At 38.5% G+C, this 72,089-nt stretch overlaps 4 protein-coding genes across 4 annotated transcripts; 1 reads left to right on the top strand and 3 right to left on the bottom strand.

Annotated features, from left to right (window-relative positions):
* Positions 1-16,389: 16,389 nt before the first annotated feature.
* Positions 16,390-20,521, bottom strand: LOC107955296 (receptor like protein kinase S.2). Its single transcript, XM_016891032.2, has 3 exons — positions 19,294-20,521; positions 17,908-18,988; positions 16,390-16,900 (listed from the first exon to the last, which is right to left on the bottom strand). Exons 1-3 carry the CDS (start codon positions 19,713-19,715, stop codon positions 16,616-16,618), a joined length of 1,788 nt encoding a protein of 595 aa, XP_016746521.1. The 5' UTR covers positions 19,716-20,521; the 3' UTR covers positions 16,390-16,615.
* Positions 20,522-20,797: 276 nt separating this feature from the next.
* Positions 20,798-28,859, bottom strand: LOC107955297 (exosome complex exonuclease RRP44 homolog A). Its single transcript, XM_016891034.2, has 24 exons — positions 28,658-28,859; positions 28,357-28,497; positions 28,080-28,237; positions 27,901-27,956; positions 27,699-27,821; positions 27,407-27,543; positions 27,055-27,295; positions 26,622-26,778; positions 25,933-26,173; positions 25,678-25,834; positions 25,530-25,598; positions 24,980-25,105; positions 24,790-24,842; positions 24,592-24,698; positions 23,960-24,014; positions 23,755-23,854; positions 22,943-23,054; positions 22,364-22,484; positions 22,092-22,151; positions 21,894-21,999; positions 21,706-21,801; positions 21,511-21,592; positions 21,344-21,409; positions 20,798-21,183 (listed from the first exon to the last, which is right to left on the bottom strand). Exons 1-24 carry the CDS (start codon positions 28,709-28,711, stop codon positions 20,970-20,972), a joined length of 2,832 nt encoding a protein of 943 aa, XP_016746523.2. The 5' UTR covers positions 28,712-28,859; the 3' UTR covers positions 20,798-20,969.
* LOC107955299 (54S ribosomal protein L19, mitochondrial) lies at positions 28,860-30,044 on the top strand. Its single transcript, XM_016891036.2, has one exon. The coding sequence runs from the start codon at positions 29,403-29,405 to the stop codon at positions 29,868-29,870; it is 468 nt and encodes a 155-aa protein (XP_016746525.2). The 5' UTR covers positions 28,860-29,402; the 3' UTR covers positions 29,871-30,044.
* A 1,708-nt stretch (positions 30,045-31,752) lies between these two features.
* LOC107955298 (epidermal growth factor receptor substrate 15-like 1) lies at positions 31,753-41,177 on the bottom strand. The gene is made up of 13 exons (XM_016891035.2): positions 40,729-41,177; positions 39,002-40,175; positions 37,393-37,611; positions 37,072-37,298; positions 36,594-36,668; positions 36,293-36,364; positions 36,102-36,200; positions 35,887-35,958; positions 35,688-35,802; positions 34,587-34,655; positions 34,063-34,432; positions 33,755-33,875; positions 31,753-33,102 (listed from the first exon to the last, which is right to left on the bottom strand). The coding sequence occupies exons 1-13, from the start codon at positions 40,864-40,866 to the stop codon at positions 32,125-32,127; spliced, it is 3,729 nt and encodes a 1,242-aa protein (XP_016746524.2). The 5' UTR covers positions 40,867-41,177; the 3' UTR covers positions 31,753-32,124.
* Between the last annotated feature and the right edge of the window lie 30,912 nt (positions 41,178-72,089).

Genomic DNA, 72,089 nt, shown 5'->3' with positions numbered 1-72,089 from the left:
TATCCTTGAAATTACAGTGAAATGGATTAAAATTACAGTAGTGAATCTTATCTCCCTGAAATTGCAATGGAGAAAGAGGAAACTACAAATTCTATATCCCTAAAGTTGTAGTAGAATGCATTGAAATTATAGTAGCGAATCTTATCTCCCTGAAGTTGTAGTAGAGCAAGATAAAGCTACAAATCCTATATCCCTAAAGTTACAGTGGAATGGATTGAAATTACAGTAGCATATTTTATCTCCCTGAAGTTGCAGTGGAGCAATACGAAGCTATAAATCCTATATCCCTGAAGTTGAAGTGGCAGGGATTGAAATTACAATAGAAAATCCTATCTCCCAAAAGGTGCAGTGGAGCAAAATAAAGCTACAAATCCTATATCCCTGAAGTTGCAATGGGTCAGAATGAAGTTATCATGACAAATCTTATCTCTCTGAAATTGCAGTGGAGTAAGATAAAGCTATAAATCCTATACCTCTGAAGTTGCAGTGGGTTGGAGTAAAACTATAACAACAAATCTTATCTCCTTGAAGTTGCAATGGAGTAAGATGTAACTGTGACACTAAATCTTACCTTCCTTAAGTTGTAGCGAAGCGGGTATAGTGAAGTAGAGTAACCAATGAATTGAAAAAGTGAGTTACTTGAAAAGAGAAGCACCAGAGAAGTCGAGATTCAGTGGAACCAGACAAAATTGGTCCTCTTTTAAGGTCTTTGCTTCCTTCCCGTTACATGACAATGAGCAAAGATGGGCAACCGTAATAGGCCAAATTGTATGGCCCAAACCAAACAAAAAAAAAGTTAATAATAATAATAATAATAATCCATTAGTTAAAAAGGGTCCATTTACACTCCCAATGACCCAAATCCATCTACTAACCTAACCCTAAAAGCCCAAAATCTAAGAACTTTTCAAAAACCCTAGCTCCCTCTAAAAGTCTCCAGCCGCCGCTCCCCTCGCCACGTCAGTAGGCGTCCCATCTGAGCCCAGACGCCACCACCTCGTCCTTGCCACCACCATCTGCAGAAGACATAGAAATGGAAACAGAAAAGTAAAAAAAGAAAAAAGGAAAAAGAAAACAGATAATATGTTGTAATTCGGCTATAAAAAGCCTAAGAAACATTTTTAATTTTTTTTCTTTTATGAAGAGATTCAACAGAGATGTAACATCCTGATTTTCGGGTTTTTCGCGATTCTTGATATTTTAAGTAAGTTTCTAAAATTTGGTATGTGATTATGGAATTCATAATTTGGGTATGTAAATGGGCTTAGGGAAGGCCCATGAGTTGGCCTAAACCCGGTAGAATTTTTTTTTTAAAATTTTAGACTTAGGAGTTAGGGGTTCTGGCGAGGTGCCCTTATATAAAGTTGTGGGTAAAGTGTATCACAAAAAGAGCTTTAGTAAAGTGGAAAGGGTGACGCCACTAAGCTCCTAAAAAAAGTGGCGTGTGGAGCATAGAGGAAGACCTGGGTTCGATTCCCTGGAATGGCAAAGGTAATGTTATTTTTATGCTTGTGCATGCAAGAGTTTAAAGCTGGATGGAACTCTATGGGAGAGAGTTTAAAATAGTCAAGATGCATGGATTAAGGAGGGATAAGGGGAGAGATTTGGGGGATTTGAGAGAGGGATAGAGCTTAGCCGATTTGAAAGGATTAGAGAGGGGATTACGGCAGAGGGGTATTGGGTTAGCAATTTCGGCATTAGGGTCTTAGCTGTGCCGTTTTCTCTTTTGGTTTAGTTTTTTCTCTTCTTTCTTCTTCCCTAGCCGAATCTTCCATCTTTCCTCTCATCTTTTCTCCCTTTTCTTTTTCAAAAACGAGCCCATTACTTTCCTCTACTCATTTATTATTTCTTTCCTTAATCTCTATTTCTGCCGAAATACCGCAAAAGCCGAAATCAGTGAAGATAGGGGGTGCCGATTCTTTGTGACCAGCAACCTTTTCTTTCCTTTTCAATTGTTCGCATTCAATTCCTTTACCTTTTAGGCATCCGGATTCAAGAGGAGTAAGACTGTGGTAAGTACTCGAACTTTAAACAATTCCTAGAGTAACTTTTGGCCAAAAGCCGAAACCCCTCTAGTTTAGGGAGGTGGCCGAATATGGGTATAGGCCTTATGGGGTTTTCTTTTAATATTTTTGTGGTTTATTTAGTAGAGGAGCAGCAAGGTGTAGTGTCGACTTGGAGAAGCTTGGATCATCGGAGTGACTAAATCTAGTCATCAACTTCGGCAAAGGTATGAACCCAAGGGCCATTGTGGATGGTGGCCGAATGTGTAAGTGATGATAATAGGTAGTTTTCAATTTGGTTTAATATTAACATGGTCTAATCTATAAGTGGTTGATTATAGGAGAAATCGCATAGGAGATCTCGTCAAGTATATCGCAAATCAGGTGTGTAACGAACCCTTTTTCATAGCTTAAAGCGATAAATGCCGAAAAGCCGAAATGCTAAAATTTTGGCATTTCGAGGACTCGTGAGCAAGCAAACGCTCATTAGTTAGTTATATTCGTTGTGATGATGATCAGGAACATTGGAAACGGTAAGAACGTGATTTTTGGCATTCACGGTAAGTTGGGCCTCGAGGGGCTGCAATAGGGCCCAATAGGCTTTCGGGCCCATTTGGGTAAAATTGGTAGAAAACGAAGATCTGTTAAATTGCGTGTTAAGACTGTTAATGCTATTATGGATATAGGCTAAATGGGCCTAAATGACAAAATCGGCTAAGTAGGGCCCATTAGGGGTTTTAGGCCCAATAACTCGATTTTGCTAAAAATTGGCCAGAATCACTATTTGCACCAATGAATTGTTAGTAATCATTAATGAACATGGAAACCCTAATTTTTGGTAAAATTACAAGATTACCCTTATAACATGAAAATAATCGTTTTGCCCCAAGGTAAAAATGACCATTATACCCCTAAGGTTTATATATGAACTTAATGCATGGGATTTTGATAAACATGATATGTATGATATGCACATGACATGTATGATATGCACATGATATGTATGATATGCACATGAGATGTTCATAAATGCATTGGGTTGGGTTCTTATATGGATGGAGGAAGTGCAAAAGGGCTTATGCCCCAGTTATTAAAGGGCTTATGCCCCAGTTATGATAAAGGGATTATGCCCTAGTTATGATAAAGGGCTTATGCCCCAGTTATAAAAAGGGCTTTTGCCCCAATTACTAAAAGAGGCTAAGCCTCCAGTTATATGATAAAGCAGCTATGCTGCTAGTGGAGAGTTATGGCGGGGTGGGTCGAGTTAATCCCCACATGGTGTGTTGGTTGGTACGGGTGGAGAGTAGCGGATGGGGGGTTGAGTAGTCTCCCCAAATGGGCTTGCATTCTTTTATTAACATTATATGTGATACTGAAATGGGCCTATGGGCCATACCGTTTACAGTAAAGGCTTCAGCCCAGTAATATGAAATTTGAAAAGGCTTCGGCCCAATGTTATGAAATATGAAATATGAAAAGGGCTATGGCCTAGTACATGTTTGAGATTGGATTTGGGCTTAGACCCAACGGGCTGTCATTGTTTTGGGCTCTGAAAGGGGCTTGTTGCACACTGAGTTTCCAAACTCACCCCCTTTCCTTAACCTTGCAGGTGAGCCTTGATGTGGGGACTTGGGCCGGAGGGGATTTAGAGTGGCCACGGTGATCGCTTTTGGACCTTTTAATAAGCGTTGGTTTTCATGTAATTTCCTTTAATTATTATCTATTTTTGGGTTGTAATAAGGCCATTTTTAACTTTTCTTTTATTTCTTCTCGGGATTATTTTATTTTTAATAACTTCAAACCTGGTTGATAATTGTTCAAATGGGCTAGACTTAGGACGTGTTTTCAAAGCGATGCTTGTTTTCAAAATGTCTCAATACCACGATTAATCGATTTATCAACGACGTCCACTTGAACAAATTTAAACTCGATATAACAAAATGTGGCTATGGTTGTGGGCATGTCTAGGATTGGATCCAATCAAAGAGCTTGGTACTTAAGCAGCCTTTATGGATCACCTCCTCTGTCTCGGATACCTACCTGGTGCCCAGCTTCCATACACTTTGTTAACTCAACAAAATATATGGTTTTAGAACACTAAAACGGAACGTGGGTTTTCAACTCCAATGTGGCACGTCAGATTCTGCCATAACGTCTGGGCCGGGTTTAGGGTGTTATATTTAGTGGTATCAGAGCCTAGGTTGCAACAACTCGGTTGTGGATGGGGTCTGAAAATTTTTCGAAAGTTTAGGCCTAAGAAGGGTATTTTTGGAAATGATTTTTGAAAAGTTCATTTTAAAGATGTTTTGCGGAGAATATATGTTAAAAAAGGTACCAGTTTTTCTGTTTAAATCAAGAGTTCAAAATAAAGGGAGTTTTCAAATCAAAGTTTTCAAATTTCTATTTTCGGTGATAAAAAACATGGTTTTCAAGTTCTAAATGGATTGGAGAAAGAAGTGGCGCACTGAATCCATGGCACCAAGTCTGTAAGTACATTTTCTTTACGATATATGATAATGATATGATATTATGAATAGTGTTGAGACTCTACTATGATGCTGTAGATAGGGTTAAACTGTGAACCGGTAGAAATGAGACTGTAGCTAGACTACGATGATACGAAAACAATTCTTGAACTGCTACATTTCCATAAGACATTTTTCTTAATAAACAGTGGAACATTATACTAATTTCATAAAATTCATAAATCAGATAAGTCGATATGAGTACAAGAGGAGTTCGTGGACGAGGCTGCGGACGTGGTCGCGGAAGGGTACAAGCTGAATCTTCATCCTCAGGGCATAGGGCAGCTGAGGGGGCATCTGTGCCACCAGCAACGGAGACTGGGTCCTATGATCGGGCTGCGGGGGATGACGCTTTGTCCCAAGCCATGTTAAGGGTATTAGAAAGAGTTGCTGGAGCTAGTACTGGGACAGTGAATAGGGGGTCTATATCGGAGCGACTCCGGGCCAACGGGGCAGAAGTATTTAGGGGTGTATCTGGAGTAGCCCTAAATGTGGTAGAATATTGGCTAGAGGCAACAGAACAGATCATGGACGATCTAGACTACTCAGTGGAGCAAAAGCTGAAAGGAGCTGTGTCGCTGCTACGTGATGAGGCATACCGATGGTGGATCACCGTAAGGGAGAGTACCCCAATTGAGCAAGTAACTTGGGAATTGTTCAAAACTGCTTTTAAAGGGAGGTATGTTGGGGAAAACTATGTGGATGCTCGTCGGAAGGAATTCTTGAATCTGACTCAGGGTGATAAGACTGTAGCAGAGTATGAGGCCGAATTTTTGAGGCTGAGTCGATATGCTAGTGGGATAGTGGCAACTGAATATGAGCGCAGTGTCCGATTTGAGGATGGTCTCCGCGATGAGCTTAGGATATTGATAGCTCCACAGAGGGAGCGTGGTTTTGCTGCATTGGTAGAGAAGGCTAAGATAGCCGAGGAGGTGAAGCTGACTGAGCGGCAGAATCGTGAGAAGGATCGACCCAGATCTAAGAGGGATTTTAGACCCTCAACTGCCACGAATCAAAATGTTAAAAGAGCAAGGATGGAGGAACCGGTTCGAGCAGTTCCAGTAAATACTTATAGACCGCAGGCTTGCAGGGACTGTGGTAAGGTGCATATGGGGGAGTGCTGGAAACGAACTGGAGCATGTTTTCGATGTGGGTCTAAGGAGCATAAGTTCAGAGAGTGTCCTCGGAGGATAGCTCAGGAGCTAGCTGCAGAGTAAAGGGATGTCCAACCATGACGAGGAGGACCACCACCACAGAGGGGTCGTGGGCAAGGTAGAGGTGGAAATGGTAATGGACGAGGATGTGGGGCACCTGGCAGAGGTGCTGGACACACTGAAGCTCGACAACCAGCGTTGGTTTATGCTGCACGACGTTGTGAGGAGGGTGACGCTCCTGATGTTATAACTGGTACGTTCTTCATTCATAGCATGCCTTACACTACTTTGATTGATGTGGGTTCCACTCACTCGTATGTTGCTTGTGATGTATCTGAGGCTTTGGATGTGCTTCCTGAGGAGACTGTGAGTGGGGTATCAGTGATAAGCCCATTGGGACATTCGATTAAGGTAGATAAACTTTTTAGGGCAGTACCGTTAATGACACAAGATAAAATTTTTGGAGGAGACTTGATGGAGCTGCCCTTTGGAGATTTTGATCTTATCTTGGGCATGGACTGGTTAGCTAAGCACAAGGCGACGTTGGATTGTGCTGCAAAGAGGATGGTACTATGAACTGCTAAAGATGAGGAGATAATGGTCATAGGGGAACGAAGGGATTATTTGTCCAATGTTGTTTCGGCGTTAAGAGCCGAAAAGTTGATTCGAAAAGGTTATGAGGCGTACTTGGCCCTTGTAAGTCAAACGGGACTTGAGGAGATAACGGTAGAGTCGGTTAGGACTATTAAGGAATTTCAAGATGTATTCCCAGATGAACTTCCTGGATTACCCCCGAACAGAGAAGTCGAGTTTGGAATCGACTTACTACCTGGAACAGCTCCTGTGTCTATTGCGCCTTATCGGATGGCACCAAAGGAGTTGGTAGAATTGAAAGCTTAGATTCAAGAGCTGTTGGATAGAGGGTTTATAAGACCAAGTGTTTCCCCGTGGGGCGCACCGGTACTGTTCGTAAAGAAGAAATATGGGACCATGCGAATGTGTATTGACTATCGGCAGTTGAATAAACTGACAATCAAGAACAAGTACTCGTTACCAAGAATCGATGATCTGTTCGACCAATTAAAAGGAGCCTCGGTATTTTCTAAGATCGACCTTCGGTCAGGGAATCATCAATTAAGAGTTAAAGAGGGGGATATTTATAAGACGGCGTTCAGGACTCGATACGGTCATTACGAGTTTCTGGTAATGCCTTTTGGACTGATTAATGCACCGGCGGCATTCATGGATTTGATGAATCGGGTGTTCTAACCATACTTGGATCGGTTCGTAGTCGTTTTTATTGACGATATCTTGGTGTATTCGAAAACGGAAGAGAAGCATGATGAGCATCTTCGTGTAGTGCTGCAAGTGTTAAGGGAGAAGCAACTTTATGCAAAGTTTAGTAAGTGCGAGTTTTGGCTGAAGGAAGTTACCTTCTTGGGGCATATTGTGTCTACCGAGGGGATCAAGGTGGACCCTCGAAAGATTGAAGCAATTCTGGAATGGAAGCCACCGAAGTCGGTAATAGAGATTCGAAGTTTTCTGGGGTTGGCAGGTTATTATCGGAGATTCGTGGAAGGATTTTCTGTGTTGGCAGCACTGTTAACAAAACTTATAAGGAAGGGAGCACCTTTTGTTTGGAAAAATAAGTAGCAAGAGGCTTTTGAGAAGTTGAAGAAGGTTTTGACGGAAGCGCCAGTGTTGATTCAGCCAGAGTCTGGTAAGGATTTCACTATGTACAGCGATGCGTCACATGTAGGTTTGGGCTGCGTGTTGATGCAAGAGGGTAAAGAGGTCGCTTATGTTTCACGACAGCTTAAGCCGCACAAGGTGAACTATCGTACGCATGACTTGGAATTGGCAGCGGTAATCTTTGCACTTAAGATATGGAGGCATTACCTGTATGGAGAGAAATGCATCATCTATACGGATCACAAGAGTCTTAAGTACTTGCTAACTCAAAAGGAGCTGAATCTTAGGCAACGAAGGTGGATAGAGTTGTTAAAGGACTATGACTGTTCGATTGAGTACCATCTAGGGAAAGCGAATGTCGTGGCCGATGCGCTAAGTCGAAGGGCTGTGGCAGAATTAAAGGCGATTTTTGCTTGTCTAAGTTTGTATGACGACGGAAGTTTGTTGGCAGAGTTACAAGTGAGACCGACTTGGGTAGAACAGATTAAGAAGCAAAAGTTGGAGGACGAGTCATTGGTTTCTCGGTTTCAGCAAGTTGAGAAGGGGGAGAATCCGGACTTTGGGTTAAATAGTGAAGGAGTTCTTTGTTTTTGAGGGAGAATTTGTATGCCGAAGAACTCCGATTTGAGATTGATGATTTTGAAAGAGGCACATAATGGACCTTGTGCTATGCATCCAGGAGGGAGTAAGTTGTATCGCGACTTGCGAGAGCAATATTGGTGGCCTGGGCTTAAGCGAGAAGTGACCGAATTTGTAGGAAGATGTTTGACATGTCAACAAGTGAAGGCCGAGCATCAACTACCTTCGGGATTGCTACAGCCGGTAAAGATACCACTTTGGAAGTGGGAAAGGGTAACTATGGACTTTGTAAGTGGATTGCCGTTGACACCTTCTAAGAAGGATTCAGTTTGGGTGATTGTGGATAGACTCACAAAATCTGCTCATTTCATACCTGTCTGAACCGATTACTCACTTCAGAAATTGGCCAAATTGTATGTGGCGGAAATAGTACGGTTGCATGGGGTGCCAGCGTCGATAATTTCAGACCGAGACCCAAGGTTTACATCTCGGTTTTAGCAGAAGTTGCATGGGGCATTGGGAACGCAATTGGATTTCAGTACGGCTTTTCACCCTCAGTTGGATGGGCAGTCAGAGAGGGTTATTCAGATTTTAGAGGATATGTTGAGGGGTTGTGCTATTGAGTTTAGAGGCAGCTGGGAGGACCATTTGCCATTGGCGGAGTTCGCGTATAACAACAGTTACCAAGCAAGTATTCAGATGGCTCCATATGAGGCACTATATGGGCGAAGGTGTCGTTCGCCTACTTGTTGGGCAGAATTAGGGGAAAGGCAAATACTTGGACCAGAGTTGGTAGCAGATACTGAAGACAAGATTAAGGTGATCAGGAATCGGTTAAAAGAGGCGGCGGATCGACAAAAGTCTTATGCCGATCTAAAGCGTAAGGATATTGAATATGCGGTAGGGGACATGGTCTTTTTGAAAGTTTCGCCTTGGAAGAAGATTTTGAGATTTGGTAAGAAGGGTAAGTTGAGCCCACGGTTTATTGGGCCTTACCGAATCATTAAGCGGATAGGGCCGGTGGCTTATCAGCTAGAGTTACCTCTAGAACTGGATCGCATTCACGACGTTTTCCATGTGTCCATGCTAAGGCGATATCGTTCTGACCCAACTCATATCGTGCCAGTTACAGAAATCGAGGTACGGTCGAATTTGACCTTTGAAGAGGAACCGATGCAAATACTTGATCGCGATGTCAAGGTGTTGAGAAGGAGGTCAGTCCCGTTAGTGAAGGTACTTTGGAGGAACCATGGCAAGGAAGAAGCTACTTGGGAGACCGAAGACGCAATGCGTCAGCAGTACCCTCAACTGTTTGGATCAGGTAAATTTCGAGGCCGAAATTTCTTTAAGGAGGGTAGAGTTGTAACATCCTGATTTTCGAGTTTTTCGCGATTCTTGATATTTTAAGTAAGTTTCTAAAATTTGGTATGTGATTATGGAATTCATAATTTGGGTATGTAAATGGGCTTAGGGAAGGCCCATGAGTTGGCCTAAACCCGGTAGAATTTTTTTTTAAAATTTTGGACTTAGGAGTTAGGGGTTCTGGCGAGGTGCCCTTATATAAAGTTGTGGGTAAAGTGTATCACAAAAAGAGCTTTAGTAAAGTGGCAAGGGTGACGCCACTAAGCTCCTAAAAAAAAGTGACGTGTGGAGCATAGAGGAAGACCTGGGTTCGATTTCCTGGAATGGCAAAGGTAATGTTATTTTTATGCTTGTGCATGCTACAGTTTAAAGCTGGATGGAACTCTATGGGAGAGAGTTTAAAATAGTCAAGATGCATGGATTAAGGAGGATAAGGGGAGAGATTTTAGGGATTTGAGAAAGGGATAGAGCCTAGCCGATTTGAAGGGATTAGAGAGGGATTCGGCAGAGGGGTATTGGGTTAGCAATTTAGGCATTAGGGTCTTAGCTGTGCCATTTCTCTTTTGGTTTAGTTTTTTCTCTTCTTTCTTCTTCCCTAGCTGAATCTTCCATCTTTCCTCTCGTCTTTTCTCCCTTTTCTTTTTCAAAAACCAGCCCATTACTTTCCTCTACTCATTTATTATTTCTTTCCTTAATCTCTACTTCTGCCGAAATACCGCAAAAGCCGAAATCAGTGAAGATAGGGGGTGCCGATTCTTTGTGACCAGCAGCCTTTTCTTTCCTTTTCAATTGTTCACGTTCAATTCCTTTACCTTTTAGGCATCCGGATTCAAGAGGAGTAAGACTGTGGTAAGTACTCAAACTCTAAACAATTCCTAGAGTAACTTTTGGCCAAAAGCCGAAACCCCTCTAGTTTAGGGAGGTGGCCGAATATGGGTATAGGCCTTATGGGGTTTTCTTTTAATATTTTTTTGGTTTACTTAGTAGAGGAGCAGCAAGGTGTAGTGTCGACTTGGAGAAGCTTGGATCATCGGAGTGACTAAATCTAGTCATCAACTTCGGCAAAGGTATGAACCCAAGGGCCATTGTGGATGGTGGCCGAATGTGTAAGTGATGATAATAGGTAGTTTTCGATTTGGTTTAATATTAAAATGGTATAATCTATAAGTGGTTGACTATAGGAGAAATCGCATAGGAGATCTCGTCAAGGAATATCGCAAATCAGGTGTGTAACGAACCCTTTTTCATAGCTTAAAGCGATAAATGCCGAAAAGCCGAAATGCTGAAATTTTGGCATTTCGAGGACTCGTGAGCAAGCGAACGCTCATTAGTTAGTTAGATTCGTTGTGATGATGATCAGGAACATTGGAAACGGTAAGAACATGATTTTTGGCATTCACGGTAAGTTGGGCCTCGAGGGGCTGCAATAGGGCCCAATAGGCTTTCGGGCCTATTTGGGTAAAATTGGTAGAAAATGAAAATCTGTTAAATTGCGTGTTAAGACTGTTAATGCTGTTATGGATATAGGCGAAATGGGCCTAGATGACAAAATCGGCTAAGTAGGGCCCATTAGGGGTTTTAGGCCCAATAACTCGATTCCGCTAAAAATTGGCCAGAATCACTGTTTACACCCATGAATTGTTAGTAATTGTTAATAAACATGGAAACCCTATTTTTTGGTAAAATTACAAGATTACCCTTATAACATGAAAATGACCATTTTACCCCTAGGTAAAATGACCATTATACCCCTAGGGTTTATATATGAACTTAATGCATGGGATTTTGATAAACATGATATGTATGATATGCACATGACATGTATGATATGCACATGAGATGTTCATAAATGCATTGGGTTGGGTTTTTATATGGATGGAGAAAGTGCAAAAGGGCTTATGCCCCAGTTATTAAAGGGCTTATGCCCCAGTTATTAAAGGGCTTATGCCCCAGTTATGATAAAGGGCTTATGCCCCAGTTATAAAAAGGGCTTTTGCCTCAGTTACTAAAAGAGGCTAGACCTCCAGTTATATGATAAAGCAGCTATGTTGCCAGTGGAGAGTTATGGCGGGGTGGGTCGAGTTAATCCCCACATGGTGTGTTGGTTGGTACGGGTGGAGAGTAGCGGATGGCGGGTTGAGTAGTCTCCCCAAATGGGCTTACATTCTTTCATTGACATTATATGTGATATTGAAATGGGCCTATGGGCCATACCGTTTACAGTAAAGGCTTCGGCCCAGTAGTATGAAATTTGAAAAGGCTTCGGCCCAGTGTTATGAAATATGAAATATGAAAAAGGCTATGGCCCAGTACATGTTTGAGATTGGATTTGGGCTTAGACCCAACAGGCTGTCATTGTTTTGGGCTCTGAAAGGGGCTTGTTGCACACTGAGTTTCCAAACTCACCCCCTTTCCTTAACCTTGTAGGTGAGCCTTGATGTGGGGACTTGGGCCGGAGGGGATTCAGAGTGGCCACGGTGATCGCTTTTGGACCTTTTAATAAGCGTTGGTTTTCATTTAATTTCCTTTAATTATTATCTATTTTTGGGTTGTAATAAGGCCATTTTTAACTTTTCTTTTATTTCTTCTCGGGATTATTTTATTTTTAATAACTTCAAACCTGGTTGATAATAGTTCAAATGGGCTAGACTTAGGACGTGTTTTCAAAGCGATGCTTGTTTTCAAAATGTCTCAACACCACGATTAATCGATTTATCAAAGACGTCCACTTGAACAAATTTAAACTCGATATAACAAAGTGTGGCTATGGTTGTAGGCATGTCTAGGATTGGATCCAATCAAAGAGCTTGGTACTTAAGCAGCCTTTATGGCTCACCTCCTCTGTCTCGGATACCTACCTGGTGCCCAGCTTCCATACACTTTGTTAACTCAACAAAATATATGGTTTTAAAACACTAAAACGGAACGTGGGTTTTCAACTCCAATGTGGCACGTCAGATTCGGCCATAACGTCTGGGCTGAGTTTGGGGTGTTACAATAGAAATACAAAAAGAAAAAAGACAAGTTTAAAATAAGGTATTTTTTTATTATTTTATTTGTCTTTTTAAATTTTGAAAAAAAATATAAAAAAATAAAAAATCACAACAAAAGATTCAATTTTTTTTTTGGTTTACCTGTTAAAGCGTCGTCGTGGAACTCCCCTTTTCTCCGACTTGGGAAGCCTCAGAACCCCTAGGGTTCCGTCGAGGGTCTCGTCGAAAAAGGGAAAAACTAAAGGGTTTCTTACTCCATAGCCGAACCTTGGCTAGGTTTTTGGGGACTTTAACCTTGGATCTGTGTTACACGTGTAAAGGGAGCAAGAAAGGGATTTTTTAGGAATTTTCTGGCCATCGGAGGCTGTAGTCGCCGATGCCAATAACCGGTGGCTGGGGCAGATGTGCAATGACCTTGAGGCTGGAGGAAAAGGGGTCTTGAGAGAAAAAAGGAAGAGGGAACAGAGTTGTTTTTTTAAACGGATATTAAAATGATTTTTTTAGATTTTTTTAAACTTAAATAGCCTCCCAAAACGACATCGTTTTAGTCTTGGCTTTAGACACCCAAAACAACGACATTTCGAGCACGACCCGAATGGTCCCAAGGTCCGCGTGTTTTCGAGGAAAGGATTTAATTGCTGCCCAAGTCCTTCTACTTTTAGGCACTATTTAATATGGTCCTAATTTTGATTTTATCTTCTTTTTAATTTCACCATTTAGTTTTAATTTGTTTCCACTTTAGTCCTCAGCTATGACCCCTTTTGGGAATGACACATGTGTTGGGCTGGGGAAAATAACATCCTGGGCCCCTGAACATTTCTATTTTGCTTTATTTTAATCCTTTTTTGGTTTTTTGTTTTCTTGCAATTTGGACTTCAAAATTTTTTAAGGTCTCAATTTAGTCCTTTTTTTTAGATTCGGTCCATTTACTTTCTGTTATTTAAACTTCAGCACGTTTAAACTTTTATTTATTATTTTTTGCCCTTTAAATTATGAAATTTATGATTTTACCCTCAATTTTCCCTATTATTTCCTCTTAGTCTTTTATTTACTTCTTTTTTAAAAAAAAATTACACTTTTAAATTTCTTTTAAATTTTAATTTAATCCTCTATTTATTTTATTCAGCATACTTATCTCTTTTTAATTTCCTGCACTTTTAATCTTTGTTATATATATTTCTGCCTCTTTATGTTGTATAATTTTTTATTTGGTCATTAATTATTATTAATAGCACTAATTAATATTTTTTATAACATTAATTATTAGTTATGATATATTACATTATTTATGTTCCTATGACATCATATAAAATATTTAAACATACTCGTGTATCTCATATAATGTTTTATGATCGAATAAGTCCATAGTATGTCATATTAGAAGCTTCATTTTCATACATTGTATATTTAGCAATTTGAACTAAGGCGGTGTTCTTTAATTAGGGGATTCGAGAAATTTTGCCTCTAACTTATGGAGTACGATCTTCTCTTTGAACCAAAATAATCGAACGTCCCTCCTTTTTTTAAAAAAAAAGAATAATTTTTAAAAATATATAAGATTTGAGCAATAATTAAACGGTGAGCATTCTTATTTTCGAGAATTTGAGATTTTGTGCCCCAACTTATGGGACATGGTTTTTCATCTTGATCGACCCAAAATGAGAAAACCTCCTTATTAAAAATTCAATTTAGATAGAGACTTTTTCAATACCATCAAATAACATCGCGCAAAAGGAATCGCATTTTAAATTCTCTTTGGATTCTTAATTTTTGACGTCAAGACATTAAGTAATCAGGTACCAGTTTTGGGCATTATGAGGGTGCTAATTCTTCCTCATATGTAACCGACTCCAACCCATGTTCTGGATTTTGTAGATCGAAAATCATCATTTTAGTAAATCTAACATTTTATTAAAATCACCAAATTTTGAGGTGATCCAATCACACCTAATTAAAAAGGATTGGTGGCGACTATTTTTTTTTACAATAAAAAGTCAAATTCAAAAAAAGGTTTCGACAGCTAATATCATTAACTTCTCAGTTAAAATGTTATGTGGTTATATATAATTTAAAAGTAAATTTTTAAATCCAAAAATTCGAGAGATTAAATTCTTAAAATAAAAATAAATTAACTAAATTTCAAATCTACGAAGTGTAGAGACTTAAAATCATAGTTGTTTGAACCAGATTGGTTGGTCGAATTGAGAACTAGCCAGGGTAATAGTCTGGAGAGGCATCCAACCTGTTGATCTATGAACTGGTATGGATCAATTGAATCAAGCTAAAAAATCGATTAAATTAATTTTTTATGTTTATAATAATTTAATAATTTATTTAATTCAACTGTACTAACCAATGACATAACTAGTTTAACTATTGATCCAATTTTAAAATTTTAATTTAAAATATATTTTAACTTTCAAATGTTTAACCCAAATAAATAATCAAAACCTAATGTAAAACAAGATGGAAAATAATAGTAAATTTTATTTTGGGGGCATAATACATATTAAGAAGGAAGAGAAACTTTGGGGGAACCAGCCCCTCAACTTATATTTGGTGACGTCGGTGTTAGATAATAATTTATTTGGTTTTTCAATTTAAAAGAATTATTTTAATTTTAATTTTTTAAATTTATATTATTTGTCAAATCACTTCAATAATAATTTTTTATTAACTTTGCTAATATGATATACACTTGAATTGCCAAGTCATTCTATGATAACAATTAAATTTTAAAAATTTAAATATATATATAAATTATTTAAAAATATATATAATATTTTTTATTTTTAAAAAATTAATTAATTGTTTACGTGGATTACCTCCATCTACGTCGAGGTAATTTGACAAACAATACAAATTTAAAGACTGAAAGAGACAAAAAATTAAATAAAAGCTAGAATAACTCTTTTTTGTAAAAGTAGAAGAACAAATAAGTTATTATACTGCTATTATTCCCATGAGATGTTATATGAACAGTAACAATACTCCAATCTCCATCATATTCCTATCCATGTTGGTTGGATACTTAATCTTTCTCCTGTGCTCTACCTTTGTTTTTTGATTGAATATTTTGTAGTTATCCTTATGCCCAGGGATCAGATATTCTTACTCTGCCAGCCACATGCACCACCTTGCATCTCATGGTTTTTTTGGGGACCTATAATCCTACATCGCCTATGTACTAGAGGTCATCTTGCAAGTTAAAAGGCTAAGATCAGGCGTCAATAACAAGTTATTAGTCCGCAGCCAAGTGCTGTTAACGAACTGGAAGCTTTCCCAAAGAAGAAAATTCCTATTTTTATAAGTTCTATGATTAAAACTCTATTGCTCACTTCGGGAACGAATTGCCTGGAATCATGTATAGAATTTGCAGAGACGTTTGTTAACCCAAACTCCATTAAAAAAAAAGGTCAGGTTTACTGTTTTAAGGTTAGGTCATGATGGTTTTAATGCTCAAAGAAAATGTCTACCCCTGCAATTCGTCAACATCCATTTCTTAGTCATTTGCAATCATGCTTTACTTACTTTCTCAAACTGTCCTACCATTCTCAACTCCAACTTAGGACAGTAGTTGAAGAGATGTAAACAACAGGATCCTCAACATCCTGTCAGAGTTAATGAATTGCTTCAACTTGCAAATCCTTTTTTATTATATTGCTATCTTTAATCATCTGAAATCATTGGCACATGTGGCAAACTATAGCCAATTCCCAAGTGGAGTTCTACGCTTATTAGGTGGAAGGATGGGATGGTATTTGATTGACGATTCTCACCTTTTCTGAGACAAAAAGACAAGATGACAACTTTTGGGTCCCCCCAACCAGCCACCTCTAAGACAAAATGGAAACTTAAGATGCAATTTTTCCTTGTTTCACTCAATAACTCTAGACACACACCAAAAAAAAAAAAGGCTCAGAAGATTCCCTTTCCGCCTGCTTTTCCTCATTTTCAATCAATTAATCCTGTAGCCTTTTGCAACCCCAACATACATATCACCAAATCAAACATGCATGGAAATTTTTATTTTTAAATATTCCCAACACCACTCACAACTCCATCATAAATACTCCATGGATTCAGTAATGACCTGTTCTTTTTTTCCTTTTTAATTTTCTTCCTTGGCTGTCAAATGAAAAATGTTGATTTGAAACAAACAAGATATAACTAGAACTATGAGATTTCCGCTGTAGGAACTTCTAAGTCTACATTCAGGCTTTGTAGCAAGACATCATACCAAGCCTCCTATAACAGAATTTTAGCATGAATGGATACATTTTATGAATTACTTTTAGGTATAACTTTTACCTGTAACTGGTCCGCAACAACAGAGATAAAATATCAGAAAATTGCGGTCGCTTTGACGGGCAACTATTCCAGCACTTGGTCATCAGAGATTTGAGGATTTGCGGGCAGTCCTTAGGGATATCAGGCCTTAGACCACACGCAGCTATTCCTACTGCTGCTTGCACCGGTGAACATGCAGAATAGGCTGCCTCACCTGTCACCATCTCCCAAATTACCATCCCAAAACTATAGGAATTACTCATCCATGTCTCCGAAACATTCTCTGGGTCCCCAGCAATGATCTGGCATCCAAAAAAAGTTAGGGCCAGAAATGATCAGCTAATGTAAGTTATACAGAACTGGAATATGAAAAGAAAATTAGATAATGTAGATATAACATATTATTGTGCGTGCCACTCAAATCATGACATAATGCATTGAAACTCTTCTAAATTCTATTATCATGTTATTTTACGCCAAATTATCAACCGCTATAAACACTAAACAGATTAATTATGGAAATTTGGTATCCAAATAAGTGTGAAACATCTGAGAACAGTAAAGAGACGCAACTTGCACGGATTAAAAGTTGGAACAAATTTTCATTGACAGAACTCTTCCTGTAAGGTGCCATGCATGTCAGAAATACAAACAATATAATATGGCATCACTATATGGTCACTGAAATATATGGAATAAATCATAATTTATTTCCTCTAGTTTTGTTCTAAAGATAATCACAACATCAATATCAATTAGGCAAAGTAATAATTACAGTGGCCTCAGGTAAGGAAAAGGACTGTAATCATGCTAAAATTAAAGCTCCAATTAGGCTCCACAGACAATTTGGCAAATGTGGCACTTAAACAGTATTGATACTTTGTTAATTGAGAATAAAGTAGTGCATAAATAAAGGTAAACACAATATTGAAGTGTAAAGCAAAAACAATAATTAAGACATGTTACGCATGCCCAAACAATGATGCTCTCAATGGGTGACATAAAGGCTCTTTTAGCAAAGATTAACAGTAACAGCTGTACCCACATACACTAAACCATAAGAACATCACATAAAAACAAGAAAATCAATCTGAATTCCGCATAAGTGATAAATCAACTGTTGAATAGGTCTGTTTAGGTGAACTAGTTTACTATAGCTGGACCATGTGATTGATGAAGTAGACCGGGCATGATGGTTATGAGTTATGACCAACATTGGCAAATAGAATTTGTGCACTTGGGAAGGGGATGGTATGAGGTTATGACCACATAATGACATTTATTCAAAGAAAAGTAAGGTGATGCAAACCTCAGGAGCAAGCCAACGGTAGCCATCGGTTTCATACTCCATTGCTTCACTAACACTCTTGCAAGCAGTGACTATACCCATGTCCGCCAAGCATGCATTACCATGCTTATCTAGCAGAATCCTCTGTGTGTTAAGGTCTTTGTATGCAACACCATGATCATTCATAAACTTGATTCCTTCTGCTACATCAGCAGCAATCCTCATTATCTCCTTAATCTGAGGCTTCTTGTTCTTCAGCATCAAATCATGGACTGATCCACCTTCCATCAACTTTGTCACGACGCACAAACCATTATTCTCATCGACACAAACACCATAGAATTGCAAAATGTTCCTATGCCCACAAGTCATAAGCTCTAAGAGATCTTTTCGAAGTTCAAACTCATAAGAATTCCCCTTGTCACATCCTTTAAGCTTTTCAATTCCAACACGTTTACCCTTGTAGACGCCTTTAAAAGAGTTGGGTGCAATCTGATCAATAAACTCAAGACTTTCAGAGTTCAATAGCCATTTCCCAATCTCGTCTGCCCCTGATTGAATAGTTTGCCATTCATCAACCAATACGACAAACGATGAAGAGGGCAGAGGCATTGGAAGCTGAATCCTGGCATTTGGATTTTCAATCCCATTTCTGTGAGTTTGCTCACTTGGTTCTTCTTCAATTTCCCCAAAATCTCTCCCTTTAGTACTCTCCTCCTGACATCCACAAAGTCCAAATGGTAGTTTAACAGTGGTCGTCTTGGGCTTCCGAAGAGCAGATTTGAGGGCACTCTCGACATGGGATTTAAAAAACTTGTCTTGGGCGGATTGAACCAAGAAGAGAATAATTCCAAGGGTGAACCCTTTCTTCTCAAATATCTGTATCTTCTTGCAACAGATGGAAGCAGAATCAAGAGCACCAGACATGGCAGACCAAGAAAAGGAAGAATTACAAGCAAATGTGAGCTTAAACACGCAACCTTGTACCTCATCATCAGATGTTTGCTGAATAAATATAGCAGGGTGATCATCCCCTGATGCCTGTTCTATCAATTTTATATGTAGAAATACTTCTTTCATATCAAATCCCGCCTGTGCATAACTGTCAACATAATACCCAATCAAAAGAAAATTACAAAAAGAAAAGCATAATTGGGGGGACGAAGAACTAGAACATTTCAGCAGTAACTAAGGCAAGGCCACTTTAAACATTTGAAGAAAATAATAATAGTAAAAATAATTATAAGAAACCCGAACTTTCACTGTTTGAAAGTCAAGGAAAAACAAAAATGAAAAAACCCCTGCTGATAGGAAACTGCTTTTACGATCCTGTTGATTGTTGTTGCAATTTTCAGAGTACCCTAAACTGAGTAGGAAGAAAGAAGAGGCAAGGGAAGGGAAAGGGACCTGAGAGGCAAGGAATCATAATGCTTGCGGATATTGGAGACAAGCTTCTCAGGCAACTGGCTTCCAGGATAAAGCTGAGTCAAGTTCCGTACAACGGTACCCCAGACCACTTTCCGGCAAACGTCGGGGTTGGAGGAAGATGAAGGGACAGAAGGAACGGGAGGAGGAAGCTGATCACGTGGGGAGGAAGTGTCGAGATTGAGAGAGTTCTTGAGAGAGGCAATGGCCTCCGAGACGTTCCTGCTCAACCTCTGGAACCGTTTGTTCTTGGCGGACGGGGCTTCAAGTTTGGCAGAAGCAGAGGAGGAGGAGGAGGAGGAGGTGTCCTCGGATCGGTCGTTGGAGCGCACCAAAACCTGCTCGACCATGTCGTCATCGGCGGTGGTGGCTCGGCTGGACCAGCACTCGAGGGCTGCAGCCATGGGCGTAGATCCGAGTGACTGAGGTCTCCAAATGGGGGATGGTAATGTAGATGGGAAATGGGTTCAAAGTGAAAGGTAGGGGAGGAGGCGAGGGCGGTGTTGTGTGATCTGCTACAGATGTCTGTCTCCTGCTCTGCTCTGCTATGCTCGTCGTCGTCTTCTTTTTTTTTTTTGAAAAAATTAATAGTATTTCTATTAAATTAAAAGTGTGTGTGTGTGTTGGATTTCTGACAAAGGAGGGAAATGTGGGGGAGACATCGGAATCGGACCGGGGGGGGGGGGATGAGGTGACACTCAATGAGTTTGAGCCTTAAGGAGGCTGCCTGCCTATTAATTTGACTTCATTTCTTACTTCATACGATGGAAGCACCACAAAAGGACACACTACATCCTTCCCTCTTTGGTCTTCACCTCCATGCTTCATCCATCATCATGCATGCATACTCACTCCATCATTATCCTCACTATTACCATTTTTACTTGCTAATAATATATCAATCATCTTATTATCTGAGTCCACTAAATTACAAATAAAAATTTATGTTTCCTATTCATTCTCTTAACTGTTATTTTATCTATCTCTACCCTTATTTTTTTTAAAAGAAAAAAATATATATATACACTTTGCGTTGCATTTCTTGCTGCAATTTGAGATTGGAAATGGGGAAATGGGCTTTTCTGTAAATTGCAATAGGTGAGAGATGACATGGTATGATGATGGTAAAACGTTAGAAGGGGGGTTCTCTGCCAATGCCATGTGACCCACATTCACGAATCATGTGAAATCAAAACCAATGAAAGAAAAGGGCGGGGGGCGGGGGGGGGGGGAGATGTATTTTATGGGCGTTGATTAAGGTCAGTTTAGGACATTTATTTCATTGCAGTTTCCTGGGTCCCACATGTTCGATGCATCAACGCATAAAATAATCAAAATGCACATCCACCTGGTTAGTTCTACTTTTTTGTCGCCCTCCCAATGCATTTTTCTACTATCTAGCAGTAATAACAAGTTGTGTTAGTTTATTTATTCATTCTTTTTGTTATTGCAAAAATAACATATAGAAATAGGAACACTCACTCCATGAACAAAAATGTTTCTTGTGTCAATCCAACATCAGTTAACCCAAACCAAAGGCCAGTTACTATAATTACCACAACAAGATTCATTCCATTTGCATCTTATATAATAATACAACACTCTATATGACCTAATAAAAGCTCCTCCTTTGTGCATGTTGATGTTATCTTCTACTTCTAGGTAATAAGAGTAAGCTGCAGTTTAGGGCGGTTCGGTTGGGGTTCCACAACCTCCATGTGGATCCTCACTGATTGCAGTACACTGTAGGAAAGGCTATTACTATTACTATTGTCCATCTTTACAATCTTCTGCTGCTGCTCGTCCACATGCCACTCCCCGCTTCCCTTCTCTCCTCTGCCTGTCAAGTACACCGGGCCTTCTATTCCATATCTGTTCGTTTTATATAACATACACTCATGTTACATTTTTCTCTACCCAACAAACACAAATGCCAAAACATTATCTTTTCTCGCCTAGACACAGCAGATAGAAAAAGAAAGACACGAGGAACATATACAGATAATCCAGCATAAAGGATCTAAGTTCATACTTGGGCACAAACACAATGAACCCGTTGGACCTTATCTTCACTATTCTGGCTTCTGTGTCAGTGGGCCTGCAGCATAAGATAAAAAAATAAATTCAAAACATGAGCAATTATTCATTATGCTCTATAGAAGGCAGTTTCAATTCCATGGGAGAGGCCAAGGCAGTTACCGTTTTCTGAAGTAAATGAGAGTATGGAGCTCAACAGAGGCCCTGCTTGCCATTTGGGCATTCCTATGTCGATAATTCAGATCTGAAACAGGTAAAATGCATAGGAAGCTGAGAATGGATATCATGGGTATGTGAAGTTTGTTACCCAAATCCATGGGAGCCTCAAAAACAGTATGAAAGGAAAAAAAAACTTACTATCAGCAATGCTAGTTAGTTGAGATCTGTCCTGGAAAACTGGTGGAAGCTTATCGATCCCTAGAGATGCAGCAAGCAACCTGTGCACAATCACATCTGCAAGGAAGGTTCCATACTTGATCAATAGTATCATCAAGTATACATCAGCAAGAAAAGGTAAAGTAACAAAGAAATTTTTGTTCACAAACCTGCATATCTCCTAATAGGAGAAGTGAAATGAGTATATAGGGGCGCAGCAAGGCCATAATGATGATATTCTGAGGGGCTGAGGTCCTCACTACAGAAATAAACAGCCTAATTTGAAACCAAGGCAAATTAGTACCAAGTTAAAAAGTGCGTAGGTCAAAATCATCTGGAGATTGAAAAAATTTCCTAGCTAACTTTACCTGTGTCATACACCTAGTTGCCAGTATCCGAATCAACTTATTAAAGTAAGGATCATCACGCTGCAAGGCAATTTTTCTCAGATGTAAGAATCAACTATGAAAGAGAGAGGCCAAACAAATACATGAACATGTCCCAAGTAGCAAAAATCGGAAAAAAAGAAAAGAAGCCAGACAAGCAAGAAGTTGGATGAAGAAATGTCTAGAAAAGGAATCATCTGAGGTGGTAAGTCAGCTGAACTGTCAGACAAATATATAATGAATAGGAACCATACCACAGCACGGTCAAGGGAATCAGCCAATGCCTTTGATGATGAAACATCCAATTCGAGTCCAATGGCAGCAGCAGTGCACAACAAAGGTTCAAGCATTTCTCTGGTGGGAGTTGGATGCCGCCTGAACCAAAAATTAATGTCAGGGAGGCAAGGCCGAGTGTCAGACAACAGCAGTGTCAATGTCAAAGAAATAGCCACTACACTGGAATTTTCCATTGATAATCTGGATTGTTGAAGAGATTACATGATGTATAATAGTGACAATTATCATCCGCTAATGCTAATTTTATGATTAAACACCATCTTGGACCAAGTGGTTCACATTAAAAATACTAACATGCAATCTTATTTATCTTATGATAAATAATTCCAGTGATATAAATTTACGCAGGATCATAAACTGGTTGGGATTTCTGCTGGCATTTACAAAAATAAAATAATTTTTTTGAAGGGATAAACCTTATGGTTAAATCATGAAGCACAAACCAGAACTAGACGGTGAATGAAAGAAGAGGTACAATAGAAATGTAAGTCCCACAAGAACATTATAGCAAAGAAGTACAGTAAAAACAAGTTTACCTTAGTAGCGAACAAGAAGGAAAACAATCACGGATTTGTTTGGCAACTGAAACATTGGCAGCAAGCATGAATTCCTCAACCATTTGGTTTGCTTCTCGAATCTGATACATGCCTGAATGATTAACTCAGATATCAGACAAAAATTGAGGCATGACCAAAAATGAAAAACATTCTTTCTGGATTTTGGGATCTCAAAAACTATTTAATTTAATTAGTATTGTCTTGATCATAATTTTTAATTACTACTGGTCACCATTGGACAAATGAAGAAAAGGCCAAATGCATAGGAATTGAAAGGACAGAAACAGTGAACTAGTAGAAGAAAACCAGCGTTATGCAAACCTTTTATTAAACAAAAAAGGTTTACACAGAAAAAGTTCTAAAATATGGTTCCTAAAACATGACATCATAGTCTGCAGAACATATTCTGCTTGCAGCAATTTTTGAGATCACCTTTTTGTTTGTTTTTATGAGAAACTATAAAATCATAATGAACCAAAAATGAAATATTAGATTCCATGTTCATGTCTAGTTACTACCTTTAGCACCTCAAACATAGCCAACTACAAGAAGACCTTAATAATTTTTTAAAAAAGATCTAGGGTATGTTATCATGTTGAAAAATTGGGTCAAGAGCAATAATTAACATCATGATACAATTCCATTGTCTCACTGCAACAACTCATGGTTGCTGACAGACAGACAAAAAAGATCATTTTTTGGATGGACTGATTTTTTCTTCTAATTGATGTTAAAATATCTTGATTCGTGTTCCATATTAAGAGTAAAACAAATGGCATTAGGCAACAAACCAATGTCAAGAGGATCATGAGTCTCAGTATCAATTTGAAATTTGACTTCGGCAGAAGCAAGAGTTAAGGCTCCTCTATCGATACGTCTCTGCCTCATTATCTGCAGTTTCACATGTGACAATAAACATGGAGAAAATTAAATTGAAGGCTAATTAACCCCACTATATTGCGATTAAGAGCAGAAGCAGCCTCTTTGATATCAGACCTTAGCCAATGCATTCATATTTCTCAAATCTGTAGTTAATGGGTCCATCAGTCGACTGCAAAAGTACAAAAGCAATCAGAATGCTCAGACACCAGCCACAACTCAAGAAATAGAAAGAAATACATGAATGTGCTAAAATGAAAATTTCCAAGATTGTATTCACATTTTTTTTTTGGACCAACTGAGCAAGAAAGGAAATGGCAAATGTTCTTTTGCTTGGAGTATTTGACGGAGTAAGGAAATAAGTTAAAACTAGGTGGATAAGAAATCATACTTCTACCAAAACAACCAAAGAAATGATAATAGCAACTAACAGTTGAGAAACTCACACAACTATCAACCTTTAACATAGACAAAACCCTAAAAACCAGCATGCTCCCTATTAGAAGCAAAATAATAGAAGCTCTCTAGCAAATATGTAAATTAACATCTTGTAAGATCCAAACTTAACACCCTAAAGGGAATGATCCTTTTGTCTCCAAAATTAACCCAACTAAAGAAATCTAGCTTAAGAGGGAAGCCACACAATAACTGAACAAGAAAAAAATGTAGCTCCATAAATTAGATAAGGGTGCAATAAATTAAAATGAGCTGATCTTTAAACACTTAGTCAAAGGGCTACATTAAAGCACCTATCATCCATCCTAGCCTGGGCTTCAACATAAGACAAAGCACCACAAGATTTGATAACACTTTTTGTGAATCTAGTTGAGATAATCTCTGCATCAGGCGTCATTTCCTGGAATTCAGGTGGAAGTAAGTTTTTATTTATTTAAAAAGAATACTAGAACCTAGCCTTAAAATTATTTGAATAATTTAGTAGCACATACCCAAATAACTGAAAAGGCTAGCCTTTCTACATCAGCCCTAAGTGAACATATATCTGCAAATAATGACCATTAGTACTTTAATATCAGAAAAACAATTAAGAAACCAAGTATAGAATCCAACAAAACCTTTTTATGACCATATACAAGACTAAAACTTATTGGGAAGGGGAAAAAGAAATACAAGAATGACCTTCTGTCAAAGGTTTAGGAAGCATGTCAATCCGGCGCTCAACAAGGTAGACAGATGTGCCCCTCTGGGAAGCTTCACCATCCAGCGGGGTGCCCGGGTGAACAAAATTTGTTACATCAGCAATGTCTGACCAGATATTATTAAAGAACATCTAACCACATGAAGAGACTTTAAATACATAAAAGCCTTTTTATGAGGAAAATATAATTGTTGCAAATCTGTTACCATCTTTATACCTTCATATGGAAATGCATCATAGAGGTAGAAAAGGGCTCAACAGAGGAATTTCATTTTTAAAAAAAAGAACATACTACAGCGGTAAAAAGCACGTATTCTTACATAAGAAGAAATAGATTTCAGAGCACTTGATAATCTTTTGTGTATATATTTTTATTTGGAAAAATGGAATAAAAATCCTTCCAACAAACCCTAAAGTTTTATAAAAGGTAAATTGTAAAAGATGCATATCAGTGTCAACTCCATTCATCCCATCACATAAAATACAAGTCTGATTTTATAAAAAAGAATAAATAGACAGTATATAGGATACGAACTCCAACTTCATAGTTCCCATTAGGAAGAGCTGTACAGTGTAGTGCATCATCAATGTCCTTGCAACCTGCAGAAGCAAGAGGCATGTCTATCTGTATGGCATTTGCAAAACACATAATTCACTACAGTCCACTAAGAATACGCACTAGGTGGATCCACGCTAAAGACACGCAAAGATCGTAAATCCTGCCGGATTGAATTTGCCACATCTTCACTAGACACAGACCATGGTAATGGTGGCAGGCAAGCCAAAACTTGGGAAGAAAAGGGCCTTGAGTTTATGTCATTCTCGATCAACACCACCTGCAACACAATATACAAGTATTACTAAGCGAATTACCACCAAGACATATATAATATATATATATAGAGAGAGAGATGAAGAAGCTATTATCACAGACCTCACTCTCGGTGTCTCTATCACCTATTTCTCCAATGACTCGTACATAATGACCAGAAGGATACCGAGACTGACGGTCCCAAGAATCAACTGCCACAATTATCCTCTTATCCAAAAGATTTTCAAGCTGCCGGGTTTGGATCCGAATCTTAGGAATTCTACGATCTTTGGAGACAAATAGGGCAGATGTAAAGCTTCCAGTCCCAGCAGGCATAGACATTGGTTCCAAAGACCCACAATAACTGCAAGTGATCATTTAGACTATAAGCAAAATAACAAGAAATAATCAACATCATTATGCAGGGAAAAATGAAGAACAAATCTTAAGAACATGTTTGATTCAAAAAGCAGTGAAGACACTGAACCCACAAAGATTAAAAGTTTACCACATGACCACACAATAGGATATATGAAGAATACCTCTCAAATTCAATTATTTGAGACAACTTCACTAAAGATAAAACTTGAACAAACTGATAGAAATACACAAAATTAAAACTAGAACAGGCTGAACTAGGAGAAAGAAAACAAGTTACAATCATAAAGAAAACAAGTTACAATCATACTTATTTAGTTCATTACTGGGCCCTCACCCGGTTGAAGCAGTTACGAGGTATGCACCAGCAAAAAAAAAACAGAAAAAACAGATATTAAGTGCATTATGTTAATTATGGTAGCAAGATAACTTACGAGTGCCAGTTCCTCTTTATAATACCAACAACACGGCCTGATGGCCGTGATGGAGTGGAGTTCATATCAGTGGCAGAATCTGATACCAGATTCGTAGTTCTAGGGGCATCATCAGCACTGCTTGGAGCTAAATGAACATCATCTTCTTCCTCATCCTCTGAAAGGGAAGAGAGAAAATACTAAGAAACTAGATGCATGTGAAAGAGATAGCAGTATGTTTAGTATTTTGTACCCTTATGCAAGGGAGACCATGATAAAAGTATTTATTTATGGAAGAACCAATAAAGATACCAAGCATCGTGCTTAAAATGCAAACATGTAAGCACCCTTTTACAACATTAATGTGTACAGGCAGCATACTCATAATCACTTATAAACATGAAAAAGCATTAAACGTTTCCAATGAACCCAGAAAACATAAAAACCTTAATACCTTCATCCGCGATGGATAAGTTCTTCTCCTCATGCCACTGATCTTGGCGCAGAAGTTCCACAGCTACTATATCACCATCAAAAGCTCTGTTCATGTTTTGACGTCCATATATAATTATTTCATCACCTATGCTCTCACTTCCAACATATGCTTGAAATGGATTGTAGCGATTAACACGAAGCTTTCCTTGATGGTATATTCCACGATGCAAGCCCGACGTAATCTCAGACATGGGTTTATGCTAAACAAAGAAAAGATTAGGCCTTAGAGAACCAATTTGTTTCATGTGAACAAATCTTAACCAAATTCATTGTTTACAATTAACAATGGCAAACAGCATTGGCAAACATACTTCTTGATAAACAACTTGTCTCTTGGAAGGTCTCAAATCTTCAATTTCTACCATGACAGTATCTTCAGATTCGGATGCAGGTTGAACAAGCAGGTCAAGCAACTCTGGTTGGCCCAATGATTTTACATAGGACTGAACTGAAACAAGTTGGCCATTGAACGGTTAGCATACCACATGAATAATCCTAATAATTTGCAAATAGAGGTGGTATTAAATAATTAGTGGTAACTGGTAAGCCAATATATAAAATATCAAGTTGATAGAAGTTCCTAAGCAAGTAGAGTGTGCATACTTGTGTCAGCAGAAATGCCCTCTTCACCAGCCCTCCTCTTATTGTCTCTGTCATTGGTTATAAGTAAAACTGTTGCTGCAGTACCAAGATGAGTTTGATACCATTGAGTAGCCACCCGAATTGCTGAAGAACAACAGGACGTAGTAAACAAGCTGAATTTCAGAAGCAAATGCTTAGAGAGATATTAAAGTGCAAATCTAACCTCTGTCATTGTAATCATTTGGAGTTTCACCATCCATGCGCTTTACAAATGTGTCTCTGTTAAGAAAAAGAAAGAAAACACTGGATAAGAGGCTGAAAATAAAATCATTTTATTTGCAGCTGTGAGTGAAAAGTAGAGAATTTGATAGGAAATGAATGGCGAGGAATGAGAAAACCAACTTATGGAACTGGTTACTGAAAACATAGAACTTGCGGAGAGGATTGGTGGAAAGAGCTCTAAGTCTATTGTAAACGGCCATGTTCTTATTCTTAACTTCATCCAGCACCACAGATAGCAGCACCGCATTGTCGATGGCAGAGTTCTCAAGCAAGTCGATCTTATAACATATATTAATAATAGTAATAGTAATAATGAAAATGAAACGTTAAAATTTGAGAACACAATGAAAGAATTCAGTATAATTATATTGAAGCCAAAAGAGAAAAAGAAAAAAACCTGATGAAGAAGGACATTGGTATCAAGAATGAGAAGGGGAGAAGCAACATCCAAAGGAGCACGTGACGTGGAACTGTCACACGTTTTGCAAGCCGCAGCTCCACAGTAAATGTCGTCTCTCAGATATATTTCTCTAACTTCCTGTCCCATCCCCATCCCCATGCCACAAGCAATTCAAATACATTCCATTATCATCATTATAAACTAAAGTAAATACCTCTGTTACTTAGTTAGGGATTCAAAATCTTTTCCATTTTTATATGTAATAAATTAAAACAAAAAGGAGGAGAGGAATCGCAACCTTCTTAATTCTGCCGGCCTTGGTCTTCCTGCTGAACGTGTTGCTCTTCAACATTTTCTCTTCTCTTCTTTGCTGAAGATTTCTGCCTCCAAACGCTTAGCCCTTATCTTTAAACTTGAAGTGGGAGTGTGGAGGCAGCAAAGAATCAAATTACTAGCTAAAGATATAAATTATTGAAAAATTAAACAAAACCGAGTGAACGCCTTCTTCCTCAGTTCTTTTTCTGCCATTTAAAACCTAAAAATTGCCCAACCCAGCCCAGCCCAATCACTTACCTATTCCTTTTTTGGTTAATTGCATCAAAACACCCCTAAATTATAGTCTAAATTATTCTTCAAATGTTATAATTAAGTCCTTAAAGTAATAATATAGTATCAATCAAGTACTTAGACATTAAATGCTAGCTCGAATATAACATTTGGATCAAATATTGAATATATATGGCTTAGTTATTATAACTATTACAAAGAAAGAAATAGTCCTAAATTTTAATATTTGGATGTTTAAAATTTGATTTATCTATTTAATATCATAAGCAAATAAAAGGACTTAATTGATATAATATGATACCAAGAGCACTCAATTAGATGGTTTTAAAATTTGGAATCAAAGTAATTAACCAAAAGTAAAAATAATACCTTCCAATTTGCCATTTACTATTTGCACCCATTTATGTAAATTTTCCAAGCCCAACATCGTTGGGAAATAGAAAAAAACAGTAGGGTAAGCAAAATCAAAGAGAGGCATGTCGACCCTGAAAGAAATCCTAACCCGCCGTCCAGTGGCGGCCACCATCAGGCTGACTGTACCGGCTGGAGGAGCACGACCCGCACCCCCAGTAGGTCCAGCCCTGGGTCAGTATCGACTTAATCTAATGGCCTTCTGCAAGGACTTCAACGCCCGAACCCAAAAGTACAAGCCCGACACCCCCATGTCTGTCACTATCACCGCCTTCAAAGACAACACCTTTGAGTTCACTGTCAAGTCTCCATCCGTCACCTGGTACTTGAAGAAGGCAGCGGGTATCGAGTCCGGAAGCAGCCGGCCTGGCCACTTGGTCGCCACCACTTTGTCCGTCAGACATATTTACGAGATTGCCAAGATTAAGCAATCCGATCCATATTGTCAGTACATGTCCCTGGAGAGTATTTGTAAGTCCATTATTGGGACTGCTAGTACCATGGGGATTAAGGTGGTGAAGGACTTGGATTAGATTCTTCATTTACTCTTCAATCTAAAAAAAATGGTAATGTTCTTCTTAGCTTTTGGATTTGATGCATCTTAGCTGTTCGACATATTGTCTGTGTTGAAAAACCTTGAAACGTTTTTGTTGGATGAATTTCTGCAACTTTCAAACATTATATTAATTCACTGCATCACTTCTCAATTGTTGTTTTCAATATCCAAAATTTTCAAGTAAAATTTTATACTCCTAGTCCTACTATTATGGTTGCATTATACTTTGATCATTACATGTCCGTACTCCTAAGCTAGGCTACTCGAATTTGGTGTAAATGTCAGATATATGTATGCATTAGACATTTCTAAAGTTTTGGGATACGACGGCTTGTATGTATGATGAGAAAAATATAAAATTGGAGTCGTATGGTTACATTAAACTTGAGTTGGAGAGTTTCAGCGTTGTCAACCATAGAAGCCAAACTTAATGTAAAATCGCTTCTTTCAAGACTTGCATCCTTATGTTCATGAGCAATTTCACTTTTTAATACTAGACCAGACCAGAAATCAGCCCAAGCAACCTTCCAGTAGCCTTGAAAGCTCCTAAATTTCACCCACTCTCAATCCTTTGACAACTGCTCCAAAAATACCCATGTTCTTAAATAATTTTCTATTCGATGCTGCACCCTCTTGTTAAGGAAGATGATGATTTGGCTAGGGCTTTTATTGTTTGCCTATGTTTTTAAACTTTTGGAAGTCACCAAATCTAGCGCTGTAGTGTAAAACCATACACTCTGGCCTATGACGCTTTGATTCATGCTTTATAAAAATTCTCTGCAATGCTGGTGTCATTAGCTGAAGCCTTGTAGAGAAAGTTGAGAGCAAGGGAGGTGTTTGTTTGAGAAGGGTTATTATCGAATAGCTAAGGTGAAAGTGGAGCAAAGCTGCCTCCCAAATGCTGACAGTTACAATATAATAATAATCTGTGAGTGTGCCATGTTCGATCGTGGTGTGGAGATATTCAATTAAATGAAGACAGATGGGATCAGTTAGAAGTTTTTGCACATGCATGAGGAAGGGAGGATGGAATGTTGTGTCAGCGCCGCATATTAGTCCTTGTAATTCTGTGTTGTGGTGTTTATAGGAGAAATGTTTGGAGGGAGAGCTAGATTTTCTTTTCGATATGCAAACTCAACTTATTTCCAAGAAACGTTAATACGACTGAGCATTGGGGGTTCTGTGAGTAAGGTCTTGAAATCATTCCACATTGATTACTCTAGGGTGGACTGAAGACAAAAAGTTACTTTTCTCTCATGAGATGACTTTTTTTGAAAGAAAACTCCAAGAATTGTTTTCACCTTTGAAATATATAATACCCCATCGTGGCACAACTGGCCTGTAAAAGATGGGATGCGGACAGTGTTGCTGAGTTGATGATTGATATGGTTGACTTGGCTGTGTTTATTGTCTTGAAGGAATAGTGCAATTGTAGTCAGTAAAAAGATACAAAGAGTTTGGAAAAGTGTTGGGCTTGTGCATGGCCCTCTTTTTTCTTCTTTTGCTGTACGGAAAATTTGGAATTGCGGGATTCCTTATTTATTACCTGTGCTTGTAGTGAAGAAACTTTGTTTTGTTTTGTTTTTGTTTTTGTTTTGGCTATGTATATTGCTACTACTGTACGTAGATTGTTGTAGAACAACCAAAGATCAATCAGTTGATCAACTTTCAAATCTCCAAGGTAATATTAAAAAAAGGAAAATTGCCACCAAGTGTAGGCCACATGAGATCTTTTGTGCTATCAAACCTAACACCATTAGCTCAAAATCATCCTCTACTCCATGCCATCAGGAAGACAAACATTCAGCTAATATAAATATATACTAAAAAAGAAAACCAGAAACCATAACAAAAAAACGTAGTGCATGGGAAATGAGTTTATACAAATTTTACGTTCGATACCGCGTACAATGATTATTACCAACTATTTTGAAACATGTCGTGAGTCCATACCTGTCCATGAACAAGGATGATTGAAGCTTCTACAACTAAAAACCACCAGTTCAAATAAAAGACAAAACGAACAACGGTATAAAGTTGCAGAAAAGAAAAAAAAAACAATAAAGACACTGCCACAACCACTCCATTATCAGTCGCTATTTATGCTAATAAAAGAATCAAAGCCGCCACACAAATGACCAAAATCTTCTTCACCTACAAGGCTTAACATGATAACCACAACCCCGTTAGTCCATTTAATCCAATTTATATTATATTATATACTTTTATATCTAAAACGCACTCCATTTATTGGCATCTCTCCTTGGTGTCTGACTCTCCAGTGATGTCCTAAATGGCCCCGTAGACCCAAATGGATCAGCATCATCGAATGATGAGAACTCGTGACCATGATCAAACCCTGTAGTGCTTCGCATAGAATCAAACCTCGTTAGCGAATGTCTTGGAGATTTGTTTAGCCCACTATCAGGTTGATCACTTGCATTAAATGAATCAAACCTTAATGGGGGGAACCCATAACCCTGATCAAAGTCTGTTGAGCTGCGCATGGAATCAAACCTGTCAAAGGTGCGGGATTGAAAAAATCCACCATCTTGCATATTGAATGAATCAGACCTAGAGAAGCTGTCAAACGAGTAACCATCTGATCCTTCACCAAAACCCTGTTGGGAGCTCCCATAATGATAAGCAGGGGTGCTTGGAACAGAATCTGCAAAAATAGATGAGCTCTTCCCCTTGAACATGTTATCTGCATAGGCAGGAGTGCTTGGAATAGAATCTGCAAATATGGACGAACCCTTCCCCTTGAACAAGTTATCTGCATAGGCAGGAGTGCTTGGAACAGAATCTCCAAATATGGATGAACCCTGACCCTTAAACAAGTTATCTGCATAGGCAGGAGTGCTTGGAACAGAATCTGCAAACAAGGACGAACTCTTCCCCTTAAACATGCTATCTGCATAGGCCGGAGTGCTTGGAACAGAATCTGCAAAAACAGATGAGCCCTTCCCCTGGAACATGTTATCTGCATAAGCAGGGGTGCTTGGAACAGATTCCCCAAAAACTGATGAGCTCTTCCCCTGGAACATGTCACCTGCGTAGGCAGGGGTGCTTGGAACAGAATCTGCAAACAATGGACCTTTCCCTGGGAATAAATTTTCAGACTGTGAGGACTGCGTTTTTATGGGCTTTATGTTGAAGCCGCCAAGACCAAATATAGAGTTATCATCATGCCTCTCAGTATTCATCTCCTGCAAGAAAAGTTCTCTTTAGACCAATTTGTGATTCTCAATAAAATTCTGACAAATCAATTTTTTCAGGTAGTGTTTGGGAATTAGGACTTTAGAATTTGGAATGAATTTGAAATCCTTAAAATATTTTTGGATTTGGCAAATCCATGTTTTTTATACTTTTTTAATATATATTAGATTGAATCTCAACTAATTTGCCTATAGTATAGGCATTTCATTATTAACATATACAGAATAAATGAAATCCAAAATTTTCAAATCCAAGTTACCAAAAGGAGCATCAAGAAACAAACATCCATTAAGAAAAATATTGAAATCAAGACAAGCAAAAGAAACTGGCATCCAAGAGAGAAAACAATACATGGTTTCCTTTGATAAACTAATTTGACACTAAATGGTCCTGAGATATTAAACTAGAAAATGTTGGCACTACTCAGCCTCGGCCAAAAAACCAAAAAACCAAAAAAAGAAAAAATCATCATAACTGAAACATAATTCTTTTTCATTGGCAGCAGAACTGAAACAAATAAATGACCAAGAAAACCCAAGCCAAATAGAGAAAATAGGTTTCATTCTCTTGATTTGACTTGAGAGAGAAAAACAACATGTAGTTTAATCTGAATGAGTGCTGAAAGACAAAAAATCTGCTTACCGTGCCACGTTCAATGTCAAAGCCCCAAATTGGATCTGTATGCTGAGAATCAAATTTTCCCCAGCTAGGTTCATCAAAACCCTTGTCCTCAGAAAATAAAGATTCGGCACCACCCTGATCACTGTAGAGGTAAATCACCAGTCAGTCAAGACACCTTAAGCTCAACATCAAAGACTTAAGAAAGAAAAAAGGAAAAAGGAAACAAATCCCTACTGCACAACCATGTGTAGGTTCACTGCTTGCAGAAATTAGATGCAAGAGGAATAGTTGCTGGAGAACTACATAATATTGCAAACTAAACAACATACCTGCTAGACTCTTTAGCGAGAGCTAAGCTATCATTATCACCAGTTTTCTTGGCACGGGGAGATTCATAAGGATCACTCGCCTTCTGAGCATGGGGCGAACCTTCACCACCACTACTCGTCACATGGGAATCCTGGAATTCTTGAGATAGCGTATCTGTTGTAACAGCTGGATTTCCAGATGAACTTTTTGCCAGGCCATCCTCACTGTGGTCAACTGCAAAGTCTTTCTCAGGTATCCTTTCACTTGTATCTGGAACCTTATCTGAGTTAGCATCAGCAGCTGTCTCTTTTTTAACTAATGAAGACTTTGGTTTTGGAGGGGCTATGACATTTTGCACATCAAGTGTGAGCTCCTTTACAAACGTGAATCCTAGAAGAAGTATGATTCATCAGAATAGTATACGCCATATTCAGAAGAAAGCACCATATCAAATTTTATGTAAAGGGTATGCCAAATCCATTCTTGAATGTGGTTCACCAAACGCTAGGTTGAACATCAAAGGATAAGCCCTACAGGTACATACCTTCATCTTCAAACTTGTCCCAATCTTCATCCCAATCAGCTGTGCCTTCTTGGATTCCAGGTTGCCAGCCTAAGAAAAGTTGACAATAAAGTGAAAAATCTTTTACGTATATGATTATAAAAAATAAACATGAGTTTAGTTGCATAATGAATTGTTTAAAAAAAAAACACAGCCTGATTCAGAAACCAAAATCAACTAAAGCTCTCTAGATATCTTAAATTTACAATATGAAAAAGGAAAAAAGGGGGGGGGGACTTGCAAGCATATTCAGCTCAATGCAAATTAAAAGGCAAATAAAAAGTGACATGATTATATTTGTATCATATAATACTTATTAAGGAGATTAAGAATGGTAGAATAAACAGAACAGAACAAACCACAAACTAAACCAAAAAGAATTATTCCCAATATAGTTGGGATCGGCTAAAAGAACCAAGACATAGAAATTTTTACATTTGAGTACACGATTCCTCCTCCATAAATCATTCTAATCGACCACCACAGTGTCTTCAAGGTCTATTCATATCATTATTAACCTCCAACCAGGTCTTTTATGTATTTATTTATCAATTCCAGTTCAGCCTTTTACCCTGTTCATTGTCAGTTTTCTCCATCCTTCTAAGCTATGCATTCTATGTGGCCATGCCTTATCTTCTACAGGAATCATTCTAACTTGAAGACAAATATCCTCATTTCTATTATAGTCCTTCCTAGTTTTCCTATACATCAATCTTAACATTTGAATCCCTCGATATGCATTCAACCTTTCTAACTTTGTTCTTTTTTATATCCACTTCAGCCTTTTACCCTTCGCAACAATTTGCTCCATCTTTCTAACATACGCATCCCCTCAATTTGCATCCTCTGTGGCCATACCTTATCATCTACAGGAATCATCCCAATTTGGACAAAATACCATCATTTCTAGTGTTCATCTCCAAAAGATAGGGAAAAAGAGGTACTGGTACTGCAGATATAATTTCTGACAAAGAAGTCCCTTGGCAGGAACATCATAGAATATCCAGGAAGTACATTGCTCAACCAAATAAGCCCAGACATCATATAATAAAATAACAAACATATATGAAGAGGAAATAATACCAAATGGAAGCTCAACAAGTGAAGTCGGTTTAGCACGTAATCCATATTGTTTGCAACGCTCATTAACAGACTTCACTAATTCCTCCAGACTTGATTGTATATGATTAGCGCGATCCTGCACAAGCCAACAGAAACCATGCTCTTACATACAAGTTTCAGTTTCCATGACCAAATCTAGTTAATTACAATTAGATAATACCTGGAGAGCACCATCCTTGTTGTCTCCTTGTTCTAATTTGACAATTGCCTGATACAATTCCATTTTTTTCTCCTGCAAGTGATTGAAGTCAATCTATCAGAAACTTCAAATAGAAACAAAGCACATGAAAATTATCAGCACGAGGAAACTCAAGCATGGCTATCAAGCCAATCAACCATTAGCTATTACTCAAAGCATAGGAAATTCCTAAATACCTGAATATCACGAAACGTGGACTCCTCAATGGTTAACCTAGAGGCTACATCTCCAGACAACCTATATTTCTCTTCATACTTCTTTGACAACGCTTCAACCTGGAATACAGAATAATTCAACCACCCAATAACAAAAAAACCGCATGGAAAAGAATTGAGTTATGGAACACTGAAAATAAAAAGCACAGTACCTCTCGTTTGTCAGCAGAGGCTCTTTCAGTAATCTCATTAAGTCGATTGTCACATCTGCTTTTATATAAAATCTATTTCCAAGTGGCAACAAAAGGGCAACAAATCAGTAGTCTGAAGATGCAACATCAAATACACCAAAAAGAAACATATGCATTTAGCAAAAATATAGTTCAAAGATGATTCCCGCATAAGGCATTCTTAAGTCTTTACCAAACTAGCATTCTAGTAGATTAGGGTTTGTGTAATCCCAAAGAGGTCAACTATAGTTGAAAGATGTACAGACAAAAGGAGCATACTCACAAGTTCCTGCATCTTAGCACGGAAGAATTCAGTCTTTGCTCTTGAATCTTGTATCTCCTTTTCCAGCTCTTCGACCTTCAAAAGAAGGGAAAAAAAATTGAGGCTGACTTGAAAAAATTTCTAGAGAAGATAATACCAGGCATTTCGGAGAAAATAGAGCCTCAAAAGAAGAAATTAAATTAGAACAGTTTATACTGTATCACATTTCACAAGAAATTTCCTAGACAGAGTTACTTCAGCCACCTCTCAAGAATAGTTAACAATAAGAGATGTACTAACCAACTAAGTGCAGGACAGCCCTAAACCTCAGATCACATTTATAGCATTGATTGAGGAAAAAAGAATTAAAATATAAAGAAATTTCAAGGCAATTAAATACAAATGAATCAAAAATGGGAAAGGGTTGGGGGTAGGCGTTTCAATAAATTCCATATTAGCCACTTGAACATAGCAAGTAACGGAGAAAAAGAGGAAATGCCTTTTTATTTGCTTCTGTTGCCTCTTTGAACTTTAAGTTAAGAGCATCTTGCTCCTCTTGGCTAAGTTGATCTACAAGGTTCTTTTCCAGAACTGGAACCTTGGACTTTTGCTGAGTGGGCAGCGGCTGGGCATCAGTCTGAGGAACTGGCCCTGGCCTTGGTGGTCTTCCCCTAGCAGAAGGTAAAGGTGGCCGCAGAGCACTACTAGCTTGTGGTTGCTGGAAACCTATTGCAGATGTTTTCGTAAAAGGAGATGATCCATGAAGAAAACATGGAAAAGGAAAATACAGAATAAATATGACACAATAGGGAAAGAATACCATGAGCAGGCCTCCAAGCTACATTTCCGTATGAAGCTGGAGGATGACCTGGGGTGGGCAATAGAGTTTCATCAGGTATGATGGTACTTGGGAGCACAGAAGGAAGAGGGCGGCCTTCTCTATAGCGTTCCATTAAATAAAGTGCAGTACAAAACTCTCTCAAAGAAAGCATGCTGTCATTATCTCGATCAGATAGGTCCCACACCTGCTTCAAGACCTCTGGAACACCAATAAGTAATATCAGAATGACCATCATGTCATAAAGTGGCACAAGTTGCCTTTCAAAAGAAACACAAAAATATTTCTGAATGTAAGAGATGTATAAGATTCTAAAAAAGAGGTGTAAGTGCTCATAAGAGAAAAAATAAATAAAGTGACAAGAAGAGAGAAAAAGGTTAATGTACTAAAAATGAACTAATTTGGTTTCTACTATATAAATTTTTAAACAAATTTTACTGAAAATATTTTGTTAAAATGGTTTCCAAACTGAGTAACCCAAAGCATATGAAAAGAATAAAAATCATTTAAGATCGATGTTCTCAATGATATATCAAACAAGTCCTTACATCAACAACACCTCCAGTAATCAAATTGATTGATGTAAACCAAAGAAACTGGCTTATCTTTAGAATGAGGGAGAAGGCAAACCAGAAGGAAAAAGAACACATACACACAGAAAGAAAATATAATAAATCCATTAACTAAAACTGGAAATGAAAGAGAGAACAAAGGTCTTTGAACAGAAAACAAATCTTAATTTTCAATTTTGTTTCCCAAAATCTTACTTTGGCCTTCTTTTTAATTTTTCTTCCTTTTTCTCTCCTTAAAATTACATATAACCTCATTTAACAATTAACACTATACTTATTGAATACAGTGGCCTGACCATTTAAAATTAACAGCTCCAAATAAGAATGATAGATTAACATTTCATCAATCAATAGTAGAATTCATCATTTTACAACAACCCTACCTGCCTATCATGCATTTAAGAATTACTGCAAAGCAATTTTTAATATTTCTTTACTCATTCTGAAAGTTTCAAAAGAAACAAAGAAAACTTTATGCACAAACTCTACTTCTCTGACCTATTGGCTTGGGCCCTATCACTTCAAAATGAACTCTTGTTTTCCATTGATCTCAATATCATGATTTCATTTTTCATTTTTACTAAATTTCTGTTTCATCAAGGATTTTTGTTTATTTTGGCCATTAATACTGGCCATAAATTTTTCAAGATGCTAAAAATTTTATGTTTCATGATTCCACAAGAAGATATTCACTCTAAATAAACTCAGAGAGCAATACCAAGAATAGAGGTACTTGTATAGATGGAACCTTGAAAGAAGTGATATCAACTGATAAGTTAAAATAATAAAAAAGAATCTCATCTTTAGACTTATAAGTAGTTAAAAATATTTGTGAATAGCTGTTAAAAAGAAATATCTAAAACAAAAAAAATACAATTTTAATGATCTGCCAGTTATGCCCATGCAGATACCACATGATCTGTTGCACTATCACCATAAGATTGCGAAAACAAAAGGTACTTAACCAGCAACTGAGCTAGCAGATATAAACCAAAAGCTGACAATCACTTATAGCCTACCTCTTGGAAGCCTCCAGCTTAAGAACAGATTACGAGCCTGATCACCAGTAATTTTTCCATCTCTATCAGCGTCAACTTGTACAAATACTTTTGTATACTTCTGTATATCAGATTGAGTCATCTTTGGCCATGGGGGTTGAGACTGAGTTGACTGACCAGAAGCCAAGTTCCCAGGTCCAGTAGGAAACCCAGATGAACCAGGTGCAGCATTGCTTTGAACTGCAACCTGCTGGTACTGTCTTCCTGTTGGATGACCTGGATGATACTGGCCACCCACAGATTGTTGAGAAAGTGTACTCTGCAAAGGCTCAGCTGGGCTTGACTTAGCAGGAGGATGGGACCCAGAAGCTGGAACAGACGTTGAAACAGTGGAGCTAGTTGCAGACGACGTGGTTGCCAAAGAAATTTGCTTTGATTGCAATGAAGTTGCTGAGAAGACATCACCAAAAAGAGAGTCAGAGGCAAACCCATTTCCTGAAACAACCAATGCCTTGGGATTGTCTGCTCCTGACTGGCTGGACGGTATGGATGAATCTTTCAGGTTTGGAGCAGTAGAGGATATCTGCACGGGAGTTGCTTGTGGTCTCGGTTGCATAGAAGATGTCAACGCCGAAGCTGTAAGCCCAAATCCTTGACTTGTAGAAGGACTACCACTTCGGTTATGAACTTGGTTACTGACACCGGTTGGGAATCCACTTCCACTTTGCCAATTAGTTGAGGAGTTTGATGTTGGAAGACGAGGAGGAGCCACCATGTTACTACCCCTCAGCATGCCCTCTGCAGAAAGTGCTACTTGGGTTTGTGATGCAGTGCTGGGAGGCATGGTTTGAGATGGCCTTGCAACCTGACTTTGCAGCGGTTGTACATACTGCTGATTCACACCCACATTGCCAAGGCCAGGTGCCCCTTTGAGGCCAAAATTTTGGGATGGTACAGATGCATTGCCACTGGCCTGTGAAGGAACTGTAGCTACCTTAGGCTGAGGTGCGGGTGTGGCTGCAATGTTTATCTGGGGAGCAGGAATCTTAGCAGAAGCATGGCCATACAGTGCAGCTTTAACAATATCTGGTGTCAGTTCTCGCTTACTTTGTGCCACAGTTACGAGTTTAAGGGCATTATAAAATTCTGGTCTACCAAGATAACCCAGTTTCTTCTGGTCAGCATACATCCACACCTGCACGGATCAGAAGAAAAATAAACACTCAAGTAACTGCAACAAAAGCTATGTTTCTGCATACTAAGAGCTTCCTAAGTAAAGCAGATACAAGAATTCTCCAAAAAAAATCTCCAAACCCCTGCTTCGTGCTTCAGATTTTAAAAAATCCGACAGTTAAAAAGAAAACCAAAATCAATAACATTTGCGAATTGAAGTCAGATTGGGTTGTTAAGATTAGTGTAAATCCTATGTCAATTATGTGTTCTCCGTCACCCTTTTCTCTCAATCGTCAGATATTTGCCAACATCCAAAAGCAACAAATATAAACGACTGAATCGGAGGAAAAACTCCAAAAAGAATCCACTGGCAGTTAGCGATCGATTAGAGCCAAATCTGATATAGTCCAACATTTTCAATAACCAATAGTAGCTAACCCTAATTAAAGAGAAACATTGTAAATTTTGCGGAATGAAAAAATAAAATAAAATCTGATCTATGCCTCGGAGCCACCAAAGAGGAAAGGTAAGTTGTCAATATGTAGGAGAAATGTGAAAACAAAGAGGGAAATGACCTGAGCAAGAACGTGTTTGGGCAAATTGGAGCCTTGAAAAAATGCAACAGCCTCGGCTCCACTGATCTGGCCGTCGCCATCCAAATCCGCTTTCCTAAAATAAGCATCGAACAGATCGGTCTGGTTTTGCGCCGCCATTATTCAATTTCCAGTCAACCCGAATATTTATGCAGCGACCACCAAGCTGGGATTTGAATTTCAATTTGTATTCAAATCCACGAAAACATGGAACAAAAACGAAATCAGAATCAGACGGGAAATGGATCAATAACCATAGACCATCCAGTTCCTCACTTGAAACAATAAACATCAAACTTCAAAAGGCGATGCCAGAGACCAACGAAAGAGAGTGGCCTCCTTTTTTTTGTTTTTCCTTTTTATCTATATTTCTTCCCTTCGTTGATGGCTGTTTGTGCAGTGCACCGGAGGAGAATCAATAATAAAAATTTTAAAATAATAATAATAAGAAAAAAGATTAAAAGCTAAAGGCCTAAGCCAGGCCCACGTTTCGACACGAGGATTGGCTTGGGTTGCAAGCGACGTCGTTTGTGTTGTATTACTGACTGCACGAGTAATTTTGGTTTTGGATGGCCATTTGCCAGCCAATGTAATCAGTGCCAACTGGTTCCTTTACGGATACTGATATTCTGATATCTTAACTTAAAATTCTAATAGCAATTTATATTATTATAAGTTTGTATTTAATGCGTGAATCATATTAAAATGCAGAATTATTTTTCATTTTTCTTGAATTTGTATCATCAACTAGTTAGTAATTTAATTAAAGAAATTACAAAAATATTTTTTATAATTAAAATAAATTATATTATTCGAAGACACTTTAATTATATAGAAAACATTTTTCTTGAGTTGATATCATGCATGAGATGAAGGGCTTTAAAGCATAGTTTACTGACTGAGTTAAGAATTGGAGGGTGTCTGCTAGCATGTCGTCTCTACATTCTAAGTTTACTGACCGAGTTAAGAATTGGAACAAAGAGGTTTATGGTCATATTTTTACTTGTGTAAAAAGCTCATGTCTCGTAAACTGGAACATATTGAGATTGAACATGATAGAACTAACTCAGAGTTTCTTAAGCAAGTCGAGATGGATGTGAAAGAGGAATTGGAGAATGTGCTACATCATGAAGAGGTTTTTTGGCGGCAAAGGGGCATTGTGATTGGTTGGTTTTGGGGGACCGCAACATAAAATTCTTTAACTCGTACACTTTGAGGAGACGTAAATAGAATAGAATTATTGCTTTGAAAAATGGCTTGGGTGAGTGGATTATGGATGATGATCAACTGAAGCTCAAGGCGGTTAATTTTTACTCTAATCTGTATGGTGAGCATCCTAGGCCAATGAGAGATTTTCCATCTGTTGCTTTCTCGTGCCTTGAAGATGAGGGTTTTAATATCTGTAACAGACGGGTGTCAGATAAGAAAATTAAAATTGCTTTTTTTATATGGCACCCTTGAAGGCTCTTGGGAATGACAGTTATCATGTGTTGTTCTATCAAAGTCAGTCGGATCATGTTGGTAACTCGGTCTATACGTGGGTTAAGGAGGTCTTTGAAGGAAAAAGCATTGATTTGGAGTTAAATAATTCTCTTATTGTGCTTATCCCAAAAGTCCAGAATCCTATAGATTTCTCTCAGTTCCAACCAATCAGCTTATGTTCCATTTTTTATAAGCTGGTCATGAAGATCATTGCCAATCGATTTAAAGTGGTCTTTCCGAGACTTTTAGCTCCTGAGCAAGTTGGTTTTGTTGCAGGACGGAACATCACTGATAACATTATCATCGCTCAAAAGGTTATTCATTCCATGAGAGGTACACAGAAAAACAGGAAATGGATGCCCATCAAAATTGACCTTGAGAAGACTTATGATCGGGTACGGTGGGATTTCATTGAGGCATCGCTCCAAGCTGGAGGTATTCCTATTCTTTTATGAAATGTTATTATGTCTGCAATTTCTAGCTCTACAATGCAGTTCTTGTGAAACGGTGTCCTAAGTTAGAAATTTTGACCAGTTAGGGGCGTTCGTCAAGGATGTCCATTATCTCCTTATATGTTTATTCTTTGCATGGAGTGGTTAGGTCATAGTATCCGTAATGCTATTGATGTTGGTAGTTGGTCTCCTATTAGGTTGTCTCGTGGTGGCCCACTATTATTTCATCTTTTCTTTGTTGATAACTTGAGGTCATGTTGATGATAATCAAGCTCAAGTCATTAAAAGCATTTTGGATGACTTTTTTGTGACTATTCGGGGCATCGGATTAATTTGCGGAAGACTAATATCTTTTTCTCAAAAAGTGTGGACGACAACTTGGGGGCATATAAGTGATTTCTTTGGTTTTCAAAAAGTTACTAATTTGGGGTATTATCTTGGAGTACCACTTTTTCATGACAAGGTTCACTAGCATCACTTTGTGTTTCATGGTGGAAAGGGTGCGTAGTAAATTGTCTAGTTGGGATGCCAGTCAACTTTCTTTAGCTGGAAGGGTTACTTTGATGTAATATGTTCTTCTTTTGATTCCCAGTTATTTCATACAGACAATGATGGTTCCCAAAGTGTTTGCGATGAGATTGAGTGCATAGTTCAGAAATTTATCTGAGGAGTTCATAATGGTAGCTCAAAGATAGCATTGGTTAGTTGGGGTTTGGTGTGCCAACCTAAGTTTCACGGAGGTCTTGGTCTCAGACAATTGAAAGACCATAATACCTCTTTCATGATGAAAGTTGGTTTTAACATCATTTCTAATACCAATGCCCTTTAAATTCAGGTGCTTTGGTCAAAATATAGAGTCCATAGTGGTTTACTAGAAGATTTATCAAGGAGTTGATATTCCTTTTTATGGAGATCCATTTCTAAGGTTTGGCCTCTCATTCGTGAGAACCTGACTTGGTCAGCCGATGATGGAAATAGTATCAAATGCTGGCAAGACCCCTGGATTCCTAATTGCGATCCCTTATTAAATTTTATCCCTTATTTTGCTAACCTTTTTCTAGATTGTTCCCTTAGTAGTATGGTTGCAGGTGATGGCTCTTGGAACTTGGAACTTTTCAGGCTTTGGGTACCAGAGGAGATTATCAATAAAATAATAGATGTACCACAGCCATATCCTTCGTTAGGTCCTGATAGAATTATTTGAGGAGCTACCTTGACTGGCTCTTTCTCTCTAAAAAATACTTATGAGAAGGTTCATGAAGACACTTTTAATTTAAAAAAGTGGCTTTGGGAAATACCTTAGAAGTTTCAAGACCCTCATCAGATTCATTTTTTCATATGGTTGGCTCTAAAGCAATGTCTCTAAACAAACACTGAAAGGGTAAGGGCAGCTTTGGGAGTAGCAGTGCTTGTGGCCTTTGTGGACATGATTATAATGATGTTTTTGTATATACTCAAATATTGTAATGCTGCCAGAGGCATTTAGGATAAGCTTATTCCACAACAAGGTCTTTTTGATTTCTACAATAGATCTCTTCTTGACTGGATAAGGAACAATTTTCAGAGCAAATTTTTTTCATCTTTGGATGGAATCGATTGGCCATGTCTCTTTGGGATTATCATGTGGTGTATATAGAAAAATTGGAACTTGTTCATTTTCCAAGGCATTTCATGGAGTGTCAACGAAATCATTAAAATCTCATACAATTGGGTGAAACAATATTCCTCTAATTCAAGGATTTCATCTCATAAAGCACGAAGTCATCTTCATAATTGGCCTTTACCTAACAGCTGGGTGAGTCTGAGCATAGATAGTTCGGCGAAGTTTGATGAAGGCTTCGTTGCAAATGGTAGCTGTGTGAGAGATCATAATGGTGAGTGGATCACTAGGTTCGCTAAATATTTGGGTAATTGTACCATTTTGGAGGCAGAGATTTGGGGAATACTGGATGTGTAACACCCCAAACCCGGCCTAGACGTTATGGCCGGATCCGACATGCCACATCAAAGCGTTTAAAAACATTTCAGGTCGTTGTTCTAGAAAACTTACTTAGTGTTTTAAAAGATAATTTTTAATGCAGGTTAAGGTGAATGGAAGCTGAGCATCAGGTAAGAAACCGGAAAGGAGGAGGTGAGTCCATCGGACTGCTTAAGTACCAAGCTCCCTTCGGATCCAATCCTAGACATGCACACCGCCATTGCCACACCTTAACGTCATGTATATTTCCAGGAAACCAATTTGATTAAGTCCTTTTTAGGAAAAGTGATTAATTTTGGAAAATATTTTCATTGCCGAAGCTTTACTTGTTGTCGTGTATTTTTGAAATCAATTGTTTTTTTTTTTTAAAAACGCGCCCTAAAAGCTATTCAATTTCGACAATTAAATATAAGTAATACCTATCTTAATAAAACATATTAAAACCATAAAAATAATTAAGCGGCCTTATTACAATTAAAGAACCCAAAACCTTAAACGTAAATAAAAAGGATGTCCAGTTCACCAGAAGAAAATTAATCTTGCAGAACGTGTGGCCACTCCGAATCCCTCACAGCTCGAAGCCCACTATGGTTGGGGATTACCTGCGTGGATGAAAATAAAGGAGTGAGTTTGGGGAAACTCAGTGTGTAAATTAACCCAACCATAGCATATATCGGTTCAAACCACAGAGAACAGAATAAGTTGGCCTTAGCCCAGAACAAAAGTCAGAATAAAGCCCACAGGCCCATAACAGAACAGAACATATATTACATGTCTATGCAAAACCCAACCCATATCCAACCACATGCACCCCCATACCAACCTTTCACCATGTGGGTAGACTACTCGACCCACCCAACCGCTACACGCCACAAAAATATGCAGCATGACTGCCAGAACAGATAATGTGACAGAGTCACCAGAACAGATAATTGTGGCAGAGCCACCAGAACAAATATGTGTGGCAGAGCCACCAGATCAGATAAATGTGGCATAGCCACCAGGACGCTTCCTCCATAATATAACCCATGTCCCCATGCAGCAGATATACAATCATGGCATACATCATACAGAATTAAATTATCATGCTTTTTAGTCAAAAGTAACCCTAGGGGTATAATGGTAATTTTGTACCTAGGGGTATATCAGTAATTTCCATACATAAGGGTATTCCAGTAATTTATCTATTCTTAAGGTTTCCATTCCTAACATAGCCATTTACGTACGACCAGAAACACTTACAGCGTTTTCTTACCGAATTGGGCCCGTTGGCCCACTATCCCGATTTTTGGCCCATTAAGCCCAAAAACATCGAAATGCACAGAATCGTGCACTCTACAGCCTTATCACTTTAATCTACCATATACCTCAAACTATTAATCTCACGAGCATTCGCACACTTGCATGTTCTCAAAATACAGACTTTTCGGCATTTCAGCTTTTCGACTTTTGCCGATTTAGTCTATGAGAGGATGTCAGTTACATACCTGATTTATGACGGTACGTTGGCGAGATCCACCCACGAACTGCCTACAATTGGATTACTAACATGTCAATCTATATATCGAAAACAACTATGTATTTTAACCCCTTACCATATTCGGCCAACATAGCCTTAGATCCTAGAGTTCCTTACCTTTTGCTGAAATATGGGCTAGATATGAAGAGCCAACCGAATAAGTCCTCAAGCCCTTTTTTGTATATCCCCTTGACCACACCACCGCTTACACAACCAACAGAAAACACAAATCCCTTAGTCCAAAAACGCTTGCCACCCCTAAGGGTTTCGGCTTTTCCTTTCTAAAACAATGAGACTACTGACAGTTGTTCGAAAGACTTACCTAACGTCGATCGGTTCAGAAGAATGTTCCTATCTATGATTCTTTTATCTCCAATCCGCCGCATCCACAAGGAGAAGCAGATTCAAACAACCAAAAATTTGGCCTCCTTCACCTCTGGTATGTAGGTTTCAGTTTTAGAGAAGTAAGAGCAGAAAAGTTCGGCTACCACAAGATTTGGCTACTGAGGAAAATTGAAGATGGAAAAATAAAGGATGAGATAGAGGAAGAAGGGTATGGGTTCGGTTATGGAAAAGAAAAGATGGAAAAAGAAGGAAAAAGATGAGAGGTAGTATTCAGCTATGGAGAAAATAGCATAATGAGGGGTTCCAAGTTTGGCTATGGGAAGAAAAATGAACAAATGACCGAAAGAAAGAGAAGAAGATGAGAGAATTCGGTTCTTGAAGAGGAGGAGTTGGCAGGTGGAGGGTATAAGTTCGGCTTCTGTTAAAAAGAAAAAGACAAAAAGAATTCGGCAGCCACCCTTCCCAAAAGCCGAAATTCCCAACACTAAATGACCTAGCTGAATTTCCTATGCTAGAGGCCCTTGGCCGACCAACTCTTGCTCCTTGATAAGCTCCTAAATCTTCTCCCCTTATCAGCTCCTAAATCTTCTCCCCTTATCAGCTCCTAAATCTTCTCCCTTATCCCCTCCTTACTCAATCACTTGAGCAACTCAAACTCCTCCTGACAGTCTTTTACTTGAGTTCTATTGCTTACCCTTCCTAAACATAAAAATAATTATTCCCTTAATATGCTGTCATTGTGACTTGAACCTCAGCTCTCCCTAGCATCCACACGCCACTTTTATAGCCTTCCCAGTGGCGTCACATGCCACTTTGCCACCTGCTTCTTTGTGTTTTATTTTACCCAATTAATACTTAAAAGCCCAATTCACCAGAACCCCTTTTTCCTATGGAACTAAAATTAACTAAAGTTATCGAGTTTTAACTTAAGCTTGGGTCTTCTAGAAGCCCACTAACATAATTAACCTACGCCAAACAGACAAAACACAGGAATTTTAAGAATTCATTGACAATCACTAAAATCCCAAAAATCCCAAAAATTGGGGTGTTACAACTCTACCTTCCTTAAAGAAATTTCGTCCTCGAAATTTTACCTGATTCAAACAGATGAGGGTATTACTGTTGCATCGCCTCTTCTGGCCCCCACGTAGCTTCCTCTCCGCTATGATTACGCCAAAGCACTTTCACTAATGGGACAGATTTCCTTCTGAGGACCTTAACATCTCGAGCCAATATTTGCACAGGCTCCTCCTCAAAGGTCAAATCAGTTTGCACTTCAATATCTGCAACCGGCACGACATGAGCAGGGTTAGAACGATAACGCCTTAACATGAAGACGTGAAATACATCATGAATCCTATCTAACTCTGGAGACAATTCCAATAGATAAGCCACTGGGCCTACTCGCTTCAAAACCCGATAGAGCCCAATGAACCGCGGACTCAGCTTGCCCTTCTTACCAAACCTTAATATCTTCTTCCAAGGAGAAACCTTCAAGAAAACCATATCACCTACTGAGTACTCAATCTCTTTCCGCTTCAAATCTGCATATGACTTTTTCCTATCAGATGCTTGTTTTAACCGATCCCTAATTATTCTAACCTTATCCTCAGTATTAGCTACCAACTCTGGTCCAAGAACTTGTCGCTCTCCTAGTTCAGTCCAACAACTAGGGGTACGACACATTCGTCCATACAGTGCTTTATACGGTGCCATTCGAATACTCACCTGGCAACTGTTATTGTATGCAAATTCTGCCAATGGCAAGTAATCCTCCCAACTACCTCGAAAGTTAATCACGCATCCCCTCAACATGTCCTCGAGAATCTGAATAACCCTTTCCGACTGACAAACAGTTTGGGGATGGAAAGCCGTACTAAAGTTCAATCGCGTCCCCAACGCCTCATGCAGCTTTTTCCAAAATCGAGATGTGAATCTGGGATCCTGGTCAGAGATAATCGAAACTGGGACTCCATGAAGTCGCACAATCTCCGCCACATACAACTTGGCTAACCTTTGAAGTGAAAAGTCAGTACGTACAGGTATGAAATGGGCTGATTTTGTGACAGCCCTAAATTGACCCTCGTCGGAAAGTAGTTTCGGGACCGCTAAACCGAGTCACCGAAGTAATTGAATATGATATTTATTGTCTAAAATATGTGAATATGAATGTGTGAAAGTTTTAAGCTTCGATTTAGTCGATTGCATGTGAATTTAGTTAATAGGACTTATGTGTGACACTTCTGAAATGTGATAGGTTAATCTATAAGGATCTATTAATGCATGTTATAAAAATGATGGGTTTGCATGTCAAATTTCCATTTATAATAAGTAGTGGCCGGTCATGGTATGGGTTATTGAGGATAATATGTATTCTTCTATTAACACTTTTAGTTCACAAAATAAAATAATGAATTTAGAATAATAAAACATGAGGTGAGTGGGAGGAGAAACCAAATTTGTTTCATCCTTGTTCTTCCTTTGCCGTGACTTGAGGGTGGGAGAAGAAAAGAATTCTCTTGTTTCATGTTCAACTTAGTTGATGTTTAGGAAGAGGTAAGTACTTTGAAATCCTTGAAAATTTATGTATAAATAAGGTGATTTGTACAAGTTCTATTCATTCTATGGATTAAGTTTTGGTTGTTTGGAGGTTTGATATTCGACCAAGTAGTTTGAAGCTCTTAGTACATATATTTCTTTTCTTTTCTTGAAGGTCGAAATTGGTTTGTTCATAGGGAGGTGCCGAATGTGGCCATTGAAGGGTCTAAATGAACAATATGTGTGGCTTGGGTTTATAACATTCGGTCAAGGAATTTTGTGTGCTAGCAAGTTTGGTTCAATATATAGATGTAAATCACCTTGTAATTGATAATTTGAAGAGTAGGAAATAGCAAATTTAAAATGATGTTGGGTAATGTATGTGTTTTGAATTGAGGGAATGGAGAGTGATTTGGTAATAATCTGCTTGGGGACAGCAGCAGTAGGGTGATTTTGGAAAATCTCCATAATTTTTAGGAGTTGAGTTAGAAGCTGAATAAATTATGTCATTAAAGCTTGAAGAGTCTAGATTCTTACAAAAGAAACTATAAAAACAAAAGAGTTACCGATCTTGAGATATTTGAAGTATTGTGGGGCTGAGTCAAAATGACTACTAGATTCCCTGTTATGTTTTTATAAAATTAGTATAAATTGTACAAAAATGGCCCTAAGATAAAATTTATATGCTTAGACTCCTTAATGAGTTTAGTTTCAAATGAAATAAACGAGAATATATTTTAAATTCTTTACAATGAGAAATTTGATTCGTAGTGAAGAGTAGTCAGTTTAGTCAAACAGTGAAACAAGGTGAACTTTAAGAAAAATCTGGTATTGTTGGGCTAAACTAAAAATTTTGAAAATTTTATGGATAATAGATAAATGAGTCTTCTGTCAAGAAAAATTTACGGCAATTGATTTGGAGTTTTGTAGCTCCAGTTATAAATACTTTAGTGACTGTTGCTCAGGAAGTCAACTTATAGGGAAATTGTAAGTATATTGTAAACATTAATGAAAATTTGCTAATGAATTATTTATTGATTTTTATAAAGCTTACTATAATCTATATGTGTGAAAGTCGAATCCATATGTATTATATTCTGAAAGTAATACTTGAATAGTCGATTAATGGCTAGTTAAAATTTGTTGAACTTAAGCTCAAGAGCATAAGGGGGCAATTTCAGATAAGGGAAAAGAGAAAGTAACCAAGTAGCCACTCCGTAACTGTACCAAATATCCGAGGTAAGTCTTCGAGTAATGAAACTTAATTTATGATTTGATTAAGTCATGACATATAAGCATAACTAATAAACGGAGATAAAATGATTCGACTTGAATTATATATTGAGGTGATTAGTTTATACTTATGACGGGTAGCCGAATGTGTATAGAGATCATGTTAGAAAGCCACTCGAAATCATGCTCTTTGTATGTGGCTATTGTGCCGAAATTGGTAAGGTTTGATAAGTGTCTTGTGTTTAAGCTTTAGTAATGAAAATGAAATATGGATGTGTCATGATTTATCGATATATGTGCATGATTATTCGGATGATATCCGGGCTAAGTCCTGAAGGCATGGTGCTAGTGACTATATCCGGGCTAAGTCCCGAAGGCAGTTGTGCTATTGACTATATCCGGGCTAAGTCCTGAAGGCGTTTGTGCGAGTTGCTATATCTGGGCTAAGTCCCGAAGGCTTTTGTGCTAGTGACTATATCCGGGCTAAGACCCAAAGGCATTTGTGCGAGTTATTATATCCGGCTAAATCCCGAAGGTACTTGGGTTTGAAAATGAGCGATCTTGCTGTAATAATTTCAATTAATACACTCATAAAATCCAAACGATAAGGTATGTTTCGTATATGCATCGGAAAAGTTAATTCCTTTTTAGATTGTATGCGCTCTATTGATTAACAACTTCCGGCCTTTAGTTAGGTTTGATCCCCTGTGTATGAATATACTGGTTGAGGTGTGAAGTAAGTATGATTTTGGGAATATGCGTATATGCAACTATTCATTTAGTCATATGAACGCTATATTTTAGTCGTAAATTATTTCATTACTTGAACTTACTAAGCATCAAAATGCTTACTCTGTTACTTTGATTCTCTGTTTTATAGATTTTGTTCGTCAGCTATCGGACTCGGGAGTGTCAAAGTCGAAGTCATCCACACTATCTAAGCCACTTTTTAGTACTCTTTTAGTTCAATTTTGAAAATGGCATGTATAGGGCTGACCCTTGCTGTTAATTAAGTACCCTTTGGTAATATGTATTCGTATAGCCATGCGAAAATGACTCGTATATTTTGAAGTATAACATTATGGTCTTGTGATATGGTTATTAAATGGTATGGAAATGTTTGGTAATGACTCGCCATTGGAATGGCCAATCATGGTCCTATTAGTGCTACGTACGTCATGGCTAATCGGGATTACCCTCGATAATAATGTATGTCAATTTGCTATTTGATTCATGGAAAAATTATGAAATAGGTAAAATTTACCTTAAAATAGATGCTGACAACAGCAGTGACGTAAGTTGGAAAAATCACTAAAAATAGTAGGAATGGAATTAAATAGTGAATAAATTATGTAATCGAATCTTGATGAGTCTATTTTCATATGAAAGAAACGAAATGACCATATGAGCCGTATTTTATGAGATGTTTAAGTTTTCGCGAAACATGGCCAGAGCGTTTTTTGGATCCCCTGTTCTGATTTTGAAAATTTACCATAAATCAACCAGAGACAATTAGAAGTCTTGCTTTTTATGTATAGATTCATTTTTGAGTCTAGTTTCATTAGAAACAAACGGCATAAGTATTGAAGCTCTGTACAGGGAGATATCTAAGTCGTAATGCATGAAGGACAGAGTAGTCGAACCCTGAAACAGGGGAGACTTTAACTAATAAACTGTACTAATTGGCTGGACCAAAAATTCTAAAAAAAATTTGTAGATGGACATATGAGTCTAGTTTCAGGAAAAATTTACAGAATCGGTTTTCGAGTTTTACAACTCGAGATATGATTTTTAAAGTAACTGTGATGCAGTTAGCCAGCTTGTCTGGAAATTTTAAAATGAACTGTGCAAGTAAATGAATTAAGTCCGTTAACACCTCGTGTTCGACTCCAGCAACGGTCTCGGGTACGGGGCGGTACAATTTTATTGGTATCAGAGCTACAGTTTAGTCGATTCTAGGACTACCGTAATACGTCCGGGTTTAGCTATACATGCCATTATGTGTTTATTTGATAGTGTGGTGATTTCTGACAGTTAAAAATGTGTTTACTTATAGTAATGGATCCCGATCCCAACCGAGCGGTAGCTGATGATGTTGAGAGTGTAGCGCCTGCTCCCGCGCAAGGGACAGCGCCGGTGGACTCTCAACCTATTGCTAGTAATCATAATGATGAAGCTAGACAAGCTTTTTATAGCGTGATGAATGATTGGTTCAATCAGTATATTCGAACTAATACGGCTATTCCACAACCCCCACTCCCGAATAACACAACCCCTGCAGCTGTGATACCTCCGGTAACTGACCAGATGACGTTAAATAAGCCCCCAGTTGACAGAATCCGAAAACACGGGGCTACTGAATTTAAGGCTACAGACAGCGATGATGCCGAGCAAGCTGAATTTTGGTTGGACAACACTATTCGGGTACTTGATGAACTATCTTGCACACCCGATGAATGCCTTAAGTGTACTATCTCCTTGCTACGAGATTCTGCCTATTATTGGTGGAATACGTTGATTTCGGTTGTGCCCAGAGAGCAAGTAACTTGGGAGTTTTTCCAAACCGAGTTTCGAAAAAAGTATATCAGCCAGAGATTCATTGATCAAAAACGGAAAGAATTTCTTGAACTTAAACAAGGTTCCATGTCGGTTACTGATTATGAACAAAAGTTTGTAAGGCTTAGCCGGTACGCTCGAAAATGCATTTCTTCAGAAGCTGTAATGTGTAAACGTTTCGAAGATGGACTGAACGATGATATAAAACTGTATGTTGGCATTTTAGAAATCAGAGAATTTGTGGTACTTGTCGAGCGAGCTTGCAAAGCCGAAGAGCTCAGTAAGGAGAAAAGAAAAGCTGATATGGGAGCAAAGGAGTTTCGTAAGAGATCTTCGGGAAAGCCCTTTCAACAGTCTTCGAAGAAAGTTAGAGATGATTTAGGCCGATCTAAAGGCACTTCGGGCTTTTCTAGACAAGATCGTGATCGACCCCTTGTGAGTACACGAGTCACTTCGGTTGCCAATGTTGGAAACAATCGTCGAGACAGAACAGAGTGCCAGTATTGTGGTAAATAGCATTCGGGGAGTTGTAGATTCCATGACCGCTCCTGTTATAAGTGCGGAGTAGCTGACCACTTTATCAAGGATTGCCCGAGACTGTCTGAACAGAATGTAAATTCGAGTGGGAAACCGGGTGCTACTACTGCTCGGGGTAGACCATCCAGAAATACGGGGAATGCTAGTGGCGGTCAGAGAGGATCTAGAGATGCTACAACTAGATCTGAGGCTAGTGCTCCTGCTAGAGCTTATGCTATACGAGCACACAAGGATGCTTCCTCGCCAGATGTTATTACCGGTACTTTCACTCTCCTTGATACTAATGTGATTGCATTGATTGACCCTGGTTCTACTCATTCTTATATATGTGAGACTTTAGCATCCAGTAAGACTTTACCTGTTGAGTCTACTGAGTTCGTTATTAGAGTGTCGAACCCCTTGGGTCATTATGTGCTTGTTGATAAGGTGTGTAAGAAATGCCCCCTAGTAATTCGAGGTTCCTGTTTTCCGGCTAACTTGATGCTTTTACCGTTTGATAAATTTGATGTTATTCTCGGTTTGGATTGGTTGACCGTGCATGATGCAGTTGTGAATTGCAAAAACAAGACTATTGATTTGAAGTGTGCAAATAATGAGATAATCCGAGTTGAGTCTACTGTCTTGAATGGATTGCCAACAATAATATCCTCGACGTTAGCTCAAAAATATGTGAGAAAGGGGTGTGAAGTGTATCTTGCATACGTACTTGATAATGAAGAATCAGGAAAGAAACTTGAGTCGGTACCAGTGGTTTGTGAATATCTGGATGTTTTTCCTGAAGAATTACCAGGGTTACCACCTGTTTGGGAGGTAGAGTTTGGCATCGAACTTGTACCTGGGACTACACCGATTTCGATAGCTCCGTATCGTATGGCACCAATGGAATTAAAGGAATTGAAAGCTCAGTTGCAAGAGTTGACGGATAGAGGTTTCGCTCGACCAAGTTTCTCACCTTGGGGTGCACCAGTATTGTTTGTGAAAAAGAAGGACGGAACCATGAGGTTGTGCATCGACTATTGTCAGCTGAATAAAGTGACAATAAAGAATAAATATACGTTACCGCGTATTGATGATTTGTTTGATCAACTAAAGGGAGCCTCAGTGTTTTCAAAGATAGATTTGAGATCGGGCTATTATTAGTTGCGAATTCGGGATTCGGATATACCCAAAACTGCTTTCAGAACGAGATACGGTCACTACGAGTTCTTAGTGATGCCGTTTGGGCTCACTAATGCCCCTGCGGTATTTATGGATTTGATGAATCGGATCTTCAGACCGTTTTTGGATCGGTTTGTAGTTGTGTTTATCGATGATATTTTGGTCTATTTGAGAAATAAAACCGATCATGCTGAACACCTGGGATTAGTGTTGCAGATTTTACGGGATAAGCAGTTATATGCTAAGTTCAGTAAGTGTGAGTTCTGGTTAAGATAGGTTAGCTTCTTGGGTCATGTGGTATCTGCATCGAGTATTCGAGTTGATCCGAGCAAAATTTCAGCCATACTTAACTGGAAGCCCCCGAGAAATATTACTGAGGTTCGGAGCTTTTTGGGACTTGCCGGTTACTACAGACGGTTTGTCAAGGGTTTCTCAATATAGCCACACCAATGACGAAGCTACTCCAGAAAGATGTTAGGTTCGAATGGTCAGAAAAATGTCAAAAAAGTTTCGATCAACTAAAAACTTACTTGACTGAAGCTCCAGTGCTAGTGCAGCCTGAATCAGGCAAAGAGTTTGTCATTTACAGTGACGCATCCTTACTTGGGTTGGGTTGTGTATTGATGCTAGAAGGTCGAGTTGTAGCGTATGCGTCGAGGCAGTTAAAGCCACATGAGAAAAATTATCCAACCCATGATCTCGAATTAGCTGCCATCGTATTCGCTTTGAAAATATGGAGCCACTACTTATTTGGTGAGAAGTGCCATGTATTTTCGGATCACAAAACTCTCAAATATTTGATGACTCAAAGAGATTTGAATTTGCGACAAAGACGTTGGCTTGAGTTGTTAAAAGATTATGAGCTTGTCATTGACTATCAACCGGGAAAGGCTAATGTGGTTGCGGATGCTTTAAGTCGTAAATCACTGTTTGCTTTACGAGCGATGAATGCATACTTGTCTGTTCTATCCGACAATGTGTTAGTAGCAGAATTAAAGGCCAAACCATTGTTGATTCATCAAATTCGTGAAGCTCAGAAAGTCGATGATGAATTGGTTGCAAAACGGGCTGAATGTGTTTCGAATAAGGAATCAGAGTTTCAAATTGATGATGACAATTGTTTGAGGTTCAGAAGTCGTTTGTGTGTTCCAAGAAATTCAGACCTTATTTCGACAATTCTGAACGAAGCCCATTGTAGCCGAATGTCAATTCACCCGAGGAGTACGAAAATGTACAACGATCTGAGACGTCAGTTTTGGTGGCATGGTATGAAACGAGACATTTTCGATTTTGTTTCGAAGTGTTTAATATGTCAACAAGTGAAAGCGGAACTTCAAGTGCCTACAGGTTTACTCCAGCCAATCATTATACCTGAATGGAAATGGGATCGAGTCACGATGGATTTTGTATCTGGGTTGCCATTGTCGGCAAGTAAGAAAGATGCGATTTGGGTTGTTGTTGATAGACTGACTAAGTCGGCTCATTTTATTCCCGTACGTACGGATTATTCGTTGGATAAACTAGCTGAATTGTATGTTTCTCAGATTGTAAGATTGCACGGGGTACCCATTTCTATTGTGTCGGATAGAGATCCGAGATTCACCTCGCGATTTTGGAAGAAATTGCAAGAAGCTTTAGGTACCAAGTTGCATTTTAGCACCGCTTTCCATCCCTAGACTGATGGTCAATCTGAACGAATAATTCAGATACTCGAGGATATGTTGAGATGTTGCATCCTTGAGTTTAGTGGTTCATGGGAGCGGTATTTACCTTTGATTGAATTCGCTTACAACAATAGTTTTCAGTCAAGCATTAAGATGGCACCCTACGAGGCTTTGTATGGTCGTAAATACCGTACACCGTTGTTTTGGATCGAGCTTAGTGAAAATAAAATCTTCGGGGTTGATTTGATTAAAAATGCTGAACAGAAAGTAAAAATAATTCGTGAAAGTCTGAAGACAGCTTCAGATCGTCAGAAGTCATACGCGGATTTGAAACGAAAAGAAATTGAGTATCAAGTGGGAGATAAAGTGTTTCTTAAGGTTTCACCTTAGAAAAAGATACTCAGATTTGGCCGTAAGGGCAAATTGAGTCCGAGGTTCATTGGGCCATATGAAATCTCCGAACGAGTTGGTCCAGTTGCATATAGGTTGATTTTACCCCCTGAACCTGAAAGGATTCACAATGTTTTTCATGTTTCGATGCTTCGACGTTACAGATCTGATCCTTCGCACATAATAAATCCCTCCGAGGTTGAAATTCAAGCCGATATGAGTTATGAAGAAGAACCGATTCGTATCCTAGCTCGTGAAGTGAAAGGGTTGCGAAACAAAAGGGTTCCATTAGTAAAGGTGTTATGGCTCAAACACGGGGTCGAAGAAGCTACTTGGGAAACCGAGAACTCTATGAAAGAACGATACCCAAACCTATTTACCGGTAAGATTTTCGGGGACAAAAATTTCTTAAGTGGGGGAGAGTTGTGACAGCCCTAAATTGACCCTAGTCGGAAAGTGGTTTCAGGACCACTAAACCGAGTCACCGAAGTAATTGAATATGATATTTATTGTCTAAAATATGTGAATATGAATGTGTGAAAGTTTTAAGCTTCGATTTAGTCGATTGCATGTGAATTTAGTTAATAGGACTTATGTGTGACACTTCTGAAATGTGATAGGTTAATCTATAAGGATCTATTAATGCATGTTATAAAAATGATGGGTTTGCATGTCAAATTTCCATTTATAATAAGTAGTGGCCGGTCATGGTATGGGGTATTGAGGATAATATGTATTCTTCTATTAACACTTTTAGTTCACAAAATAAAATAATGAATTTAGAATAATAAAACATGAGGTGAGTGGGAGGAGAAACCAAATTTGTTTCATCCTTGTTCCTCCTTTGCCGTGACTTGAGGGTGGGAGAAGAAAAGAATTCTCTTGTTTCATGTTCAACTTAGTTGATGTTTAGGAAGAGGTAAGTACTTTGAAATCCTTGAAAATTTATGTATAAATAAGGTGATTTGTACAAGTTCTATTCATTCCATGGATTAAGTTTTGGTTGTTTGGAGGTTTGATATTCGGCCAAGTAGTTTGAAGCTCTTAGTACATATATTTCTTTTCTTTTCTTGAAGGTTGAAATTGGTTTGTTCATAGGGAGGTGCCGAATGTGGCCATTGAAGGGTCTAAATGAACAATATGTGTGGCTTGGGTTTATAACATTCGGTCAAGGAATTTTGTGTGCTAGCAAGTTTGGTTCAATATATAGATGTAAATCACCTTGTAATTGATAATTTGAAGAGTAGGAAATAGCAAATTTAAAATGATGTTGGGTAATGTATGTGTTTTGAATTGATGGAATGGAGAGTGATTTGGTAATAATCTGCTTGGGGACAGCAGCAGTAGGGTGATTTTGGAAAATCTCCATAATTTTTAGGAGTTGAGTTAGAAGCTGAATAAATTATGTCATTAAAGCTTGAAGAGTCTAGTTTCTTACAAAAGAAACTATAAAAACAAAAGAGTTACCGATCTTGAGATATTTGAAGTATTGTGGGGCTGAGTCAAAATGACTACTAGATTCCCTGTTATGTTTTTATAAAATTAGTATAAATTGTACAAAAATGGCCCTAAGATAAAATTTATATGCTTAGACTCCTTAATGAGTCTAGTTTCAAATGAAATAAACGAGAATATATTTTAAATTCTGTACAATGAGAAATTTGATTCGTAGTGAAGAGTAGTCAGTTTAGTCAAACAGTGAAACAAGGTGAACTTTAAGAAAAATCTGGTATTGTTGGGCTAAACTAAAAATTTTGAAAATTTTATGGATAATAGATAAATGAGTCTTCTGTCAAGAAAAATTTACGGCAATTGATTTGGAGTTTTGTAGCTCCAGTTATAAATACTTTAGTGACTGTTGCTCAGGAAGTCAGCTTATAGGGAAATTGTAAGTATATTGTAAACATTAATGAAATTTTGCTAACGAATTATTTATTGATTTTTATAAAGCTTACTATAATCTATATGTGTGAAAGTCGAATCCATATGTATTATATTTTGAAAGTAATACTTGAATAGTCGATTAATGACTAGTTAAAATTTGTTGAACTTAAGCTCAAGAGCATAGGGGGGCAATTTCAGATAAGGGAAAAGAGAAAGTAACCGAGTAGCCACTCCGCAACTGTACCAAATATCCGAGGTAAGTCTTCGAGTAATGAAACATAGTTTATGATTTGATTAAGTCATGACATATAAGCATAGCGAATAAACGGAGATATAATGATTCCACTTGAATTATATATTGAGGTGATTAGTTTATACTTATGACGGGTAGCCGAATGTGTATAGAGATCATGTTAGAAAGCCACTCGAAATCATGCTCTTTGTATGTGGCTATTGAGCCGAAATTGGTAAGGTTTGATAAGTGTCTTGTGTTTGAGCTTTAGTAATGAAAATGAAATATGGATGTGTCATGATTTATCGGTATATGTGCATGATTATTCGGATGATATCTGGGCTAAGTCCCGAGGGCATGGTGCTAGTGACTATATTCGGGCTAAGTCCCGAAGGCAATTGTGCTATTGACTATATCCGGGCTAAGTCCCGAAGGCGTTTGTGCGAGTTGCTATATCCGGGCTAAGTCCCGAAGGCTTTTGTGCTAGTGACTATATCCGGGCTAAGATCCGAAGGCATTTGTGCAAGTTACTATATCCGGCTAAATCCCGAAGGTACTTGGGTTTGGAAATGAGCGATCTTGCTGTAATAATTTCAATTAATACGCTCATAAAATCCAAACGATAAGGTATGTTTCGTATATGCATCGGAAAAGTTAATTCCTTTTTAGATTGTATGCGCTCTATTGATTAACAACTTCCGGCCTTTAGTTAGGTTTGATCCCCTGTGTATGAAAATACTGGTTGAGGTGTGAAGTAAGTATGATTTTGGGAATATGCGTATATGTAACTATTCATTTAGTCATATGAGCGCTATATTTTAGTCGTAAATTATTTCATTACTTGAACTTACTAAGCATCAAAATGCTTACTCTGTTACTTTGATTCTCTGTTTTATAGATTTTGTTCGTCAGCTATCGGACTCGGGAGTGTCAAAGTCGAAGTCATCCACACTATCTAAGCCACTTTTTGGTACTCTTTTAGTTCAATTTTGAAAATGGCATGTATAGGGCTGACCCTTGCTGTTAATTAAGTACCCTTTGGTAATGTGTATTCGTATAGCCATGCGAAAATGACTCGTATATTTTGAAGTATAACATTATGGTCTTGTGATATGGTTATTAAGTGGTATGGAAATGTTTGGTAATGACTCGCCATTGGAATGGCCAATCATGGTCCTATTAGTGCTACGTACGTCATGGCTAATCGGGATTACCCTCGATAATAATGTATGTCAATTTGCTATTTGATTCATGGAAAAATTATGAAATAGGTAAAATTTACCTTAAAATAGATGCTGACAGTAGCAGTGACGTAAGTTTGAAAAATCACTAAAAATAGTAGGAATGGAATTAAATAGTGAATAAATCCTGTAATCGAATCTTTATGAGTCTATTTTCATATGAAAGAAACAAAATGACCATATGAGCCGTATTTTATGAGATGTTTAAGTTTTCGAGAAACAGGGCCAGAGCGTTTTCTGGATCCCCTGTTCTGATTTTGAAAATTTTCCATAAATCAACCAGAGACAATTAGAAGTCATGCTTTATATGTATAGATTCCTTTTTGAGTTTAGTTTCATTAGAAACAAACGGCATAAGTATTGAAGCTCTGTACAGGGAGATATCTAAGTCGTAATGCATGAAGGTCAGAGTAGTCGAACCCTGAAATAGGGGAGACTTTAACTAATAAACTGTACTAATTGGCTCGACCAAAAATTCTAGAAAAAATTTGTAGATGGACATATGAGTCTAATTTCAGGAAAAATTTATGGAATCGGTTTTCGAGTTTTGGAACCGAGATATGATTTTTAAAGTAACTGTGATGCAGTTAGCCAGCTTGTCTAGAAATTTTAAAATGAACTGTGTAAGTAAATGAATTAAGTCCGTTAACACCTCGTGTTCGACTCCGGCAACGGTCTCGGGTACGGGGCATTACAGATTTGGTCAACCTATCCACAATCACCTACACTGAGTCTTTCTTCGATGGTGTCAAGGGTAGCCCACTCACAAAGTCCATGGTTACCCTCTCCCACTTCCAAAGTGGTATCTTCACTGGCTGTAACAGTCCAGAAGGTAATTGATGCTCAGCTTTCACTTGCTGGCATGTCAGACATTTCCCTACAAACTCTGTTACTTCTCGTTTAAGTCCAGGCCACCAGTACAATTCTCGCAAGTCGTGATACAACTTATTCCTTTTAAGATGCATGGCACACAGTCCCCCATGAGCTTCCTTCAATATTGCGTGCCTCAAGTCAGAGTCTTTCGAAACACAAATTCTTCCTCGGAAACACAGAACTCCTTCGCTATTTAACCCAAACTCAGAAGGTTCCCCTTCCTTAACTTGTTGAAAATGAGTGACCAAAGACTCATCGTTCAACTGCTTTTCCTTAATCTGTTCCACCCAGGTTGGTCTCACTTGCAACTCAGCCAACAGACTTTCATCATCATACAGACTCAGACGAGCAAACATTGCTCTCAGATCAGATACAGTTCTACGACTTAGAGCGTCGGCTACCACATTAGCCTTGCCTGGGTGATACTCGATCGAACAGTTATAATCCTTAAGCAACTCAATCCATCTCCTTTGCCTAAGGTTCAGCTCCTTCTGAGTCAACAAATACTTAAGACTCTTGTGGTCTGTGTATATAATACACCTCTCTCCGTACAAGTAATGTCTCCAAATATTAAGTGCAAATATCACTGCCGCCAACTCCAAATCATGAGTAGGATAGTTCCCCTCGTGAGGCTTAAGCTGTCGTGATGCATATGCAACCACCGTACTCTCTTGCATTAACACGCAGCTCAAACCTACATGTGATGCATCACTGTACACATTAAAATCCTTCCCAGACTCCAGCTGAATTAACACAGTGCTTCAGTCAGAACTTTCTTCAACTTCTCAAAAGCTTCCTGCTGCTTCTCAGTCCATACAAATGGTACTCCTTTCCTTATGAGTTTTGTCAGAGGTGCTGCCATCACAGAAAAACCTTCCACAAACCTCCTATAGTATCCTGCCAATCTTAGAAAACTCCGTATTTCCGACACTGACCTAGGCGACTTCCGCTCCAAAATCGCATCAATCTTCCGAGGGTCTACCTTAATCCCCTCAACAGAGACCACATGTCCTAAGAAGGTTACTTCCTTCAACCAAAATTCACACTTGCTGAACTTCACATAAAGTTCCTTCTCCCTTAACATTTGCAGCACTATACGGAGATGCTCATCATGCTTCGCTTCTGTTTCAGAATATACCAAGATGTCGTCAATAAAGATGACTACGAACTGATCCAAAAATGGTTGGAACACATGATTCATCAGACCCATAAACGCTGCAGGAGCGTTCGTCAGTCCAAATGGCATAACCAGAAACTCGTAATGACTATACCGAGTCCTGAATGCTGTCTTATGGATATCTGCCTCCTTGACCCTTAACTGATGATATCCAGATCGAAGGTCGATCTTGGAAAATACAGAAGCTCCTCTAAGCTGGTCGAACAGATCGTCAATCCTTGGCAGTGGATACTTATTCTTAATTGTCAGTTTGTTCAACTGGCGATAATCGATGCACATCCGCATCGTACCATCCTTCTTTTTTACGAATAGCACCAGTGCTCCTCATGGAGACACACTTGGCCTAATGAAGCCCCTATCCAACAACTCCTGAATTTGTGCCTTTAACTCCACTAACTCCTTCGGTGCCATCCTATATGGTGCGATAGACACGGGCGCCATTCTAGGAAACAAGTTGATTCCAAACTCAACTTCTCGGTTCGGAGGCAATCCTGGAAGCTCCTTCGAAAAACATCTTTGAACTCTTTTACGGTCCTGACCTTATCCACCGTCAGTCCCTCCTCTTCCGACTGACTTACAAATGCCAAATAAGCCTCACAACCTTTTTGAATCCACTTTTCAACTCTTAATGCCGACACCAAATTGGACAAATAATCCCTTCGCTCACCTATCACCATAACCTCCCCATCCTCCGTGGTCCTTGACACCATTCGTTTAGCAGCACAATCTAAAGTCGCCTTATGCTTAACAAGCTAGCCCATTCCCAGAATGAGGTCAAATTTTCTGAATGGTAACTCCATCAGATCTCCAGGGAAAATCCTACCTTGAGTTTCTAAGGGTACATCCCTATACAGTTTGTCTACCCTAACCGAGTGACCCAAAGGACTTAGCACAGATACCCCACTCACAATCTTCTCAGAGTGCACACCCAACGACCCAGATATGGCACATGCAACATAGGAATGAGTAGATCCAATATCCACCAAAGCAGTATATGGCATGCTAGAAACCAAAAACGTACCAGTTATGACATCAGGTGCGTCGCCCTCCTCTCGACGACGAGCTGCGTACACCAATGCTGGTTGTCGAACTTTAGCATTTCCGACACCCCTACTTGGTGCCCCTTGTAACACCCCGAACCCGAAACCGACACCGGAGTCGAACACGAGGTGTTAACTGACTTTAACCCCTTATAAAATTTATTTTCCAGACACTGCCCAATCTGTGTACTAGTCGTTTTAAAAATCATATCTTGAGTTTCGTAACTCAAAAATCAGTTTCGTAATTTTTCCCAGAAACTAGACTCATGTGCCCATCTATGTATTTTTTTCTAGAATTTTTGGTTGGGCCAATTAGTACAGTTTATTAGTCAAAGTCTCCCATGTTGCAGGGGTCGACTACACTGACCTTTGTGCATTACGACTTGGATATCTCCCTGCACAGAGTTTCAATACTGATGCCGTTTGTTTCTATAGAAACTAGACTCAGAGAGGAATCTATACATATATGGTATGACTCCTAATTATCTCTGGTTAATTTATAATGAATTTCCAAAGTCGGAGCAGGGAATCCAGAAACCGTTCTGGCCCTGTCCCACAAAAATCTGTTTATCTCTTAATATACTGCCCATATGATCTTTTCGTTACTTCCTCATGAAAACAGACTCATCGAGCTTCGATTACATAATTTATTCATCAATTAATTCCACTCCTACTATTTTTAGTGATTTTTCAATCTCATGACTCTGCTGCTGCCAGCATCTGTTACGAAAGTAACTAGGTCCATTTCATGCCTACCCTTGATCCAACTCAATCGAACATTCGTGCCATTTCCGCATGGCTTAAAGTTTACATGCCAAAGTTCAAACACAACGTAATAGCTTATACATGCCAAAATGTTCTTCTAAGCCAACTAAGAAGAAAGTACCAAAACTTGCTATCCGGTGTGATGACTTCGATGACGGCCTGACCCCGCAAAAAATAGATGAGTCCAAGCAACCTATAATGGGTGACAAGGAAACACCGAGTGAGTTTATAACTCAGTAAGTCATAAGCAATGCACTACCATCCATCAATAACATTATCACAAGAGGAAACAAAATGGAACGAGACAATTTACTCCATCCATACCGAACCATACCATAGTTCCTCCAACCTATCGATTCAGTTTCATATCAATTCATGCATTCACATTCCATATACTCATCAATAGGACATTGAAGCATTTTCATAAATCAATTTATTTTCGTTACAATCAAACGACTAAACGGCCTTTCACCCATCCTACGATAAATTTTATGTACATGACTTCAAGTATATTTGTCACATAGGTTCAAACTTACCGAGCTCAACACCAAGTATAAGCATAGCACCTATTATCCATGTACTCAAGACACTTACCCGATCCGCTGTCCGCGATCGACTCAATAGTGTCGCACACATAGTGTCCATAATGATTCACGAATGTATATTGAGTCCGCACACTCAGTGCTATATAATCAACTCGCACACTTAGTGCTACGTAATCAAATCGCACACTTAGTGCTACATAGTCAAACTCGCACACTTAGTGCCGCATGGTCAATTCGCACACTTAGTGCATCATATTCATTTCGCACACTTAGTGCAACATAGTCAAATCGCACACTTAGTGCAGTACAATTTAATCCCGCGCACTTAGCGCCAATCTCATGGTCATAAATGGTCATACCCGCACGTTTAGTGCCGAGATCAACAACTCAGTACATCTTACCTCTTTTCTTTTCATTCAACAATTTCATCATCACATACGTACATGCATATATATATGTATATTTATTCATTCCATTCAGCATCAATACATAAACATTATGACCATTTGAAATAATACCAACTACATGCTTGATGACTTACCTTGTGTTGGGTAAGACGGTTCCAACTCGGCTACTCAGTGATCTTTTCTTTGCCTTTGCTTGATTCTCCTTCTTTAGCTCCTTGAGCTTAATCAATAATTCACTAGTTTAACCATCTTGTTAAACATTCATAATTCAATTACACATGCTTATGTATGTTTGTATATTCGGCAACCATCCTCACTAATTACCCATTTAGTCAATTACACACATAATTAAAGGTAACATCACGAATGGCATACTTATGTATATATATATGTATATATATATACTTCGGAATGGGCATCACAATTAGATTTAACACCACCTTCATACTCAATTAGATGGCCGAATGGATGTGTATATGCACAATGTCAACTATAACATCATGTAAATCCACATATACTACATTTCTTATGTTCCACATCTTAATGCCCATTATACATAATCAAATTTAACATCATCTATATATTTACTCATATGGCCGAATATACATACCCCCATATAATATCATTTTCATTCCATTTAACACTTAATTTCCACCACATAAACACTTGGCCGATTTTGCTAGCACACAAGCCTATGACCGAATGTCCTTGACCTCTAGTCACCTAGATTTTTATTCTTTAAGCCTCATCCAACTCATATTTTTCATTGACAACCTCCTTAACTTCAATTTATTCACATCTTTAATCATGCTACATTCGACCATTATTTAACAATAATTCATGCATCCTTTTTATTAAACACTCAAAATCAACCATCTTCATACCTCATCACCAAAGACATCAAAATACCAACCAAGAATGTAACATTCATGGCCGAATATCATCTCCATCAATTAACAAAATTTGAACCATGGCTAGGTGGATTTTCACTTACAACTTAAAATATACATGCATCTCAAAGAATAATATCAAACATACCTTAGTCTAGCAAACCACCATAGCCGATTTTCTCAAGCTTTTCCCCTTCCTTTCTTTCCTCTATTCGGCCAAGGATGTTCAAGAATGAACACTTTTTTTTTGTTTTCTTTCTTCAATTCACGGCAACAAGGGGGTATGGATGAGACCATGGATGAGAACATGTTGGAGACATGTTTCCACCCATAGCATGGCCGGCCACTACATATTAGGGAGGGGGAATTTGACATGCAAGTCCCCTTTTTCTTTCACATGCACTAATAGGTCCTCATGCATTGACCTATCACATTTTAAAATTTTCTCATATAAGTCCTATTGACTAAATTCACATGCAAACGACTAAATCGAAGCTTGAAATTTTCACACATTCATGATTACATATTCTAGACAATAAACATCACATTCGAACCTTTCGGTGACTCGGTTTAGCGGTCCCAAAACCACTTCCCGACTAGGGTCAATTTTGGGCTGTCATACCCCTCGACCTTGACCATTTCCATTTCCACCCCTACCTTATCCACGTCCTCTCGGTGGTTGTGGTCCACCTCTCATGGGTTGAGCAACCCTTTGTACAGCAACCTGAGCCTGATCAGCTCTCTGAGGATAGTCCTTAACTCTATGCTCCATAGATCCACATCGGAAATAAGCACCAGAACGTTTCCTACACTCGCCCAAATGTATCTTACCACAGTCTCCACAGATTGGTGGTCTAACTACATTCATCGGCACAGCTCGAACTGGTTCCTCCACTCTTGCTCTCTTAACATTTCTATTAGCACCACCCGAGGGTCCTGAATCCCTCTGAAATCGGTTCCGATCCTTCTCCCGATTCTGCTTTTCAGCATGCTTTACCTCCTCAGCTATCTTTGCATTCTCCACCAAGACCGCAAAGTCCCGCTCCCTTTGCGAAGCAATCAACACCCTGAGGTAATCCTTAAGACCATCCTCGAAGCGCACACTTCGCTCATATTCTGTAGCAACTATGCCCACGGCATACCGGCTCAGCCTCAGAAACTCAGCTTCGTACTCAGCAACTGTTTTACCTCCTTGCACCAGATTCAAGAATTCCTTTCTGCGGGCATCCACATAACTCGCCCCAATGTACTTCCCTTTAAAAGCCGTCTTAAACAGTTCCCAAGTTACCCTATCAGCTGGGGTCCCTTCTCTCACAGTGAGCCACTGCTGATAAGCCTCGTCTTGTAACAACGATACGGATCCCTTCAGCTTCTGCTCCCCAGAGCAGTCCAAGTCATCCATAATCCGTTCTGTGGCCTCCAACCAATATTCCGCCACATTCGGGGCTACACCAAACACACCCTTAAAGATTTCAGCTCCGTTAGCCCGAAGTCGTTCAGAAATAGATCCCCGAATTTCGTTGCCCGTACTTGCCCCGGTAACCCTTTCCAGAACCTGAAGCATTGCCTGTGACAAGGCATCATCCTCGGCACCGCGGTCATGAGACTCCACCTCTGTTGCCGGTGGTACCGGTGCATCCGCCACTGGCATATGTCCCGAAGACGAAGATATCGCTCGAGCACTTCCTCGGCCCCGTCCACGGCCTCTTCCACGAGCGGCTCTTGTACTCATATTGTATTATCTGATTTACCAGATTTTATGCATTAATTCAATATTCCAGTGTTTATTACAGATGTTTTATGAATTAGACAGTAATTTAAAGTTTGTTTTCGCAGAATCGAAGTCTAACTGCAATTTCAGTCTCTTATCAAATTTTTCCTATGATTTCAGTATCATCCTATCCTAGTAGAATTTCAGTACAGACAGATAAAAAAATATTTAGAGAAGTTCAGAGTAATACTTACAGGCTTGGGCCGGAGATTCAGAATGCCACCTTCTAAGGATCTAAATTTTGAAAACCGAGTTTTTTTTGTAAACCCATTCCACAGCCGAGTTGTTGCAACTTGGCTCTGATACCACTAAATGTAACACCCCAAACCCGCCCCAGACGTTATGGCCGGATCCGACATGCCACATCAAAATGTTCAAAAACATTTCAGGTCGTTGTTCTAGAAAACTTACTTAGTGTTTTAAAAGATAATTTTTAATGCAGGTTAAGGTGAATGGAAGCTAAGCACCAAGTAGGAAACCGGAAAGGAGGAGGTGAGTCCATCGGACTGCTTAAGTACCAAGCTCCCTTCGAATCCAATCCTAGACATGCACACCGCCATTGCCACACCTTAACGTCATGTATATTTCCAGGAAACCAATTTGATTAAGTCCTTTTTAGGAAAAGTGATTAATTTTGGAAAATATTTTCATTGCAGAAGCTTTACTTGTTGTCGTGTATTTTTGAAATCAATTGCTGTTTTTTTTAAAAATGCGCCCTAAAAGCTATTCAATTTTGACAGTTAAATATAAGTAATACCTATCTTAATAAAACATATTAAAACCATAAAAATAATTAAGCGGCCTTATTACAATTAAAGAACCCAAAACCTTAAATGTAAATAAAAAGGATGTCCAGTTCACCAGAAGAAAATTAATCTTGCAGAACGTATGGCCACTCCGAATCCCTCACAGCTCTAAGCCCACTATGGTTGGGGATTACCTGCGTGGATGAAAATAAAGGGATGAGTTTGGGGAAACTCAGTGTGTAAATTAACCCAACCATAGCCTATATCGGTTCAAACCACAGAGAACAGAATAAGTTGGCCTTAGCCCAGAACAAAAGTCAGAATAAAGCCCACAGGCCCATAACAGAACAGAACAGATATTACATGTCTATGCAAAACCCAACCCATATCCAACCACATGCACCCCCATACCAACCTTTCACCATGTGGGGAGACTACTCAACCCACCCAATCGCTACACGCCACAAAAATATGCAGCATGGCTACCAGAACAGATAATGTGAAAGAGTCACCAGAACAGATAATTGTGGCAGAGCCACCAGAACAGATATATGTGGCAGAGCCACCAGATCAGATAAATGTGGCATAGCCACCAGGACGCTTCCTCCATAATATAACCCATGTCCCCATGCAGCAGATATACAATCATGGCATACATCATACAGAATTAAATTATCATGCTTTTCAGTCAAAAGTAACCCTAGGGGTATAATGGTAATTTTGCACCTAGGGGTATATCAGTAATTTCCATACATAGGGGTATTCCAGTAATTTATCTATTCTTAAGGTTTCCATTCATAACATAGCCATTTACGTACGACCAAAAACACTTACCGCATTTTCTTACCGAATTGGGCCCGTTGGCCCACTATCCCGATTTTTGGCCCATTAAGCCCAAAAATATCGAAATGCACAGAATCGTGCACTCTACAACCTTATCACTTTAATCTACCATATACCTCAAACTATTAATCTCACGAGCATTCGCACACTTGCATGTTCTCAAAATACCGGCTTTTCGGTATTTCGGCTTTTCGGCATTTCGGCTTTTCGGCTTTTGCCGATTTAGTCTATGAGAGGATGTCAATTACATACCTGATTTATGACGGTACGTTGGCGAGATCCACCCACGAACTGCCTACAATTGGATTACTAACATGTCAATCTATATATCGAAAACAACTATGTATTTTAACCCCTTACCATATTCGGCCAACATAGCCTTAGATCCCAGAGTTCCTTACCTTTTGCCGAAATATGGGCTAGATATGAAGAGCCAACCGAATAAGTCCTCAAGCCCTTTGTTGTATATCCCCTTGACCATGCTACCGCTTACACAACCAACAGAAAACACAAATCCCTTGGTCCAAAAATGCTAGCCACCCCTAAGGGTTTCAGCATTTCCTTTCTAAAACAATGAGACTACTGACAGTTGTTCGAAAGACTTACCTAACATCGATTGGTTCAGAAGAATGTTCCTATCTATGATTCTTTTATCTCCAATCCGTCGCATCCACAAGGAGAAGCAGATTCAAACAACCAAAAGTTCGGCTTCCTTCACCTCTGGTATGTAGGTTTCAGTTTTAGAGAAGTAAGAGCAGAAAAGTTTGGCTACCACAAGATTCGGTTACTGAGGAAAATTGAAGATGGAAAAATAAAGGATGAGACAGAGGAAGAAGGGTATGGGTTCGGTTATGGAAAAGAAAAGATGGAAAAAGAAGGAAAAAGATGAGAGGTAGTATTCGGCTATGGAGAAAACGGCACAATGAGGGTTTCCAAGTTCGGCTATGGGAAGAAAAGGGAACAAATGACCGAAAGAAAGAGAAGAAGATGAGAGAATTTGGCTCTTGAAGAGAAGGAGTCGGCAGGTGTAGGGTATAATTTCGGCTTCTATCAAAAAGAAAAAGACAAAAAGAATTTGGCAGCCATCCTTCCCAAAAGCCGAAATTCCCAACACTAAATAACCTAGCCGAATTTCCTATGCTAGAGGCCCTTGGCCGACCAACTCTTGCTCCTTGATCAACTCCTAAATCTTCTCCCCTTATCAGCTCCTAAATCTTCTCCCCTTATCAGCTCCTAAATCTTCTCCTTTATCCCCTCCTTACTCAATCACCTGAGCAACTCAAACTCCTCCTGACAGTTTTTTACTTGAGTTCCATTGCTTACCCTTCCTAAACATAAAAATAATAATTCCCTTAATATGCTATCATTGTGACTTGAACCTCAACTCTCCCTAGCATCCACACGCCACTTTTATAGCCTTCCCAGTGGCGTCACATGCCACTTTGCCACCTGCTTCTTTGTGTTTTATTTTACCCAATTAATACTTAAAAGCCCAATTCACCAGAACCCCTTTTTCCTATGGAACTAAAATTAACTAAAGTTACCAAGTTTTAACTTAAGCTTAGGTCTTCTAGAGGTCCACTAACATAATTAACCTACGCCAAACAGACAAAACATAGGAATTTTAAGAATTTATTGACAATCACAGAAATCCCGAAAATCCCGATAATTGGGGTGTTACAGGATGAGTTGAACCTTATTTTGGATAGGCATTTTGAGAAGATCCTAATCCAAACTGATAGTATTGAAGTTATTAATGTAATCCTAGAAGATTCTTCGAGGAACTCTAATTCTGCCTTAGTTAGGAAAATTCATCATATTCTGAAGAGGGTGGAGTAGTGGAAAATTCAATATATTTCCAATGAAGAAAACTTAATTGCTGATAGTCTGGCTAAGTCAGTTTGTACTAGGAGACTAGGCTTAAGATTGTTTGAAGATCCTCTTTTGAGGGTCTAAGTCTTTTACTTTGTATCTTTATTTTTTCAACAAAAAAAACCATAAAAATATGCATATGATCAGATTTGAATATGCATCCAATAATATTAGTAAAACCTTTAGTTTACCATTCAGCTAAAGTTTTGTTTTAATAATTTTATTTTATTATTCATACTTTATTACTTCCACCAATTGTATATATAATAAATACTTTTTTTATAAAAAAAGGCCATTAGTAGCCTTAAGACCTAGTGGTCCTTACATGAGCTTTCCCAAATTTATCTTCAAGCAACGTCTTCCTAACAAGAGACAAAGCGAAATCGAAAATAACTAACTCAAAATACTTTTAAACACACATTTGTGTTCTATACTTATGGTTTTCACATGCATACGCGTGTGATAAGATTTCTAATATTAGTAATGTGTTTGATTGAGTTGGTGTCACAAGCTAACTCCACACCGACTTAATATTGATGATAATATAATGATAAATAATTTAAACAAACATGGTTTTCTATATGTGTAGTTTCCACGCGCATGCACCTGTGATAAGATTTCTAGTACTATTTATTAAATGTTTTACTGAGTTGGTGTCACCCTCAACCGAGTCACCAACTCAATTAAGAAAATTACAATTTTTTGTAATTAAAATAAGTTATATTATTCGATGGTACTTTTAGCTTTTTTATTTAAAAATAAAAATATACATATGGTAAAATTTGAACCTAAACCAATTAAATTAGTAAAACTTTTAATTTACCACCCAACTAAAACTTTATTTTAATATTTTTATTCTTTTTAATTTTTATACATTTGTGTTATATATTTGTGATTTCCACACACATGTGCGTCTGATAGGATTTCTAATATAAATTATTTATTAAATTTAAAATTACTAATAATTTTTTTTCATACATGGTGTCTTGTGATTCATTAAAAGTGTTCTTCGTGCACAGCTATAAATTATAGGGATAAATCTCAAAATTACACGTAAATTTTGATTTAATGTGCAATACTATACAAGAACTTTAATTTCCTGCAATTTTTTACATTAAATTTTTTATTCAATTTCATAAACTACTAACACTATTATTAATATAGCACTATTTTAAGTTTACATATTGCGTACACAAATAATTAAT

The sequence above is a fragment of the Gossypium hirsutum genome, chromosome A07, assembly GCF_007990345.1.
Source record: "Gossypium hirsutum isolate 1008001.06 chromosome A07, Gossypium_hirsutum_v2.1, whole genome shotgun sequence".
NCBI classification, from domain to species: domain Eukaryota; kingdom Viridiplantae; phylum Streptophyta; class Magnoliopsida; order Malvales; family Malvaceae; genus Gossypium; species Gossypium hirsutum.
The sequence above is the reverse complement of the archived record's forward strand: the minus strand, read 5'-3'. Positions and strand labels throughout refer to the sequence as shown.

Bases quoted from the DNA above. Each gene is read 5' to 3' on its own strand.
- LOC107955298 (XM_016891035.2), bottom strand. From the start codon at position 40,866: ATGGCGGCGCAAAACCAGACCGATCTGTTCGATGCTTATTTTAGGAAA. The intron at 34,433-34,586 runs GTATGTACCTGT...TACTTCTTCTAG, and splicing joins GGACAAGTTTGAAGATGAAG to GATTCACGTTTGTAAAGGAG. The intron at 33,876-34,062 runs GTATGTTGTTTA...TTACCTCTACAG, and splicing joins CTCGCTAAAGAGTCTAGCAG to TGATCAGGGTGGTGCCGAAT.
- LOC107955299 (XM_016891036.2), top strand. From the start codon at position 29,403: ATGTCGACCCTGAAAGAAATCCTAACCCGCCGTCCAGTGGCGGCCACC.
- LOC107955296 (XM_016891032.2), bottom strand. From the start codon at position 19,715: ATGGCTGCAGCCCTCGAGTGCTGGTCCAGCCGAGCCACCACCGCCGAT. The intron at 18,989-19,293 runs GTCCCTTTCCCT...TTATGTTGACAG, and splicing joins TATGATTCCTTGCCTCTCAG to TTATGCACAGGCGGGATTTG. The intron at 16,901-17,907 runs GTTTGCATCACC...TTTGGATGCCAG, and splicing joins ACCGTTGGCTTGCTCCTGAG to ATCATTGCTGGGGACCCAGA.
- LOC107955297 (XM_016891034.2), bottom strand. From the start codon at position 28,711: ATGTTGAAGAGCAACACGTTCAGCAGGAAGACCAAGGCCGGCAGAATT. The intron at 25,599-25,677 runs GTGCGTATTCTT...TTGCTTCTGCAG, and splicing joins CTTTAGCGTGGATCCACCTA to GTTGCAAGGACATTGATGAT. The intron at 21,410-21,510 runs GTAACTGCCTTG...CTTATGCTGCAG, and splicing joins CTCATTTACTTCAGAAAACG to GCCCACTGACACAGAAGCCA.